Source organism: Dasypus novemcinctus, chromosome 12 (assembly GCF_030445035.2).
Source record: "Dasypus novemcinctus isolate mDasNov1 chromosome 12, mDasNov1.1.hap2, whole genome shotgun sequence".
In the NCBI taxonomy this organism is placed as follows: domain Eukaryota; kingdom Metazoa; phylum Chordata; class Mammalia; order Cingulata; family Dasypodidae; genus Dasypus; species Dasypus novemcinctus.
Window position 1 is genome coordinate 35,290,357 of NC_080684.1, and position 66,339 is coordinate 35,356,695.

Genomic DNA, 66,339 nt, shown 5'->3' on the forward strand with positions numbered 1-66,339 from the left:
ACCAGGAACCAAACCTGGGACCTCCCATGTGGTAGGTGGAAATCCAACTGCTTAAGCCACATCTGCTTCCCAACTTAAGGACATTTATTCATTCTCTTATTTATTGTCTACAGGTCTAGATTTCTGTATCATGTATGGTTATAAGGTAGATATCACCATACTAAATCTTGAGATTAATTTAGTGTTATCAAGAAATTATAGGCTGAGCCGCAAGGCAACAAAAACATTTATTTGGGTCTTAGAATTGCAATTAGGGAAACACAGATTCAGGTAGCAACCCAAACTGCCCTGTCTTGGGCCTTCTATTGTAAGCACTTTAAAGAAAGAGAAGATTACATAAGTTGTTTGTTAAAATTATAACTGGTGTTAGTTTACTGATTTCTTTACCTTGTGGTTGTTTCATGGCACCCAGATGTCCTCAGAATCATTGTTGCTTTTGGTTTTGCATACTTTGGCAGTTTGTGAAATCTTGCTTAGAGGTGTATAAGAGTAACTTCCTGAATGGCTTCTAGACTCCATTTTAAATCTCTAGCCATAGTAACTCCATTTTGTTTTATCTCTTTTCTTACTAGGTACATACACTAAGACTCAGTTCTTGAGGTTTACCACAATGGAGTCAATCTGTAAAATGATGCTCTGACAATGTATACACAGAATATCAGAAAAATGTATTAAATGGTTTGTTGTTGAGCAGCTACTAGGTATCTGCGTTTTGGTTAACAGAAGGCAGTCAGAGCATATGCAGGCACATGAAATAGATCAATTGGCAACTAAAGCAGCAGGAGTTACAGTATTCAATGAAAATAACCTTCTGAACTTCAACATTATGACACTGAGCGACCTTTTCCCGGAAGTATTTTGTGATTTCAAGTATTGTATCTTATCTATTTATCGGGTCTTCCTGCAATATTCCTTCTTCTTTCCCAGGCAAAAGTGGGCAAATAAGCATCCTACATACTTCTTTTTAAAATTTATTTAATTTTAATTTTTTAATTCCCCACCCCCCACCCCAAGATGGCTCCATCTGTCTGTGCATCCTCTCTAGGAGGCAGTGGGAACGTAACTGAGGGCCTCCCACATGGGAAGTGAGTGAACAATCGCAAGAGCCACATCTGCTCTCTGACAGCTGCAGCATCTGCTGGTTGTGGTGTCTACTTGTTAGGGTATCTGCTCGTTGAGGCATCTGCTTATTTTCTTTAGGGAGTACTGGGAACTGAACCCTGGACCTCCCATATGGGAGGTGTGTACCCAGATCCTTAAGATACATCTGCTCCCCTGCATACTTCTTAACTTCTCCAAACATGATTTTATATTGTAACAGAATTTTTGTGTTCTTCCCACAGTCACCCTTAATAAATACTTTGTATTGTGTTTTTTCAGGAATTAAAATATTACTTTGGTTGTCAGAGTAAAAGTGGAAAATTAGGGAACCTATTTGGTTTTGTTAGATGAGCCAGTTTCTAATAAACAATCTAGTTATGTTGAGTGTGTACTGAGAAATTGGAATCTTTCCAGTACTCTGGTTAGAAATCAGTTAGTCATGTACAGTCAACATGAAGGGATGACTTATTTCTATATGCCCATCATCCTGAATTTTCCTGACCTTCATGGAACATATTTGATCTAGCTACTGGAATATTTACTCTAGTGGAATAAAGGAGTTGGACTTTTCTCCTGACTGTATTCCAAAGAGGACAGTGTTGACCAAATGTGCACTTTTTGGTATCATTAGAAGAGCCTCATGATAGATACAGATGACAGCTTTCAAAATAATTTTCTGTGCCAGTGGAGAGAAGTGTATAAAATACACAGAATAGTGCATTAATATCTAGAATACAGACGTATTTTCAGACATTACTAAACTTTTCCCTTCCCCAAATACTGGACTCAACCTTCCTGTCATCTTAAACCTCCACTACAGGAAATACTGAGATAAACACCACAGATAGTCTTGTAACACAATTTATATTCTTGATTTTATTTCATATATATATATATATATGGTTTTCTTTCCAAGGCGAAGAGTCTTAGGGAAAAAGCCTGAGTCAAGACAGTTAAGACTTTAACAAAGTCTAGTTATTTTTTCAGAATTATAGGTTAGTTACATAGGTATTTGAGACCACAGATATACTTAACATTTCACATCTTTAGTGTCTTGTGTTTTCTAGTGTTGAAGCAGATTAACAATAGCCCTTCTGGACTAAATTCTTTGACTCCCACAACTATATTGCCATCTGGGGGAAAGGGATCTATAGCAATTTACCTTTCGTGAAGTATAAAGATGAATACACAGATATTTAAATGTTAAGCATTCATCTTTGTGATAAAGTAGTAAAATTTCAATATGAGAGTGTGGTGCACAGTGGTGAATCAACTTTAATAGAAATTTTATGATGCAATTTTTGGTCATCCTAAAAAGGAGTTTATGAAAGCCTTAATCACTTTACCCTATTTGAGAAGAATTCAGCAGATGAATGGAGTGTTGTGTTTCACATATGTTAATAGAAAATTTCCTGTAGCCACTCTATAACTACTAATTTTCAGATTGGTTTGGCATAATAAAGATTATTTTCTGCAATTAAGTAGAACATAAAAACTTTTAGAAGTCAGAAAATCATGTCCTAGGTTTTGAAATAAATCAGCAAAGGATATTTTTGAGTTGATTATGATTGTTGATTTGGAAATTAATCTCTTAAATTTTTGAGACTTAATAGACTATGAGAATTCTCATACTTTTGCAGTGTAATTTGCTACATATTGAAAATTCATTCCTCATAATAAATAGATTTCAGAAGCCTTCTTGTTTTGCTTGTTTCCAGAAAGTAGCTTCACTTTTTGGTCACACTGAAGAATCGAGGTCTAATGTAATCCTTATACATGGAATAGAGAACACCTAGAAACAGAAAGATATATATCAACAGATTATGTGTGGGAAGCAAAACACTGAATTTCTCCACTTGTATTTTCTGAAACAATCCCACAATCCTGTCATTTTATTTTTATTTGGAGCATACATTACCCCAGGGAGGCATCAGAATAATATGAATTTATGATGTGGCTAGGCTACCCTAAAATATAAATTTTAAAATGTTGGTGAAGGGAAGTAGATGTGACTCAAGCAATTGGGCTCTGCCTACCACATGGGAGGTCCCGGGTTCAATTTCTGGTGCCTCCTGGAGAAGATGAACAGACAGCGACCTGGTGTGACAGGCAGACGTGGCGAGCTGATGAAACAAGATGATGCAACAAGGAGACACAACAGAGCAGAGAGCTGATGTGGCTCAAGCATTTGAGCACTGCTGTCCCACATGGGAGGTCCCAGGTTCAGTTCCCGGTGCCTCCTAAAGAGAAGACAAGCAGCAGCACACAGCGAATAGTCACAGAGAGAGGCAGTGTAAACAATGGGAGGCCGGGGCGAAGCGGGGAATAAATAAATAAAATCTTTAAAAAAATATTGGTGAAAAGGTTAGAAAAGTAGGCATATCTGATCAGATATTGAGATTAAAATAATAGGCACCTCAGTTAAGCAAACATTTATTCAGTGTCTACTTGTGCTGAGTATCTGAGGAAACCAAAAGTGAATGGATCTAGTCCCTGCTTTTACAAATTTATAATCTAGTGGGTAAATCAGCCATGAGTTTAGACATGTATGTATGGCTCCCATAAGATTGAGGTCCTAGGGCCATGGGCAGAGAGGAGGAGGTAGCCAAGGGAAATAGTCTGGGGAAAAGAGGAGCTGCTCAGTGAATTCCAGGGACGTCAGCAATGTTATTAAGCAAAAGTAAGTTAAGGAGTCAAAGATTTAAACTATAACTTACTGCCCTCCATCTCATATATCCAGATATCAGCTAAAGTCTTTACTTCATTTTCCTTGTTCTTTCTTTCTGACACTGCTGGTTAATGACCTCACTAAAAAACCGACCAGGGATAAAGTGCTAGTAAGTTGGTTCTCACCTTTTTACATAAGAGCAGAATGAGGTAGAGGTATACATGGATTTTGAATGAAATATACTTTGTACTTGCAGAAAATTTAAAATTTAAAAAATTTCAATTATTGTAGTATTTGTGAAAATATTCTCAGGTTCAGAAACAATTATAGGACTCTTCTCCCTGTCCTTTGGCTTATTTGATACAGGTAATTCTCACCTCCTGCTGATCTCTTAATTTTTGGTATTCCCTAGAGTTCTGTTCTCAACTTTTCCTTACCTCATTCATGCCTGTTGCTTCACTTACCTACTATATGCCATTATTCCCCCTTAAGTAGATCTCTCTTCTGAATGACAGACCAATATATTATTATATATATGACATACCCTGTAGGAAGATGGTCTCCTAACTTTTAAATCATGTATAATTAAATATGTAGTGTATGCTTCTCAAATATGCATTTAATTAAAGTTAAGAGTTCAGGCTCTGGAGAAGATTTCCTGTGTTACCATGAACAAGTAACTTATTCTCTCTGAGGTCTGAGTTTCCTCAACTGTAAAATGGGATAATAATAGTACCTACTCATAGAATAATGAGTCATTACTAATAGCATAGTAATGTTATCTCATTAAATGATAATTATTATTCTTTTATCCAAATGTACTTATCTTCCCATGAAACCTCCTCTTTCTTATTTGCTTTTTATATTTGTGAAAGGCAAAACCTCCATGAAGTTGCCCAAATCAGAAACCCAGAAACCCGGGAATCATCCTTGATTTTTTTTTTTCCTGAGGTACTGGGGCTGGGAATTGAACCCAGGACCTCATATGTGGGAAGCCGGCACTTAACCACTGAGCCACATCGGCTCCCTTTCCTTGCTTCTTCTTTCCTTCCTTTTCAGCCCCGATCATTTGGGTGTCAAGTTCTTGGTATTTATGAACTCCATCTGTTCCTCTCTATTTCCACTGCCGCTGTCTTAATTCAGTTCCAACTCATAATCTACTTGGTTTCTTGGTCTTCATTTTCTCCCCTTCTCTGTAGCCATTCAGTCTCTAGGCATTTTCTTTTTCCTTGTAACATTTTTTTCATGGTAAAATATGTGACACATATGAAGAACTGCACATTAAACGTAGGACCAGATTAAAAGGTAGTTATAGAGTGAACACTTATTATGGTCAAGAAATAGAACACTGCAGGCATCTTAGAAGCCTCTCATGTTTCCCCTTCTGACTAGCCCATTGCCTTTCTCCATAGGTTAACTGCTGTCCTGAGTTTCACAATGAACATTTTCTAGCTTGACCACCTATGTATCCCTAAATAAAACAGTTTCATATGTCCTGTTTCTGAGCTTTATATTAAGCAAACATCTTTCTAAACTGTCAATTTGACCATGTACTCTTCTGTTTAAACCCTTTACTGGGGGTGAGCGAGTGTTGCTCAGTGGTTGAGCATCTGCTTCCCAAATATGAGGTAGGGATTCAATCCCTGTACCTCCTAAAAAAAAGAAAAATGAAAAAATAAGCCAATACTAGCTCATCTCATTACTCTTCATCTTGCAACCTATAAACCAATTGGGGATGTTTTGTTATCAACTTAGTTAAACTGTAACTATGTATCCCAGAGTTCCCTTCTCACAAAATTCTGGCTTAGCTCTGCTCTTAAGAGCTATTATGCACAAGATTTGGAATTTGAAGCTGCATCAGCCACATTCTTTTTATACTTGGAAGGTTGGTGTTAGCCACCAGGCCCTGTTACAGCTCGTGTGTGCTGTTGCTTCCCTGGGGGGCTTGCCTCACTGTTGTGGGGCAGTAGCTGGGCTCACAGCTCCTACAACTCTTTCTGGATCTTCTCTAGCTTCTCTGGATCCTGGGCCAGATGTGGTTTAGCTCCATGATAATAGGCTGTCAGTTTCTCCCGTAGGTCACATCATGTTTAAAGGTGGAGGTGGTAAGAGACCAACTCAAGTTCCAGTCTCTATGTGGGTTCCAGATCATTCTTGCCGGTTCCAATTTGGCTTTCTTTGCCAACAGCAACCCTGCTGAATTCTGGTCCCAGCCTTAGAAACATAAGCCACAGCCTCATGTGGACTGTTTCACCAGCCCCATGTGGTTTAAGGTCATATCTCTGTCATAAATCCCTTATATCTCACTACTAATTTTGCTTCTCTGATTGTACTCTGGCAGGTACAGAATTTGGTACTGGAAGTGCTTCCAGAGGAACAGAACCATGAGAACTGGTTCTCTGAATTGGTTCTTGGGTTATCTGGAATTGGTTCTCCTATTTGAACAGATTTACAGGCATTAATGACCATTTTCCCCCAGTGGTAAAGGATTCTGGCAGTCGATAGCATGCAGAAGTGTAAGAGTTTCTTAAGTGATCACCTGTAGATGCCTACAGAGAAAGCCAGGCTTCCTGTACTGCCTGTACAGTGGGCCCACTAGATGTGCCATAGAACATTTCGTGGGAATAAAGAGTATAAGTAGAAGTTCTAAGTGTGCTGTAAACTTAGGAAAAGAAAACAATGGGCTCAGGGCTTTTTATATGTAGCACAAGGTCCTGTGAGGGATCTGAAAGCTTTTATGAGTGCTCCAAAAGAAACTCAACTGTTGCTATGAGACTGATATTTTTGAGAACCAACACAGTCTAATCCTGGGAGTCACACAATTGGCATGGGGTAGCACCCCGCAGCTCCTACAGCTCCTGTGGAATTTCGTTCTTCACCTTCTGACACCTTGCCAGATGCATGTTTAGCTCCAAACAGCTTCTTTTATGGGTCACTCCTATCACTGAATTTGGAGGCTTGGAGACACTGAGAGACCTTTGAAGGTTTCAGGCTGTCATCGTGGGTTTCAGCTTATCCTTGCAGGTTCTAGATTTTCCTTGTTTTCCCCATTTCACATCCATCTTGCCTTCTTTACTGCTTGCCCTGCTGATTTAGGTCCCAGTCCCAGAAACATAAGCAAGAACCTCACAGTTTCATGAGACCAAACACCTATAATAAACTCATTATATTAACACATCACCAGTAGTGATTCTGCTCCTCTGATCACAGCCTGATGCAATGGCCATATCAAGTTACGTGGAGTTCCACTTCCACACCTGCTTCCATGGCTGGGCGTTTTCATCAGCCTGGAATCCTGATCACCTTTTATGCCTCGTTAAGTCCTCCGTGTCCTGGGCTCATCACATGCTTCACCTCTTAGAGAGGCCGCCCCTGGCCTCCCAGCCTTAGTTAAATGCCGCTTCTTTGTGTTTCCGTTGCAACCTGTGCCCTCTCTGTCACAGCACCTGCCACTTTATCTTGTATTCTTCCATTGGTTCCTCTCCTTAAGGAGACTAAACTATTTTAGGTAGAGACTGAGTCTTAGCTCTATACCTCTGGGCCAGCACAGTTTCCAGCACATAGCAGTTTCTCAATAAATGTCTGCCGAGTGATGAAAATGAGGGCTGTAATTCATAGAAAGCTTTTTGTTGTGTTTGGTTCACTATTCACATATCACAGCTCATATTAATAATTACCACATGCCTCGCACCCCTCATTCCATGCCCCCACACCCATCACATCTTAACCCCAGACCACTTCTTAGGCCGATCCTACCCTGCACACAATGACTAGGAGGTACAAACATTGTGACTTGTTTTCTTTAACTGCAGACAAATTTTTTTTTTAAGGTAATTTAGGTCCCAAAGTGCATTTCTTGTTAGAACAATCTGAACTAGCTGTTGATATGGCTGAGTTATCCAGATAATTTTAAACCTGTTCTTTGGATTTGACAGTATAGGTCTTGCATAATTTATGGGTTAATACAAAAATAAAAAGATTTTTCTATTGTTCAAACTTGGAATAAAAGGAGAACAGGAATATTGAGATTTGGGGCTCTAATAATGTCTTCTTAGTTAAACCACTTTTTTTTTTTTTAGATTTATTTTATTTATCTCTCCCCAGCCCCTCATTGTTTGCACTTGCTGTGTCTGTTCAACTTCTTTGTTTTTTTAAAAGGCAATGGGAACTCTGAACCTAGGACTTCCTGCTTTGTTGTGTCTCTCATTATGTTTTTCCTCATGTCTCTTGTTGCGTCATCTGTCACGTCAGCTCACTGTGCCTGCCCATTGTGTCAGCTCACCATCATGCACGTCCTCTTTAGGAGGTATCAGGAACTTCTGCTCCCTGCTTTGTTGAGTCTCATTATGTTTTTCTTCTTGTGTCTCTTGTTGCATTATCTTGTGTGTCAGCTTGCTGTGCCTGTTTGTTGCACCAGCTCGCTGTCTTCTTTAGGAGGCACCAGGAACCAAACCATGGACCTCCCATGGAGCCCAATCTCTTGAGCCATATCCGCTTCCTTTAAACCACTTTTTATAAACACCCTCCTGTTTTTGCTGTCCGTGTCCATTTGCTGTGTGATCTTCTGTGTCTATTGCTCTTTTTGTCTTCTCTTCTCACTTTCTCCTCTAGGATTCACTGGGATTAGATCCTGGGGACCTCCGATGTGGACAGAGATTCCCTGTCACTTGCACCACCTCAGTTCCTGGTTTCTGTTGTGTCTTGCCTTGATTCTCCCCTTCATCTTTCTTTTTGTTGCAGCATCATCTTGCTGTGTAGTTTACTGTGCAGGCACTTGGCTCGCTGCACAGGCACTGGCTCACCGTGCAGACACTTGGCTCGCTGCACAGGCACTGGCTCACTGTGTGGACACTTGGTTTGCTGCATGGGCACTGGCTCGCCGCATGGGCACACCTTTACCAGGAGGCGCTGGGGATCAAACTCAGGTCTTCCCGTATTGTAGACAGAAGCCCAATCACTTGAGCCACATCCGCGTTCCCCTTAAACCACTTTAATAACCACATGTGCTTTTAGACAAAGGACACTTGGGCATTTTGCCTCAGCTCTATGCCCATGGAGGGAATTATGACTGCTGCTCTTACCTGGGCTGGAAACTGCTGTGATCACTGCTCTGAGCTGTGGTGGATAGGGTGCTAATTTGACTGCTGTCTTAACTGGGCAGTGCAGGCTGGGAACTATCCACTGCCTCTTTCATTATACAGGATAACGGAACCCACCTCTCTGGCCTCTGCTGAAAGTTTTGAGTCAGTGCTGAAAATCCTAAGAAATGAAGCCCGCAGCTGGGCAGTAGCCCCAGCCAGAGGAACACCCACTGTCTTTCTTACCCTTCCCCCCCCATTTTATCTACCCCAGGCTCTCCCCTCATTTGCTTCCTTTCATCCTTCAAAACCAGTATTCTCTTGAGCCAGTATTCATCTTCTAATATAATTGAATTTAAAAATGCTCTCAATGACAGCTGAATACAAGCTACAAATTAAATAGTTTACCTAGAGTCACTGCTCCTACAACAAAGCCTTGGGCAGCAACTCTTACGTGAATAAGATGAATGGACATTTTCTGATCTCTTCTGTACTTCAACCTGTAAAGGCCATAGGACCCCACAGTCACAAAGCCAGCTATCCCTGTGAATTGAAAAAAGAGAGGTTATATAAATAGCAGGGCACTATTTCCCAAAGCTTAGAGAGTTGAATGAAAAAATTTCTGAACAATCGGTACTTGGAAGATAAACAGGCAAGATACTAAGAATACTTTCATGGAAAGCAGATGTGGCTCAAGTGATTGAGCCCCTCCCTACCACATGGGAGGTCTCATGTTTGGTTCTCTGTGCCTCCTGGAGAAGACAAACAAGACGGTAAGCTGGTGCAATGGGAAGGTGCAATGAGCTGACGCAACAAGGAGACACAAAGAGAAAAACAAATCGAGACACAACAAAGCAGGAAGCGGAGGTGGCTCAAGCAATTGAGTGCCTCTCTCCCACATGGAAAGGGCCCAGGTTTGGTTCCTGGTGCCTTCTAAACAAGACAAGCAGACACAGAGAGCACACAGTGAATGGACACAGAGAGCAGACAGTGAACGCAAACGAGTGTTTGTAGAGGGAATAAATAACTAAATCTTAAAAAAAGAATCATTCTGGATTTGACCTACCAAATTTAAAAATATGCACTTATTATTCTTGTTTGCAGTTTTGACTCTTCCCAGGAAAACCTGAACTATGTAGTGTAGTAATTTGTCTAGTAATGTGTCATCTTCTTGAGGCATGATTTCAAATTTGCATGTTACAAGGCCATTATCTCGGGCAATTCACTTAACAGTGAGTGACTCTTGTAAATATCCCAGCATCTGTAAGTTTGTTTTTGAGGTTCTGGGGCCGGGGACTGAACCCAGGAACAGTATGTGGGAAGCCAGCACTCAACCAGTGAGACACATCAGCTCCCCTTGGTTAGTTTTGCTTGTTGTTTGTTTTTTTTAGGAGGCACCAGGAACCGAACCTGGGACCTGCCATGTGGGAAGCAGGCACTCAACTGCTTTGACACATCTGCTCCCCAGCATCCATAGCTTTTTAGTGTTTGGGTTTATTCCTGTTTGTCTTGTTTCTGTAAAAACAGGAGATTAAACTTGAGTGAGTGCTGAAAAGGTATGAATATATGCACAGGTATTTGGCTCTGGGAAGAACTATAATACAAGAAAAGTCCAGAACTGAGTCTAAGTTTGCCAGACCTGTTATGACATTTGCCACATAATGGATTGGCTTAAACAACAATAATTTATTGGTTCTTTTTAAATAATTTTTTATTATAAGTTGTAGGTTTACAGAAAAGTCATGCAGAAAATACAATTTCCAAACGTCTACCCCATTATTAACACTGCATTAATGTAGTACCTTTGTTACATTTGAGAAAAGAATATTAGTTTAATTGTGCTATTAACTATAGACCATAGTTTACGTTAGGGTTCATTGTTTGTGTTGTACAAGCCTATGGTTTTTAAAAATTTATTATAGTAACATACATTGAACCTAAGATTTCTCCTCCTAACCATATTTAAATATAAATTCAGTAAATATAAATTACTTTTCAAATGTTATGCTACTGTCACCACCATCCATTACCAAAACTTTTCTATCACCCAAACAAGATTTGTATCAATTAAGCATTAACATCCCATTCCCTTCACCCAACCCGGCCCCTGGTAACCTACGTCTAGTTTCTGACTCCATGAAGTTGCTTATTCTAATATTTACTATCAGGGAGATCATACAATATTTGTCCTTTTTTTTTTTTTTTTTTTTAAAGATTTATTTATTTATTTATTTAATTTCCCCCCCTCCCCTGGTTGTCTGTTCTTGGTGTCCATTTGCTGCGTCTTGTTTCTTTGTCCGCTTCCGTTGTCGTCAGCGGCACGGGAAGTGTGGGCGGCGCCATTCCTGGGCAGGCTGCTCTTCCCCTTCATGCTGGGCGGCTTTCCTCACGGGCGCACTCCCTGCGCGTGGGGCTCTCACGCGGGGGACACCCTTGCATGGCACGGCACTCCTTGCGCGCATCAGCACTGCGCATGGCCAGCTCCACACGGGTCAAGGAGGCCCGGGGTTTGAACCGCGGACCTCCCATGTGGTAGACGGACGCCCCAACCACTGGGCCAAAGTCCGTTTTCCCAATATTTGTCCTTTTGTGACCTTCTTATTTCACATGTATTAGAACTTCCTTACTTTTCATGACTTAATAACATTCCATTATATGTAAATACCACATTTTGTTTATTCATGGATCTGTTGATGATACTTGGGTTGCTCCCGTCTTTTGGCTACTGTTAATAATGCTGCTGAGAATAATGGTGTGCCCATGTGTTCAAGTTTCTGCTTTCAGTTTTTTTTAATCGGGTACTTCGTTTGTGGGAAGCTGGCACTCAACCACAGAGCAACAGCAGCTTCCCTGAGATGGTTTTTTCATTTGTTTTGCTTATTGTTTGTTTTTGTGTTTTCAGAAGGAAATAGGAACTGAATTTGGGACCTCCCATGTGGGAGGCAGGTGCTCAGCCACTTGAGCCACATCTGCTCTGCCTGCTTTCAATTTTTTTTGGTACATACTGAAAGTGGGATTACCCAGTTATATGGTAATTCTGTACTTTACTTAACTTTCTGAAGACTGTCAAACGATTTTTTCACAGTGGCTACATCATTTTACATCCCTACCACAATGAAAGAGTGCTCCTATTCCTTTGTATATTCTCCAACGCTTTTTATTTCTTTTAATAGAGCCAGCCTCCTGGGTGTGAAATGGTACCTCATTGTGTGTGTGTTTTTTTTTAAAGATTTATTTATTTCTCTCCTCTCCCCCTCCACCCCGGTTGTCTGTTCTCTGCGTCTATTTGCTGCGTCGTCTTCTTTGTCTTCTGTTGTTGTCAGCGGCACGAGAATCTGTGTTTCTTTTTGTTGCGTCATCTTGCTGTGTCAGCTCTCTGTGTGTGTGGCGCCATTCCTGGGCAGGCTGAACTTTCTTTCACGCTGGGCGGCTCTCCTTACGGGGCTCACTCCTTGTGCATGGGGTTCCCCTATGTGGGGGACTCCCCTGCATGGCACGGCAGTCCTTGCGTGCATCAGCACTGCGCATGGGCCAGCTCCACACGGGTCAAGGAGGCCCGGGGTTTGAAACATGGACCTCCCATGTGGTAGATGGACGCCCTAACCACTGGGCCAAGTCTTCCACCTCATTGTGGTTTTGATTTGCATTTACTTATGGCTAATGATGTTGAGCAACTTTCCATGTGCCTTTTGGCCATTTGTGTATCTTCTTTGGAAAAATGTCTATTCAAGTCTTTTGCCCATGTAAAAAATTGGGTTGTTTGTGTTTTGTTGTTGAATTGTGGGATTTTTTAATATATTTTTTGATCTTGTGGTTTCCAAATATTTTCTCCCTTCTATAGGTTGTCTTTTTACTTCCATGATGAAGTCCTTTGAGGCACAAAAATTTTTAATTTTGATTGAAGTCCCATTTATCAATTTTTTTGGTTGTTGCTCATGCTTTTGGTGTAAAGTCTAAGAAACCATTGCCAAGTACAAGGTTCTGAGGATGTGAAGTGTCAGTGGTGGGGGATGCATGGGAGGAGGTTCACCTGGGGCATGCCTATAAGGCATATGAATGTGTTCAAGTGTTTATGGGGCATTGTCACACTGGTGGAGATTCACACAATAACTGAAGGAATATCCAATTTCCATCCTGGGGAGCTCTGCCACATTCTCTGGTGGAACAGCAGGAATCCCTCAAGTGCAGCAGTGGTGACTGGTGAAGGGGATGGAACATTGACGGGCCCTTGATATTGATGACTGTACTTGTGGCCCTTTGCTTTTGAGGTTGCAGCTTGGCCTGGTGTTGTGGCATGCCTGAGGGTTACCTCCTGGGAAGCCTCCTTGTTGCTTGGGTGTGGCCTCTCTCTGGGCCGAACTCAGCGGGTGCACTGCCTCCCCCCTCACTCCACGTGGGGTGTGACTCCCAGGGATGAGCCTCTCTGTCACTAAGGGATTGCTGCCGGGTGCCAACTAGCGATGCAACTGCAGGTGGACCTTGGCCAGGGGAGGGGGGAGGCCAGGGGGGAAGGTGGAGAAGATGAGTTTGGGAGACTTCAAGGTGAGATGGGGGGTTGTTCCAGGGTTTGCGCTTGTGTGCTTCTTGGCGGGATCTTGTTGACTGCCAGGGTGAATGTTGCGTCGAGTGGCGGAGCTCCTTGGGGCTCTGGAGATGTCCAGGCACTGTGGGGGTGGGGGTGGGGCAGACATCTGGGGAGTTTGGTGCCCTGTCTGCGGGCCCTCTTTTGGAATTTATGCTCCCCAGTGTGACAGAGTTGGACTCAGTTGTGGTTTCCCTACACAAGGCTCTTCTGCCTCTTCTACTTGAACTATATTTAGTACTAGAGTTGATAGGTGTATGTCCAAGACACTTGAATCCTTGAGCTGTCCATCTGCCAACTGGTCCCTGAATCTCAATGGAGTTGCAACACTTACTCTTCAGTTCATTGGGCTCACCCAGGACAACTGACGAGGGGATGATGGACAACTCCTATCCCGGGTAGCAGAAAGAGTCTGCAGCCATGGACGGGATGGTCCCATCTGTCTGCCCCATGGGATCTGGGCCCTCTCTCAGTTAGGGGTGGAATGGGCATCCCAGTCCTCAGGACTGGGAAATGAATGAAGGACTAGAGTCAATTTACTAGTATTCTACTATAGACTTATTATGATTCTAGCAGTGGAAGAACTTATATCATTAGTGTGGGCATTTTCTGGACTTGGGAGTTGCCCTGAATGACATTGCAATGACAGATACAGGCCATTATATATCTTACCATAACTTAAAAAATTGTGCAGGATAGAGTGTAAACTACAATGTAAACTCTATTCCTTGCTTAGTGGCAATGCTCCAAAATGTGTGCTGCACTAACGAGGGATGTTGTTGGTGTGGGGGGGTGTGGGAGGGGTAGGGAGTGGGGCATATGGGAATCCCCTGTGTTTTTTGTGTGACATTTATGCAAACTAAGTATCTTTAAAAAAAAATAAAAAAGTTTATTAAAAAAAAATCACTTGACCATAGATGTGAGGGTCTATTTATGAGTTCTTAATTTGGTTCCATTGGTTAATTTGTCTTTATGCCAATACCATACTGGATTTTTTTGTTGTTTTGTTGTTGTTGGTTTGTTTGTTTACCACTGTAGCTAAGTAATATGCTTTCAAATCAAATAATAATCAAATAAATTTGATTATTGGCTTTTCAATTTCTGCAAAAAGGCTGTTGGGATTTTTATTGGGATTGCATTGAATCTGTAAATCAGTTGGGGTGGAATTGACACCTTAATGATATTTAGTCTTCCAATCCATGAGCACATAATGGCCTTCCATTTATTTATATATCCTTCAATTTCTTTTAGCAATGTTTTGTAGTTTTCTGGATACAAATCCTTTATGTCCTTGGTTAAGTTTATTCCCAAATATTTGATTGTTTTAGTTGTTATTATAAATGGAATTTTTTTTTCTGATTTCCTCCTCAGATTGCATTCAGTAATTATAGAATACTATTTGAGTATTAATCTTGTATCCTGCCATTTTGCTGAACTTGTCTATTAATTCCAGTAGCTTCACTGTGGATTTTTCAGGATTTCTAGATACAGACTCATAACATCAGCAAATAGTGAAAGTTTTACTTCTTCCTTTCCTCTTTGGGTGCCTTTTATTTCTTTATCTAGGCTAATTGCTCTAGCTAGAATTTCTAGCGCAATAATGAATAATGATGGTGACAGTGGGTATCCTTGTCTTGTGCCTTATCTCTGTGGGAAAGCTTTCAGTCTTTCAATTCAACATTGAGTACAATGCTAGCTGTAGTTTTTTCATATATGCACTTTACCAAATTGAGAAAGCTCCCTTCTATTCCTATCTTTTGAAGTGTTTTTATCAAGAAAAGTTGCTATATTTTGTCAAATGCATTTCTGCGTCAATCAAGAGAATCATGTGATTTTTCATCTTTAATTTATCAATGTAGTTTTTTAATTTTTATTTTTTTATTTCTCTCCCCTTTCCCCCCAGTTGTCTGCTCTCTGTTTTCATTTGCTGTGTGTTCTTCTGTGACCACTTCTATCCTTATCAGCGGCACCAGGAATCAGTATTTCTTTCTGTTGCACCATCTTGTTGTGTCAGCTCTCTGTGTGTGCCGCGCCATTCTTGGGCAGGCTGCACTTTCTTTCGCGCTGGGTGGCTCTCCTTACGGGGCGCACTCCTTGTGTGTGGGGCTCCCCTACACGGGGGACATCCGTGCATTGCATGACACTCCTTGAGCACATCAGCACTGCGCATGGCCCAGTTCCACATGGGTCAACGAGGCCCCGGGGTTTGAATTGAGGACCTCCCATGTGCTAGGTAGACGCCCTATCTGCTGGGCCAAGTCCGTTTCCCTATCAATGTGGTTTATTACACTGATTTTCTTGTGTCAAACCACCCTTGCATACCTGCAATAAAGCCCACTTGATTATGGTGTATAATTCCTTTAATGCTTGTTCTGCATCAATTGAGATGATTGTGTGTTTTTCCCCCTTTGTTCTGCAAATGCAGTGTATCACATTAATTGCTTTTATGTTAAACAACCTGGCATATCTGGGATAAATCACCCTTGATGACAGTATACAATTCTTTTAATGTGCTGTTGAATTCGGTTAGCACTTTGCCAAGGTTTTTGTGTCTATATTCATAAGTGCTTTGGTTTGCACTTTTCTTTTCATGTGGTATCTTTATCTGACTTTAGTATTAGGATGATATTGGGCTCATAGAACGAGTTAGAGAATGTTCCCTCTCTTCAATTTTTCGGAGGTGCTGGGGCAGGATTGGTGTTAATTCTTCTTTGCATGTTAGGCAAAATCACCAATGAAACCATCAGAACCTGGGCTTTTCTTTGTTGGCAGGTTTTTGATTACTGATTCAATTGCTTTACTTGTTACTGGTATGCTGAGATCTCTTTCTTTTTGAGGCAGTTAGGTAGTTTGTGTGTCGAGGAATTTGTTCATTTCATGTAGGTTATTTAATTTGTTGGTGTACCATTCTTCATACTATCTGCTTATAATCCTTTTTATTTCTGTGGTTTTGGCAGTAATTGCCTGTATTTGATTTCTGATTTTAGTTATTTGTATCTTCTTTTTTTCTTTGTTAATCTAGCTGTTTGTCAACTTTATTGATCTTTTCAAAGAACTATCTTTTTGTTTTGTTAATTCTATTGTTTTTATTCTCTGCTTCATTTATCTCTGGTCTAATCATTGTCATTTCTTTCTTTTTGCTTGCTTTTAGTTTAGTTTGTTATTCTTATTCTAGATTTTCCAAGCTGTAAGGTTAGATCTCTAATTTGAGATTTTTTAAAAATATAAGCATTTAGAGCTATACTTTCCCTTTCAGCACTGCCTTTGCTGCATCTCGTAAATTTGGTATGTTGTATTTTCATTTTCATTCATTTTAAAATAATTCCTAATATCTCTTGTGATTTCTTCTTTGACTCATTGGATAAGAATGTGTTGTTTAACTTCCACATATTTATGATATTTCCAGTTTTCCCTCTCTTACTGATTTCTAGTTTTATTCCATTGTAGTTGGAGAAAATTATTGTATTATTTCAATATTTTGAATTTTTGAGACTTGTTTGGTTACCTAATATATGATCTATCCCGGAGATTGATCCATGTGCACTACAGAATAATTTGTATTCTGCTGCTGTTTTGTGATATTCTGCTGCTGTTATGTGAAATATTCCATATATGTTTTTTAGGTTTAGTTGGTTTATAGTATCATTCAAGTTTTCTGTTTCCTTGCAGATCTTTTGTGTAGATGTTCTGTCACTTATTGAAAGTGGTATATTGAAACTGTCAAATATTAATGTAGATCTGTGTATTTCTACCTTAAAATCTGTCAATATTTGATTCCTATATTTTGAAGTTCTGCCATTAGGTGCATATATATTTATAATTGTGCTATGTTCTTCTTATAATAACCCCTTTGTCAGTATATAAAGATTTCTTTGTCCCTCAAAACAATTTTTGACTTTTAAGTCTATTTTGTCTGATATCAGTATAGCTATCCCAGCTCTTTTTGGTTACTATATGCATGATACATTTTTTTCGTCCTCTCATCTTCAATCTACTTTGGTCTTTGAATATAATGTGAATCTCTTATAAACAACATATAGTTGGGTCATGCTTTTTTATCCATTCTGTCAACCTCTGCCTTTTGACTAGGAGAGTTTAATCCATTTACATTTAAAGTAATGACTGATAATGGAGGACTTTTTTCTGCTACTTTACTATTTGGTGTTTGTAAGTCTTATTTATTTTTCCTTCAATTCTGTAAATGCCACTTTCATATTTATTTTTTTGTATTGTACCATTTTGATTCCCTTCTCATTACTTTCCATATGTATTTTTCATATATTTTCTTTGTGGTTACCATTGGGCTGAAATTTAATATCCTAAATCTATAACAATCTAGTTTGATTTGGTACCAATGTAACTTTAGCAGCCTCCACATACACTGTTCCTATATCCCTAGGGATAGCAGCCTCCACATACACTGCTCCTTATCCATAGGGATGTCTCCCCCACCTTTTTGTGGTACTTGGTACAAATTGTATCTCTTTACATAGTGTGTCCAAAACCATATATAGATATCATTACTTTTTATGCCTTTGCATTTCAGAACCTGTAAGAAGAAAAAAGTGGCATTACATATCAAAAATATACAATAGTAGTGGTATTTATAATTACTCATATGTTTACCTTTACCAGAAGTTTTTATTTCTTTATGCCACTTTTGAGAATTTCAGTCTGAAGAACTTCTTTTACTATTGGTTGTCAGGCTGTTCGACTGGTAACAAATTCTCTCAGCTTTTGTTTATCTGGAAATGTCTTAATCTTTACCTCATTTTTGAAAGTCTTGCCTGATATAGAATTCTTTGTTGGCATAGGTTTCTTTCTGAACTTATTTCTTTAGGATCCATTTAATAAGTGGGAACAAGGATCAGAGTAAATAATCAAAATGACTCATGCACTAAAAATGTACAAAAACAGCAAAAAACTAATAAAGCAAACGGTGGTCGAAACATGGGAAAACATGTACAATGATGAAAACACTGAAAGTTTGGGCAAATCTTTCTGGAAAGAGCTCTGGAAAATTTTATAAGTGACACTGAACTGAACAGATTTCCTGCCCTGGAAATTTTACTTTTGGAAACATACTTCCTTGGAATCTTGGAATATACATGAAGGAAATCACCAAAAGGAGTAACCAAAAGAAAAGTCAAGAATTGACACAAAAATGTTCCTGGCTATATTGCCAACAGGAGAAACTAAACAGTCCAAATCACTCAAAGAGAGGAAAAACTGATTACTATTCAGAAGTTATAAGTATGTAAAGTATTAATACATAGAATTGTGCTTTAGAAATGTTAAGTGAAATAAGCTTAAATCAAATCATCAGTCAATGCAGATTTTATGTACATATAAGCATGCACAGACAGTAACAGTGATCATAAGACAATTTTAAATAATGAAAACTGATTATATTTATAAAGATGGAAATTGCCTAAGATAAATAAAAATGTTTTGTAAATTATCTACACGGTATACTACTCTCTATAGTAGGAGATACATAGTAGATATTGTTAAAGTAACAAAAACTCAACAAAACTATTCAATGATATATATCCAAATATTATCATCATTTACTTTTCAGCAAAAACTGGCTCCCTTCCCTTGATCAAATCAAAGCTCTGTTCTTACTTAAATTGGTTTTGTTTTTGTTTTAGATGAATCAGGACCTTTGTTGTTTTCTGTGTATTGTTGCTGTCACTGAATTTAGCTGGAAACACTTTTATCTTTTGACTTTAATCACCCTAAAGATCTCTGGAAAAAATAATTTATTGTACAACAGGCACAGTGATTAATTCATTATAGTGATCTGTTCATTATATTGAGCTGTTCAAACAGCACTGCGTTCTAGAATTGTTTTTCTAGTTAAAATGCTAAGGAAGATGATAAACCACTATTAAATTATTTGCTTCCATTTATAGTGAGTGCTATTACAAGTCTTAAATGAAAGTTCTAAACACATATTACTATAAAGTAAAATTTTGATCCTTCTTGATATATGAATAACACTTAAGAAGTTACTGGATTACTAGCGACAATGGAAACATGTGACTTAAACCCACTTCAAAGGTTTTATGGCATAAATATAGTCACAAACTTATATCAGACTGTTTTTAGTGAGTTCTTTTAATGGTTTCCAGACAAACTGAATGGAAGGAAAGAAGCATGGCTACAGTATACAAAAACTAATGCTTAGGGCAACTTAAGCACCCAGAGGAGAAAAAAAGAGAAAGCTCAGATTTTAGAATATAATGTAGGTGCTTAGATTCTGTGTGTATTTTTTTCAAAGTCCACATACATATAGTATTTATGTGTAAACACACTAAATATGCATGGGGAAAGATAAAGAAGCTGGGACTCCAGATCTAATTATAATACCACTTATTTTATTCAGAGTCTATTTAACCATCAGTAATACACCAGGAAGCCAGCCAAAAGGACTTATGAGCAGCCAAAATGAACCCCTCCAAGTTCATGCTCTCAAGTGTATAGGTAGCCCAGGCTTTCATGCCAAGCTTCTTTAGTCTGAACTAACTTATAGTTCCTTCAAGCTTGGGTATCTAGCTTCTGGTGCCACAGAACATTAAATGCAGAATTTTTTATGGTACTTGATAGTAATGGAAGAAACAGGAAAATCTATAAACAACTGACACAGAACATAAAGGTCAGAGTTACTTAGTTGGGACTTAAGCGGTTTCATATTTCCTAAAGAATCTTAGTATAATAAACTGCTGCTACTAATTCTGAGTTGACATGGAAAAGTTAAAGTCAATTCAATCAACTCCATTTAGAATGGCTGGGAATTAATACTTTATTTAAGATAGCTGTCTTAATTAAATGGATAAAATAGACTTTGATGCTTTGTAGTAAAAAGAAGTAATAATAATTGAGGGCTTACCCTGTATTAGAAACTGTTTTGAAAATTTAACATATACTTGTGTTTATAGGACGTTAGCTACAAATACCTGAAAACAATTCAATCATATGAACCATTTCAATCTCAACGATACTGGGTAAGTAAGGCATTTTTCTGTTATTACAAGCAGTTTTCTACTCTCCAGTCAAGGTTTGTACTTACCTATAGGGACAAAGGGGGCGTCTCTAGATTTCCTGATCAATCGGGATAATTGGCTTTCATCCTGATCTGCTGACCACTGGTTATCTGAAGACATTTTTCTCTCTAAAAACATAAATATGGTTGCTGTGAATCATTAAAAATAATGTTAACCCTATCCTGATACATGAATGATTATCTGTTTTTCTGTCTTTATTTGCTTGACATACCTGTCTGCTCAACTGAAATAAAGTCGTCTTTCCTTCACACTTTTCATTACATAATTGTTCATGAGATTTATAGAATTCATTACAGAATTTCATTCTACATTGTTTGTTGGGGGTGGGGTATAAGAAAAATATATGAGAGGAAAGGATAATCATATTCCATTAATACAGAGTAAAAATTGACACAGATCACAATTCTGTTATTCAGACTCCTTTGACTGAGATCCACTGCTTATTATCATTTGAGGTCACTTAGAACCTCAGGACTTCTGCCACAAAGAGAACAAAAACACAGAGTTTTTTTCAAAAAATCATTTTAAGGAATAGCAGCAGTGCCAACAAAGGCAAAACTATCTCCAGATTATAGGTGATGGGAGAATGATCACTCCAATTCTGCAGAATGTGCAAGGCATTATAAAATCATCCAGATATTTGCCTAGCGCCTACGTTGTACCAGGTGTATGCTAGACAATGGAAATACCCTTCCTTGTTTACAAAGGATGAAAGAAACTCACGAGCAATTCCAACCAAAATCAATACAATTTAGCAGCACCTCAAACTTTTGTCTGTGCAACCCACTCTTTTCACCCCAAAATTCAAATACAGTAGCATCATCCTATAAATGAACTTTCATCAGAAAATATAACCTGGTAAGTGGCAGAAACAGTACCTTTAACTTGCTTCACCACCTGTCTCCTGATGTCCCTTGGGCAGGAAGCTGTAGATCACAACACGTGTTGTAAGACAGGACACATTTACGTGCAATTTCCAACTAATTGATAATGGGAAAGTCCAGAAACACAAACCTTAGAGGGAGGGGGAGAGGGGAGGTGCACAGCTGTTATTGGTCAAGGTTTCACTACCCTGCTGGAAACTCATTGGTGGCGACACCTGGGCCACAAGTAAAGGCTTCTGAAGATGCACTACTTGATTCTGCGCTTTACGAAGGAGCCCCTAACTTCCCTCGTGGCTCACCCAAGCCCAGCGCCCACAGTGGAGGTGCAGTGGGGGAGGGGAGCTAGCATTTCCGTTGAGAGTCTTGTCGCCCTTAGGGTGATTCATTTGCTGGAGGACGCCTGCTGTGGCCGGGGTCCTGCCATGAGGCACCAGGAACCCTCCTGGGGTCCTTTGACCTCGGGCCCTCGCACCTGCTGCCCAGGCTGGGCCTCGCGCCGCGTTTGCAGCACCGGGCGTGACGTCAGGACGCCGCAGCCAATCAGAGCGGCCCGATGGCGCGGTAGGGGCGGGGCGGCAGCGCGGCCCCGGCAGGTGCGCGGAGGCCGAGGCCCAGGGCGCCGTCTGCACCCGCGTCTGGGCTTCGCGCCCTCGGCGCCGCTTTGAGGCCTCAGAGAAGCGCTTGCACTCGGACCCCTCAGTGTGCAGCCACGTGGACTTCAGGAAGAGGGCACAGGACCAGGTAGCTTCACCTTTTTTACCTTATAACTGAATTTTAAATAATTTCAGATTTAAGGAAAAGTTCTAAATTTTGTTGTGCCCGGCTCCCAGATTCCCCATGGCTGGCATTTAGCCACATTAATCATTTGTCTCTAGGTAGGAACTGATTTTTCCTGTACCACCTGAGACTAAGTTGCACACTAATTTGCCTTTTCCCAATATGCTTTTGTATTTAAGACATTGTCTTACAGAATGTAAACTAAGTGCACTCACATTTATACATTACTACTTTCCAAACTGAAGACGTTATTCATATTTCACCGACTGTGCCAATAATGTCCTTAATAGCAAACGAAATTTTTGTTTCTTCTGATCCAGGATCCGATCGTGATCACATATTGCATTTAGTCGTCCTGTGTCTTTAGTCTCCTTTAATCTGGAAGAGTTCCTTAGTCTGTTTCTGTCTTTCATGACCTTGATATTTTGACAATGTAGGTCAGTTATTTTGTAGCTTTGTCGGATATTTTCTCTTCGTTAGATTGAGGTTATGCATTTTTGGCAGAATACACCAAAAATGTTTTTCTCTGTGGGTGTTATCAGGTGGAACTCTTGATCCATTAGGGGTGGTGATAATTTTGATCCAGTGTTATGCTGATAAATGTTTAACAACTGCTCTCCAGAAAAAATAAAAGCTCTAATTTGTAGCATTTGTCGTTTTCCATTGTAAATACTAACACTGAGGGGAGGGGAGGGGAGGGGAAAGAAGGGAGTGGGGAGGGGGGAGGCCTTTCCCAGCTATGACAACCCAAATCCTGAAGGGTATGAGTGGGTGAGACCAGAAACCAAAGAAGACACCAGGCAGAGAATCAGACATAAGCTTTAATGGGCCTTACGAACAGGAGAGATTCTGGCGGCAGGTCAAAGAATGAAAGTCGATAATGCTCTGCAGAGACACGAGAAAATGAGGGGTGATATTTAAAGGGTTTCAGAACAAGGACATTCCATAGCAGAGTTCCAGCTAGGGTCATGTGAAGCGTACTCCTAGGAAGGACATTTACCAAGGAGGCTTACAGCTTTGCGGAGGTTATAGTTTACAAGAACATCTATACATTGTCTTCCCTCTGGGGAAGGTTGCTACCTTTAATTTATGTTTAGTTCATACAGGCAGCTACATGCTGAAGATTTACCCCACACCAGCCTTTGCAGATTGACCCTGAAGGAGAGCTATTTTTATCCATACAGTGAGTTTAGGGAATAGCTCCAGGCCAAAGCATAGGGGCCTCTCTGATCCTTACTGCACATGCCTCTTGTCATGGGCTTGCTCTTCTGGCCCTAGGAATTCCCCCAGTTACATGGATCTAAATGTCTCCTCTTCCCTAGGAAACAATTTCCTCATAGTTCTGGCACGGAACTGTCTGTCCAGCAGCCAGCAGTCCCTTGCCCCAGGCAGCATGACTAATGGCTCTCCCACAGCATTCTGTAGGAGAATGTGGTAAGCTGCCTTCTACACAGAAGATAGCAAGTCCCTCATACCACCACCAGGCAGACTGGTCCAGACATGTGTGCTTCCAGTATGTGCACAAGGAAACTCTGCGCCAGCCAGATCCGGGTCCAGGGATCCGCACTGGGAGCACAGGCTGCCTGCACGCCAAGCTGGAGCGGGGAACCAGGAGGGTCCTAGGGCACCGTGGGGTCTTACTGCTTTTAAGTGGCCCTTTTCTTGGTTCAGCAATCACCCTGTTACTACAATCTTTTAACCATTTGTTGGAGCTTTTCGAAAGATGTTTCTGCTGATTAGAGCTTCTGTTGGGACGGAGCCTTGGAGTGTGTCATTCCACCATGTTGATTGGATGGGGTGCAAATATTTATTTTGATGGTCATGTTGTCCCACATTTGGCTAGTGGGAGCCCCATCAAAATGTGTCATTTTGGCTTGTTCCTTTCATTCTTTGAACACTTCCCTTATATCTTGGCACAACAAGTTATTCCAAGAACCTGTATACTCCCTCTCCCAGCCCTGTTATCAGCAGCCCTCATTCATTTTAGTGCAGAATGGTATTGAAAAACCACGATCTGGACACTAGAGGTTATTGGAGTGACATTCTTTTGGGCCCTTTCAGAAGCCTAGTTTCAGACTTATATCTGTGTCTGTGTCTGTGTACCTATAGCTATACCTATTTCTACTTTGATTCCTGTCAATAGCTATATTAAAAACCATGAATTGACACTCATATCTCCAATTTTGATGCAAATTTCAGGGTTCGTTCTACTCTTCCCTTTTTCATATTTGTGATTCTCTTCTTTCACTGTGAGAAGTCTGGTTCCCATTATCTTAGATATATTTACTTATTTGCTATTCCAGAATACACAAAAAGTAGTTTCACAAATTGTAACTCATACCTTTGTGGAAAAAAGGCCTATTAACAGGAGTTAAATATTATTTATAGTTCTTTTCATCTGGAGGCATTTAGTCAAAATACTGTGTTCAAAAGTCACTTGGAATGAAACATATGTCCATACAAATACTTGTACATTTGAGCTTTTTTTTTACCTTTTCTAAACTTTATTTTTTATTATTTATTTATTTATTCACACCCCCCCCCCATTGTCTGCTCTCTGTGTCCATTCACTGTGTGTTCTTCTGTGTCCGCTTGTATTCTTGTCAGTGGCACTGGGAATCTGTGTCTCCTTTTGTTGTATCATCTTTCTGTGTCAGCTCTCCGTGTGTGTGGTGCCACTCCTGGGCAGGCTGCGCTTTTTTTGCACGGGGCAGCTCTCCTTATGGGGTGCACTCCTTGAGTGTGGGGCTCCCCTATGTGGGGGACACCCCTGCATGGCACGGCACTCCTTGTGCACATCAGCACTGTGCATGGTCCAGCTCACTGCTCAGGTCAGGAGGCCCTGGGTTTGAACCCTGGACCTTCCATGTGGTAGGCAGGCACCCTATCAGTTGAGCCAAATCTGCTTCCCCTAAACTTTATTTTTAGAGAAGTTTTAGACTACAGAAATGTTACGTTGAAAATATAGGGAGGGAAGCAGATTTGGCTCAAAAGATAGAGCATCCACCTATCCGCCTACTATATAGGAGGTCCAGGTTCAAACCCAGGGCCTCCTGATCCATGCGGTGAGCTGGCCCACACACGGTGCTGACGCACGTAAGGAGTGCCGTGCCACGTAGGGGTGTCCCCCACATAGGGGAGCCCCATGTGCAAGGAGTGCACCCACAAGGAGAGCCACACCACATGAAAAAAGCACAGCCTGCCCAGGAGTATTGCCACATTCATGGAGAGCTGATGCAGCAAGATGATGCAACAAAAAGAGACTGGTGCCACTGACAAGAGTACGAGCAGACACAGAAGAACACACAGTGAATGGACACAGAGAGCAGACAATGAGGAGTGGGGTGGAAAGGGGAAGGGGAGAGAAATAAATAAAAAATCTTAAAAAAAAAAAAAAGAAAATATAGGGGATTGTCAAATACCCAACCCTCTCACATTTCCCCCTTTTAATAGCATCTTATATTAGTGTGGTACATTTGTTACAATTGATGAACAAATATTGAAGCATTGCTACTGATCATGGACTGTAGTTTACATTATAGTTTGTACTTTGCATTGTACAATTTTATAGGTTTTGACAAAATGTGTAATGTCCTGTACCCATCATTGCAATACCATGGAGAACAATTCCACTGCCCCATGTTCCACCTGTTATTCTCTCCCCCTTCCCTCACAGCCTCTGGTAACACTCTCTTTATATTAATAGAGTTCTTCTGTTACCATAATAATAATTCTATTTTGGTCCATGGTTGCATTCCCCCCTTATATTTACATTCCTCAATCTTGATGACTTTGGGATTGTGATGCCCATTTTGCTTCAGATTGAGAGGGGGCTTAGATCTTATGGGACAGATGGAAGGAACTGTCTTGCTTGCAGACCAAAGATTTAAGTCTCTGGGACATGTATTTATTGGGTAGAAAAACCCCTTTTATTATAAATAAATTATAAATGAGTCTAACTCTGTTACATTGGGGAAATACATTATTGTATATTCCAAGGTAAGGCCCACTGACAGGCTGCTGATTTCATGGGGTTGTGTGCCTTGCCTAGAGTGTCCCCTCAGGAGCACCCCTGTTTGAGGCTTTGATTACTGTGGCAGTTAGCGAGATCCCCCTGAGATGTACATAAGCATAACCTCTGGAAAGGCCTCCTGGCCCACTTTGAAATCTCTTAGCCATAAAAACTCTTTGTATTGAATATCTCTCCCTTTTGGTCAAGGTCTTTTTTTCAAATGCATTTCTAATTGGTGCTTGGTAATAATCTCTTCGCACCAGGGAGGCTTATCCCTGGAGGTCATATCCCACATTGGGGTGAGGGGTGGGGGAGGTTATGAGTTTATATGCTGAGTTTAACTTAGAGAGAGGCCACGTTGAGTGACAAAGAGGTTTTCAGAAGGTAGCTCTTACGTAATTCTTGCAATTTTACAAGAATAAGGTTCTTAAGTATAAGCATTAATATCAAGGGTTTGACATATTGGTCTGTCTTCTTATATTAGGCACTACCTATGTACCCTAGAGTGTCTTGCCATTCTATCAGAGAATGTAACAGGGCCCCCCAGGATGGGAGTTTAATATTTTCTTGGTTATTATGTGGATTTCACTGATATAACAGCCCATGACCACATGAACACATTCATTTTTCGTAGAGGCATGCCCCATGTATTAGTCAGAGTTCTCTAGGGCAACAGAACTTGCAGGAGATATCTGTAAGTAGAATGAGATTTTATAAAATTGTCTCATGCACCTGTGGGGATGCACGAGTCTAGATGCTGTAGGGCAGGCTACAAACCATGTGCTCTAATGAAGTTCCTTGATGAGTTCCCCAGGAGATGCTGACTGTCTAAAATAGAGCTGGAAATTCTCTCTCTGAATGCTAAAATCACTTCCCTTTTTTTTTTTTAGCTTTATTTTGTACATTTAATAATTGAGAATGTAAACAATTAAAAACTAAAAAGAAAACACAGTTGAATAAAAACATATTTCTCAATTAAATGTATTAGATACCTATAATTTTTTTAAAATTATACAATATGTTATACAATATATTTGGCTCATAGTAATGCAGTCATACAGTATCTGTCCTTTTGTGTCTGGCTTTCTCACTTCCCCTTTTAAGGCCTTTACCTGATTGGATGAGACATCACTCACTACTGATGGCAACCGCCTCATTGGTTGTAGATATAACTAGCATCTATGCAATCAACTCACTGATGATTAAAGTTCATGAAATGCCCCTGTATTACAGTTAGCCCAGTGCTTGCTTGACCAAACAACTGGACACCTTTACCCAGTCCAGTGGACACATTAGCCTAACGATCATACCTCAGATGCACCCCTCTCCACACATCACCCCACCACCTGCACCCTTCACCAGTGATCCTCCCCTATCATAGTTAGAACTTTTCTGTAACCTAAAACGTGTTCAAAAACAAAGTCAATAGAGCAGATGTACATCACTATTGCAGGGTGGTGGGAAAAGTGGAGAAGCATGAGAAAAATACAATTGGTGTGACCTATGGACTGTGATTAACAGCAAAACTCTAATTTTGCATCAATGCCAAAGATGTTCTGTGTTGGTAATGGGGGGATATGGAAAAAGTTTGGAACTAGATAGCAGTGATCATTGCACAATATTGGGAATGTACTTAATGCCACTGAACCATACACTTTCAAATGAAAAACTTTTGTTGTATATATTTTGCTATAATTTTAAAAATAAGCAGATATATATGTATTTTCTTATTTCCGCCCATCTTTTTTCACAGAGACTGTGGCACACTATAGATTCAGTTTTGAGCTTAGCTTTCTCTACGTAACAGAATGAGGAAAGATCTCCAGGACATGATAAGGTATGACGCCCTGGAGATCTTTCCCCATTCTGTTTCACAGTTGCATTGTCCTCCACTGTGTGAATGTATCATAATTTATTCCACTGTTCTCCTATGCATGGACATCTCATGTTTCCAGTACTTTGAAATTACAAACAATGCTACAATGAATATCCTTGTGCATATGTATTTTCATATTGTCGAAGGCATATCTTCAGTAGAATAACTGGGCAAAATGTAAATGCAGGTGTCATTTTGTTACATATTGCCAAATTTCCCCACAGGTTTGTAACAGTTTGTTCTCCCCCCGCCCCCCCCCAGCAATATACAAAAGTGTCTGTTTTTCTGCAGCCTGCCAGAATGTATTGTCAAGCTTTTGAATTTTTTGCTAATCTTATCAGTGACATATGGTACCTCACAGTAGATTTAATTTGCATTTCTTGTATTGTAACTGAAAATGAACATATTTTCATATATTAAAAAGCCATTTATGGGAGGCAGATGTGGCTCAGGCGATTGGGCTTCCGCCTACCACATGGGAGGTCATAGGTTCAGTTCCCTGTGTCTCTTGGAGAGGCAAACTGGTGCAGTGGGTGGGCATGGTGATCTGACACAACAAAGATGATGCAACAAAAGAGACACAAAGAGGAAAGACAGTGAGAGACCCAACAAACCAGGGAGCTGAGGTGGCTCAAGTAATTGAGAGCCTCTCTTTATTGGGATGAGAGGTCCCATGTTCAGTTCCTGGTGCCTCCTAAAGAGAAGATGAGCATACACAGAGAGCATACAGCGACCCCAAACAATAAAGGGGGGGGATGAATAAATAAAATAAATCTTTAAAAAAACCCTGATATATAAAATTATCAGTTTTCACAATTTTAAAGTGTCTGAAAAGTTTGGAGAGGATTGAAAGAGATTTCCAGATTCATCATAAGACTCGGAGTCAAGGTGTCGTATGGGGAAGCCTCTAGAAATAGAAATAATTTTACCATGGAGAGATTTGTCAGAGACAGAGTCCAGTGAGTGAACTAACTTTCCTCTAAAATACAGGCTCATTTTCTTTTAGAAACTTAAATGTAGGGACATGAAATAGTTTGATATTATTGATGAATTCCAAAAAGAGATATTGGGTTATGTTTGTAAACTGATCTTTTCCTCTGGGCATATTAGATTATATTGGATTCATAGGTTTACTTGATTAAGTAATTATGTAAACCTCTTGTGCCAGTAGGCGTTGAGTCCCCGCCCTTTGGTGGGTGGGAACTCACAGATAAAAGGCATGGCAAAAGACAGAGTTGGGGTTTTTTTTGATGTTGGAGCTTTGATATTGGAGTTTGATGCTGAAACCTTAAGCTGGAGTCCCAGGAAGTCAGCACGCAGAGGAAAGAGAAGCAAGCCCCAGGAAGGGAGGGGCCCAGGAAGCCTGAACCCTCACAGACGTCAGCAGCCATCTTGCTCCCACACAAGAAAGTAGACTTTGGTGAGGGAAGTAACTTATGCTTTATGGCCTGGTATCTGTAGGCGCCTACCCCAAATAAATACCCTTCATAAAAACCAACCAATTTCTGGTGTTTTGCATCAGCACTCCTTTGGCTGACTAATACAGGACAGCATTTTGTCCCTTTGCATCCCTTATCCAATTCTTCCCACAACTATTCTGTCATTCCACACTGCTCTCACCATGGTTGTGTTAGACGAGTTTGACACCTCATTTAATGTCCCATTATTATTATGATATTTTTTGTTATTATTACATATTAGCCTTTTCTCTCTTTTCCTGCTTAGCTAATGTGGTAGGCAGAATAATAGCCCTCCGAAGATGTCTATGCCCTGTAAATATGTTATGTTACATGGCAAAGGGGAATTAAGTTTACAGAGGGAATTAAGGCTACTAATCAGCTGATTTTGAGATGGGGAGATTTTCCTGGATTATCTGTGTGGGCTCAGTGTCATCACAAATGAAAGAGAGGGGCAGGAGAGTCAGATAGGAGCCAGGAGAGAGTTTTGAAGATGCTATGTTGCTGTCTTTGAAGACTGAGGACAGGACCATGAGCCAAGAGATGAGGGCAGCCTCAAGAAACTGGAAAAAGTCCAGGGACTGGATTCTCCCCTAGAGCCTCCAGAGGAAACAGTCTTGCGGACACTTTGATTTTAGCCCAGTAAGACCCATTTTTTTTTTTTAAGATTATTTATTTATTTATTTATTTATTTATTTATTTATTTCTCTCCCCTCCACCTCCCACCAGTTGTCTGTTCTCTGTGTCTTTTTGCTGCATCTTGTTTCTTTGTCCGCTTCTGTCATTGTCAGCGGCATGGGAATCTGTGTTTCTTTTTGTTGTGTCATCTTGTTGTGTCAGTTCTCCGTGTGAGCGGCGCCATTCCTGGGCAGGCTGCACTTTCTTTTGCGCTGGGTGGCTCTCCTTGTGGGGCACATTCCTTGCGCGTGGGACTCCCCTCCGTGGGGGACACCCCTGCGTGGCACGGCACTCCTTGCGCGCATCAGCACTGCACATGGGCCAGCTCCACACGGGTCAAGGAGGCCCGGGGTTTGAACCGCGGACCTCCCATGTGGTAGATGGACTCCCTATCCACTGGGCCAAGTCCGTTTCCCCAGTAAGACCCATTTTGGATTTCTTACCTCTAGAACTGTAAAATAGCAAATTTTTTGTTTTATTTATTTATTTATATATTTTGTTCAACTTGAAAGCAGTTACTGTTTATTAACTGACTACATACAAAAAATAATCATGGTAGACATGTAATTTCATACTTGTATAAGCCTCTTGATCTGGTCTTCCCTATTGCCAGCATCTCCCCCTTCTACAAAATGGGTGGTCTTTGTTGATTCATTTCGTCTTGGGGAGAAGATAATTTGAAGGGGCATAGGAAGTTGTTTGTTTCTTTGAAGTGTTTCCCAGCAGTATAGAGTTCATGAATCAGCTCCTCCATGCAGATGTTGCCATATTTACTAAGAGATAATGCAATCTAAGAATTACCTGTCAAGGCAGATTCTAAGTTTCTTATTGATTTTTGCTGTAACCATCTTATAGATCAGTTCATTCACCAACTTCAGGTGTGGATACCATTATGCAATATATGATTGCACGATCAGCAGCATGTTAACTGAGGCTTTTTTGGGCATAAAAAATGGTGCCATTACCTTATACAGAAATTAACAAAATGAATCAAGGACCTAAATATAAAAACAACAACCATAAAACTCCTAGAAGAAAATGTAGGAAAATATCTTCAAGATCTAGTCGTAGGGAAGCAGATGTGGCTCAATTGATAGAGCATCCACTTACCATATAGGAGGTCCAGAGTTCAAACCCAGGGCCTCCTGGCCTGTGTGGTGAGCTGGCCCATTCACAGTGCTGCCTCATGCAATGAGTGCCCTGCCATGCAGGGATGCCCCCCGCATAGGGGTGCCCCACGTGCAAGGAGTGTGCCCCTCAAGGAGAACTGCCCTGCATGAAAAGTGTAGCCTGCCCAGGAGTGACGTCACATACACGGAGAGCTGACGCAGCAGGATGATGCAACAAAAAGAGACAGATTCCTGGTGTCGCCAAAAATGCAAGCAGACACAGAAGAACCCACAGCAAATGGACACGAGAGCAGACAATGGTGGGGGAAAGGGGAGAGAAATAAATAAAATAAATCTTAAAAAATAAAAAACTGGTGGAAGGGAAGGGGAAACTTAAAAATATTTTTTTCTAAAAAAAAAGATCTTGTGGTAGACGGTAGTTTCTTAAACCTTACACCCAAAGCATGAGCAATAAAAGGAAAAATAGATAAATGGGGTCTCCTCAAAGTTCAATGCTTTTGCACCTCAAAGGACGTTGTCAAAAGGGTGAAAAGGCAGCTAACTCAATGGGAGAAAATATTCACCAATCACATATCTGATAAGGGTTTAAAATCCATGATATATAAGGAGGTCAAACAACTCAACAACAAAAAACAAACTACCTGATTAAAAAACAGGCAAAAAGACTTGAAAAGACAACTGTCCAAAGAAGAAATACAAACGGTGAAGAAACACATGAAAAGATGTTCAGTATCACTAGCAATTAGGGAAATGCAATTCAAAACCAGAATGAGATATCACTTCACACCTATTAGAATGGCTGCTAGTAAAAAGTTGAAAAATTATAAATGTTGGAGAGGATGTAGAGATATAGGAATGCTTATTCACTGTTGGTGGGAGTGTAGAATGGTACAGCCGCTGTGGAGGACTGTTTGGCAGTTCCTAAGGAAGTTGAATATGGATGTGCCATGGGACCCAGCAATACCATTGCTAGGTATATACCCAGCAGAACTGGGCACAGTAACACAAATAGATACCTGCACACTGATGTTCATTGTAGCATTATTCACAATAGCTAAAAGTTGGAAACAACCCAGGTGTCTATCAACTGATGAATGGATAAATAAATTGTGTGGCGTATACACATGATGGAATATTATGCAGCAGTAAGAAGAAATGAAGTCATGAAACATGACAACATGGGTGAACCTGAGGACATTACGTTGAGTGCCGCAAGTCAGACACAAAAGGCTAGATACTGTATGAGCGTGCTTTTATGAACTAACTATATTATGTGAAATATAAATATATTATGTGGGAAGCAGACTTGGTCCATTGGTTAGGGCATCCACCTACCACATGGGAGGTCCACAGTTCAAATCCTGGGCCTCCTTGACCCATGTGGAGCTGGCCCATGTGCAGTGCTGATGCGCACAAGGAGTGCCCTGCCATGCTGGGGTGTCCCCGCGTAGGGGAGCCCCACGTGCAAGGAGTGCGCCCCTTAAGGAGAGCCACCCAGCATGAAAGAAAGTGCAGCCTGCCCAGGAATGGTGCTGCACACACGGAGAGCTGACACAGCAAGATGACGCAACAAAGAGAAATACAGATTCCTGTGCTGCTGACAACGACAGAAGTGGACAAAGAAGAACACGCATCAGATGGACACAGAGAACAGACAACCAGGGGGAGGGGGAGGGAAGGGGAGAGAAATAAATAAATAAATCTTTAAAAAATATATATATATATTATGTGAAATATAAATATGGGTAAATTTGTATCTATAAGACAATTTTCCTTTGAAGTTGAATAAATGTAGGTTAGTACTACAAAATGTTAATATCAGACCAAAAAAAAAACCAAAACCCCAACATTATACTAAGTGAAGTAGACCAGATGCAGAATACTACTTATTATATGATTCCATTTATATAAAATATAAATCAATTTATGAAGATGAAATTAGATAAGTGGCTATGTAGGGCTGGGGAAGGACTGCTAAGGGGTGTGGAGTCTTTCTTTGTGGAGTAATGAAATTGTTCTAAAATTTTTGAGATGATGAATGTACAACATTGTGATTATACTAAAAGCTATTGATCATATACTTTGGATAGATCATATGCTTTGTGACTATATCTCAATAAAATTGCTTAATGAACTGATAAATAATTGTACAAGAATAGTCAGATATAGCTGCTATGTACAGCAGGGGAGACAGATTGAGTGGTAAAGAATTTTCTTTGTTTTTTGTGTATTATTATTATTGAAATAAAATGCTCTGTTGAAGTGAGGATTGAAGTGAGGAATACACAACTCTGTGATTATAACAGGTACCATAGGTTGTACACTTTCGGTGAATTGTATGTTTTGTTAATGTGTTTCAGTAAAATTGATTTGTTTAAAAAGAAAAGGTGTCTTTAAAGATTGGTGAAGACAAACTCTAACACTTTCAGGACCTTTGGGCTCACGCTTTTGATCCCTGTGGCCGTGAGGACAAGTACCAATTTGGGTTCCACAGGTAATAGACGTTGCCAGCTCTTTTTGCCATCCTAGCTGTTTGAATCTCAATTCTGTACATCTGCCCCTACTCCTTGTGATAGTGCTTAGCTTTTTCACAGATAAACTTCCTCTTTGCCTTTCAAGGCATCATTTGGGCAAACTTCTTTCTCAGGCTCTTCTTGATCTTCAATTCTGCAAAATTCCTTTGCTTTTTCTTATGGGTTTCTGGCACAACAGGAACATTCTTTTTTCCCCTCTTTGATGCCCTCCATGGTTCTAGCCAGAAAAGAGAAAATTTGTGTTGTTTTAAGCCACTGAATTTCCGGTAATTTGTAATAGCAGCAAAGGGAAAGTAATACAGTTGGTATGTTCTCAGCATTCTCCTACATGGACAGTCTGCCCTGCAGGATAGGACAGGCTGGAAATGTAAAATTGGGAATCACGAGCCTGTTGTGTTATCACAAAGCAAAGTCTGTAGTATTGAACAGGACTAAGGAGGAAAGTCTTGGAAGATAGCTAAGAAGGATGAGATGGAGCAGCTGGAGCGGGTCAAGAAAACTCAAGGGAGAATGGTGCCCCAGAAGCCATATGGGGGTAGAAGAACTCCTCGAGGAGGCCCAGAACCAGATATTACAGAACTCATACACACGATGAAGCGTTTCGATATGAAAAGCAGGGAATTCGTGGTGACTTTGTGGAGGATAGTTTCAGATGGAGAGGCAAGCCCAATTTTAAAGGATGAAGGAATGGGAAGTGAGGAAATATATTTGATACTTTTAAAGAGAATTGGGGGAAGCGGACTTGGCCCAATGGATGGGGCATCCGCCTACCACATGGGAGGTCCGCGGTTCAAACCCCGAGCCTCCTTGACCCGTGTGGAGCTAGCCCATGCGCAGTGCTGATGTGCGCAAGGAGTGCCGTGCCACGCAGGGGTGTCCCCCGCATAGGGGAGCCCCACGCACAAGGAGTGTGCCCCGTAAGGAGAGCCGCCCAGCGCGAAAGAAAGTGCAGCCTGCCCAGGATTGGCGCTGCGCACACGGAGAGCTGACACAACAAGATGACACTACAAAAAGAGACACAGATTCCCGTGCCGCTGATAAGGATAGAAGCGGTCACAGAACACACAGCAAATGGACACAGAGAGCGGACAACTGGTGTGGGGGGGGAGGCGAGAGAAATAAATAAAAAATAAATCTTAAAAAAAAAATAGAGAATTGGTAGTGAAGGAGGAAGAGAAGGCAGCAATGTGAGAGGAAAGTAAAGCTATGTTTATTTTTTATTTTTTTTTAAGATTTATTTTTAAAAAATTTATTTCTCTCTCCACCCCGCCCCAGTTGTCTGCTCTCTGTGTCCATTCAGTGTGTGTTCTTCTGTGACGGCTTCTATCCTTCAGCAGCACTGGGTATCTGTGTTTCTTCTTTGTTATTGTTGCGTCATCTTGCTTCGTCAGCTTTCCGTGTGCGGCGCCATTCCTGGGCAGGCTGCACTTTCTTTCGCGCTGGGCGGCTCTCCTTATGGGGCGCACTCCTTGTGCGTGGGGCTCCCCTACGCGGGGGACACCCCTGCGTGGCATGGCATTCCTTGCGCGCATCAGCACTGCGCATGGGCCAGCTCCACACGGGTCAAGGAAGCCCGGGATTTGAACCGCGGACCTCCCATGTGGTAGGCGGACGCCCTAACCACTGGGCCAAGTCCGCTTCCCATGTTGTTTTTTTTTAGGTGTTGTTTTATTTCTTTGTTTATTTTTTCTGGAGGAAAGTGTGGGGAATTTTAGGATGTTTGAACTCAGGGAAAGGAATTATTGGACAGGGAAACAATGAAGATGCAAAAAAAGTGTATTTTGGCACAAGAAAAACTTGGAAGAGATGGAACCAGAGCCCAGGGCAGACCTTGCAGAGCTTGAGAGGAAACCTCATTCTTAGGTCAGGAGAAAGAATCCCATCCTGCCGAATGGCTCTTAATTTTTTTCTTCTGGTGAACTGAGCGGTGACGTCCTCTGCTGAGAGGGGGAGGTATGGAAATGAGGCTGACTGACTTGAGTGTGCTAAAGGTTTGGCCTTTGTGGCAGCTGAGGGGAAATGAGGGGAAATGAAAGATCTCTAAGCAGCACTGAAAGTCTCTTTCATCCTTTCCTCTGAGAGCAGGAACAGAAGCAGCAAATGGTTGGGATCATTTGTGCATTTCACAAAAACTGAGTGCTGTGAATACAAAGATGAGTTCAGACAAGTGCCTTGTCCTCAAGAAGCTTGCAGTCAAGTAGGGGAGACAGGTGAGCAGATCAACATCTAGAGCACACTGAGGAGGTGAGAGGACAGAGACAAACTGGAGAATTAAGGCAGGCTTTTGGAGAAGGTAACTGACTTCTGGGCTATTTCTGAGAATTTTAGGTTGAGGGAGGGTAGGCATCTTCAGGGCCGAGAGCACAGCTTGTGGAAATGTGTGGAACCTGGGGCTGAGGGTGGAGGAGGGAGGTGAGGTGTGGAGGACAGAGCTACAGAGCCTGTGGAGTCAGATCACCAGGCCTGGCATTTTAACTGGAGGTTTTGAACTTGTATCTGAAAGCTATGAGAAGCCCTTGAAGGATTTCTGGTCGAGAGTGCATTTGATGAGGTTCTGGTAAGGGCATGGAGGACAGGTTGGAGCAGTTGTATGTTATTTTGTTGTTGTTGTTTTCAGTTGTTTCTTTATAAAATTTTTCTCAGGAACCCAGAAGACTTTAAAGCCTACCCAGCATCTGAAGGGAACAAAATAAAGGTACCATAGAAAAAATATGGGCTGACAGATTAACCATTTGTTAATAGTCCACTTTTTCCAATGTTTCTTTCCATTGAAAAATTTGGGGCAGATAGGGTTGGATGTGTTGGGAAGCAGTTTGGTATGCAACATCACTTATCTTTATTAATATATATTTAAAATACTGCATTGTAGCCTTTGCTTTTTTAACAAAAAGCTTTTTAGATTTCACTATTTCCAAGCTTTGGTGGACAATAAAATAAAAAAGGCTCTTCTTCTGGGATCAGAGTTAATAATCTGTTCCCATAACCTGAGAGGTGAGATAGAATTTGAACCAGGTGCTGCTTCTTTTACAGTCCTAATGCTGGCTGCTTCTCTTGATAGGTAAAACGGGAACTGAGATTAGAGGGATTTAGAGAATCATGCCTGTGTCTACAAGCCCTCTGTGACGAGGTTATTTGCAGCAACTGAAGCAAGCACGTCTCATGAGGGTGCCGAACTGACTTTAGTTAGGTGCAAAACTGAGGGCTTTGTCAATTATTTTATATGGGAGATTTCTTTAAAAATATACCAAATCTTCAGAAAACATTATAGTGTGTAATAGTCCAGATTATGGAAATTCTACAGATTGGAAATCCATAGAAGTAAAAATACCTTTTCTGATGGAAAAATAAATTTCATTCTGCTACTCTTACTAAGGCTTAAGGAGGTGGGCCTTGACCACAGCCAGGGACTGTGCAAAAATGCTGCTGTGTTCATCACTCGCAGTTTAGTCACTTACAAAGCACCTTTTGCATTTTCATCTCATTTCATCCTCATAACAATCCTAGCAGATGAAAGTGGTATTATCCTCCTTCACTACGTGAATACAATGTTGAGATTCCGATATTCAGATTCAACAGTCCTGATCTAAACCCCATGTTTTTTCCACTGGGCCACAAAGCTGGGAAAAGGGCTGAGGAGTCTGTTGACAAATGGCCCTAAATGCAGAGATGAGCAACTTAAATTCAATCATGTGATGAGTATGGGCTTTCATAATTCTGAGTTGTGGGAATGGCCAAAATTAAGTTTATTTAAGGAAGATTGTCTTTATTCTGGAAATTGTGAGTATGATGGCGGGGGTGTTTAAAGGCACGGAGGCCAGTCTGGAGCATGTTCTGGTGTGAGAGACCCTGGTTTGGATCAGGGTCTTGTTCCTGCTGAGGAAGTCACTTCTTTGTACCCCAGGAAAGTTGTTTATTGAACTGCTATTCTTGCCATGCTATATTGATGGGAAGAATTGGGTGAAGGAAGGACAAAGAAGGTTGAGTCAATTGCAAAAGGAGTATTTTTCTGCTGTTGAATCAGTCCGTATAGCTTCCCTTCATCTTAGAGCTGCTTTCCTGTTATATGCTTTGAGCGGTCAGGGAATAATAATGGGTAAGTTCTTCCATTAAATGGTTTGTCATTCTAGCCCTTCCCCAGTCAAACTATACCTATGGTTGTCCTGGCATTAGGTCCCAGACTAAAGTGATGGTTGTGAAAACGAAGTAAAAGGGACAAACTAGCAGATATGCAGAGGAAGAGGCAGGATTCCATGAGTCAGTAAATACTTTTTTTTTTTTTTTCCCTTACTGGGGCTGGGGATCCCGGTACTCATACATGGGAAACCACTGACCTACACCCACTCCCCAGTAAATACTTTTTGAGCAGCTGTGTTGTATTAATTAAGCACTGTGCTTGTCCTATGGAAAAGGGTGAAAAGATCGGTGATGTGAAATCACACCGTCGGGTATTAATGAGCAAGTGCTAAGAGATTTCTTGAAAAGGAAGTTTCTTGGAATAGTCCGAAAAGGCTTTGTAGAAAGGGCATCCCTTTATCTAATCCTGAAGAGCAGGGGAGTAGTCACAGGTAGTGAAGCTGGAAAGTGCTACTTGTTTAGGGAAGGCAGTTGTAAATTCTGTTTTTGACATGTTAAATTCTAAATATCAAAGGATTGGCAAGATGTGAGGTTCAGGAATCTTTTTCAAGCAGGTGTTTGACTTAAAACGCAAGAGTAGAAGAAACGCTTAAGGGATTGAATGTAGAAAATACAGTGGAGATAGAAGAATTTTTTTTTAAAGATTATTTATTTATTTATATATTAATTTCTCCCCCCCGCCCCCGCCGGTTGTCTGTTCTCTCTATTTGCTGCGTGGTCTTTGTCTGCTTCTATTGTTGTCAGCGGCACTAGAAGAATCTTGAGATACCAATCCTGATGAAATGGTGGTGGTAGGAGGAGACAGGGTTACCGAGGCCTCGGATTCAGAAGATAACCCTGCAGTGTGATGGGGAGAGTCTAGCCTTCAGAGTGGGGTGAACCACGTCTGAACACTGGCGTGGTCAGTCACTGGGTGGCCCTGGGCAAGTGGCATAAACTCCACGCATTCATTTTCTTATTTGTCAGGTGGAAATAATTATACCTGCCATGTAGTTACTCGCACTATATGACATAGATGTATAAAAAGTTAGTGCCTGGCATAAAGAAGGCACTTAATAAATGGAAACTTTTTATTCTTGAATAACTGTTAGAATTATAGAATAAAAGGATCATTCCAAGGAGAAGGCCAACATCAGTGTCAGAGACATTTTAAAAACTGGCAAGGATGCAGCCTGAAGTAAGACTTTTGGGCCTGAATGATTGTTTACTTTTAAGAATGGTAAATTCTGAATGGTAATTTTACTAATTTATATGCATGTTCTCATGTACTTCTCTACAGGTTCCTGAATAGTTTCCTTTTGAAACAAAATCTCTGGCTTGATCTTCATATTACTATTTCTTTTATATTACTGTGTTTTTAACTAAACTTTAAATTGGGACTGTTGGCCTTTCTGTGTTCATTTCCTGTGCCTTCAACTAGTATGGCCTTTGCCCCCGATTTTCTGGTACCAATGCTAGCCCTCGATTCCACGGTTCAACCGAGAATTCTAGTTGTTCTTTAAGGTAGCCCAAGTGTTTTTGGTTTTAGATCTTGAGATAAGGTGACACTTACTGAACATTTCCTTTGCTTTTGTTGACATTAGTCCTCTATGATTCAGTACACTTTCAGTTGCCTTAACGGATAAACAAGAATTGAATTTCAGTTATGTTCAGTTCTTTGTTTTCCAAAGCAGTGCCAAAGGGAAAGGTTTAAGTTAGGGTCAAGAATACAAAAGGAACTATTATGCAATGTTTACTTCACTTTCTATTCAAGTATGAAATATGTAGGAATTCAGGCAAGAGTCTTAAAATATTAGAATACTTATGAAAGCATATTTTATGACATAATTATAAGAGAATTTTAAAAGTGTTTTTTGTCAGTTATTAAAATAGGTGCTGGGCTCACTTGGCCCAGAGTCTTAACAAAGGAAGAAAGAAGCTAATAGAAATAACAGCCATCCCGAACTGCTCTTCAGGCTCTGGTGCGCAGCCTGCCTTCTTTCGCCTACTTCCTGAGTACGCCATATTCCCTCCTTTCCTTTGGCCTTGGCGGCTCAGGTGTCGTTTCTTCAAGGAAGCCTCTGACTCCCCGACCTCACTCCCTGTAGGTCACATTTTATTCTCCTCGAACCCTGTGCTTCTCCCTCATAGATAGTGTTGTGGTTTGAAGCTGTATGCATCCCAGAAAAAACATATTCTCAAACCGAATCCATTTTTGTGTGTGTCAACCCAATGTAAGCAGGATCTTTTGATGAGGCTACTTTTGTTCAGGTGTGACCCACGGCATTCAGGAAGGCACTTAATCCTGTTACTGGAGTCCTTTATAAACAAAACAAATACCGAGAGCCAGAGGGAAAGCCGCCAAAGCAAGAAGCTCAAATCAGCAGCACCAGGAAAAGAAAGGAGAGGCCAGCCGCCTCTGCCATTTTGCCTTGCCGTGGGACAGAGGGGCCAAGGGTGGCTGGCAGCCAGTCTTCAGAAGAAAGCATCGCCTTGATGATGCCTTGATTTGGACATTTTCTTGGTCTCAAACTGTAAGCTAATAAATTCCCATAGTTTAAGCCAACCCATTTCATGGTGTGTGCTTTAGGCAGCCTAGGCAACTAAAACGGAGCATTTATCACGTCTGTGTGCTCAGTGAGGGCAGGGACAGTGTCTGGCTTATTTGGGGCCAAGCACCAGAACAGATCGCACAGTAGGCACTCAATAAATATTTGTTGAATGAAGTCAGCATTTACCAAGTGCCAAGTGCATCATTTCATTTGCTCCTCACAATAAAACCTCGAGGTATTAAGAGATATTATTCCCACTGACAGATGAGGAAACTGACGAGAGTAGTAACTTGCCCAAGGTCACACAGTCATCAAATAACAGAGGTAGGACTTGACCTCGGTCACTTTGAAGCAAAGCTAGTGTTTCATTTTGTCTTATATTTTCCCTGTTGTATGCAGTTATCCCACCGAAAGGCCAGTATTCTAAGCACTTTTCTATGTGATCTTCCACAGGAAAGCAGACAGAGGATTTGGTTAAAATCCAGGAATGAGTTTATGATGGGCATTTGTTGCATGCCTTCCCTTCTCCCATTCACAGGCTTTGTTTTCATTTGGAGAATGTACAGCTCTTTTTCCCTTAGTTTACAGGGTGTGGGTGGGCTCAGCCCTATAATGAAGCACGGTGATCTCGACTTGGGCCAGTAGATATATTTCATCCTTTCCTACCACAGTGTGTTTGGCTCAAGGATGGACTTGTGACCCAGTGTGGGCAATCAGAGCCGGCGAGACTCAACTCAGGACTTTGGAGTTTTTGCAAAAGCAGACTTACTCTTTTTCACTATCCTTGGACTCCAGAGGCTTGTAAGTTGGAGCTACTGTCACCAACTTACCACCTAATAGGCAATAGCAAGGAGGGCAGACCTGACCCTAGAGACTTTCTGGCTCCTGATGACATTATCTGAGTCCTGCTCAAGCTGTGATTGATACTTTCTGCCCCTCTGCTTTTCACTAGTTTGAGCCAATATCCTTTTTATGCTTAAGCCAGTTTGAGCTGGGAGTTCAGTCGCTTACAATCAAAGGAATCCTAATCAACACAGGACCTAAAAGATACTGGGCAGGTTTTTGGTTTTTCTTTTTTTTTTTTGGCCTGACAAGGAAAGCAGTTAGACGGTAATATGACAGCAGTAATTAATGTCAGAGCAGATTTTGTGTTTTGGGGAATCAGGACTTCCAAAACTTGCTCAGCCATTTGTGGAAGGTAAGAAACTCCATTTATTTATTCCCTACACCTCAATTTTCTCTAAACAAAGTGAGGATAATATTTGTCACACCACTTAAACAGGGAATTGAGAAGAAAATGCTTAGTATTTGTACTTCAGTACGCCTTACCTTCCAGCAATGATAACATTTCACTACAGCAACCTGTGGCTTTTCGTATTTCTCAGTCCCTAGACTGACCTAACAAATGGTGCGGTGGGTAGATGTAAAAGGTTCCTACTTCGGGGAGATGGCAGAGGGAAGACGTTCATGTTCTAAGGCTCGGGAGGCCTCAGATGAGCATCCCAACCTCACCTCAAAAAAACTGTACGGCAGGGATTAGGATCAGGAAGTCGTTAGAGGAACAGGGAGCTTCCTTTCTTTCTGCTCTGTGGATTTCACAAATGGGGTCTTGACGTTTTAAAAACCAGTCTGATCCTTCTAAGATTGCTTTTTACACTTTTTTTTTAGGTATTGGGGCCGAGGATTGAACCTGGGACCTTGTATGTGGGAAGCCGGTGCTCAGTCACTGAGCCACACTAGCTTTTTAAAATATCTGTGTTTATATTTTCCCAGTTTGAGAAAGAAAAATCTATATGTTCAAATAGCTTAATTTTCCACAACCAAGTAAAGGCCTTCCAGACATTAAGAAAAATGAAACCAAGCCACCTAAGAAATAAGTCTTTTTATTTCCATTACTGAAATAAATTTCCATTACTCAAATAAACTTATTGATTGGTTTGATATTTAAAAGAGTATCTTTGCAAAGCCATCTCAGAAAAAAAATAGTAACTTTATTAAAATATGTACGTACTGTTGTGGAAAATCCTGTTCTTAAATCCTCTGACTCACCAAACTAATCCTTGTTTTCAAAGCACCTGTGATGATTTTCACAGGTTTCCACAGTAGCAAAGAACAGGGAAATCATCTTGGGACAAAGAGGAATTTGATCAGAATAATCCAAAAAATACTTATCTACTTCCTTATAGACTCACAGATTACCTGGTATTTAGGGGCTTTTACATAGTGTACCTAATTATACAAGGTGATCCAAATTTCAATCAGCTGTATCCTTGCCAAGTCTACTGCATTCAGCAAAATATTTGCTAGATAATAAAATGAACCCCAAATTTTAATTTCCTCAAATAGTTTTATAGATATAGTACAGTACCAAGTAAAATTTTCATCCAAAGAATTGAGACCCTGAATGCAGGACACAAACTTTGGTGGAATACTGGAATAAAAGAAAAAGTTGGGCAGGATTGGGTATGGCTTCTGGTACATTAATTCTGAGTCAGCCCAAAGACACTAAGAATGACAAATAAATTCAGATTCCTTTTTGAGAAAGTTCGTGTTTAGACATGGATTTTCAATTATTTCCATATTCAGTTTGTGAGTTAAGATCTTGTCCTTTCAAAGAATCTTTTGAGTAATTTAACTGTTTATTAGCACTAAGCTTTCAAAGAGGTGGTGAACATAAAATCTGTTGGATAACAATTTAAATAAGACAATTGGAAAAAGTCTGAAGTGACTGAATAAGGTTTGGGGATAAAGGTAGACTTCAATGGTGAAAGCCCACTGTTTCCTTTTAAGGGAAAGTTAAAAGCTTTAAAAAAAAATGCTTTGGAAAGCGATAGCAAATGGCTTATAGAATTTAACAGAAACTTTTAAGGATGAAATTCAACTTTTTCCAAAAGTTCCCTTCTCTCAATTAGTATTTAAAATGTAACTCTGAATGGCAATTATGCAGCTCTCTACTTCCACTCCGTGCTATTTCACAGCATATCCGAAGATGTGAGGGCGCACCAACTCCCAGGACAGCGGGGCCTGCAGGTGCTGCAGCTGCAGCTTAGAAAAGCTGGCCTGCTCCAAGGCCTTCCAGCTCTCTCTGGTCAGGTTGCACCCATCAAACAGAAGTTGCCAGGCAGGATCCAGGACCTGTTGCCAGAAGTAATTCCAAGTCGAAGGCTCAGCTGCTACATGCTCCATGAAATAAAAAGCCCCTCCCTGAGAAAGAAAACCATTTCAGGCATCTTTAGTTTTGGGAAAACAGGTTTACCAGATCATTTACACTTCACTTTTCAGTGGTCCCCCAGCCAGTTCTAAACAAGTATGTTCATGAGAAGACAGTGACATGGATAAATCACGACTTACCAAGACACCATTTTGGTCAATAGTTCATCCTATGTCAAATTTTACACAGAGCTTCCAATCTATGGTCAGTTTAAAGCAATTAAATCTATATATTCTGATCATAAAAGTAATGCATAACAATAGCTAAAACTTAAAACATTAACTGCATACTAGATGCTGTCCCTAATGCTTATGACTATTTGACTCATTTAAGCCTCATAACAAATTTATTAGGTATTATTATCATCCCTATTTTTACAAATGAGGAAACTGAGTCACATAGAGAATAAGTAATTTGCCTAAGGTCATACACTTGTAAATGTCAGAACCAGACTTTGGACCAGAAGCTGGCAACAATGCTTCACCAAAATGTTTACTTTATAAAGTTTGGAAAATAGACAACAGTTTAAAAAAGAAAAACAATCAATTGCTATTCCATTACCTAGAAGATGACTACTGTTAAATTTTGTTGTGACTACTTTTATAGGAATATGTATATTTTCCTAAAATTGATGGTAATATACATTATGTTTTGAAACCTGCTTTATTTTACTTTTGTTTTTGATTATTAATCTTAAACATGATTTTTAAAAATCTTACACAATGTTTCACAGCACTAAAGGTACCATCTCTTATTTAACTATTCTTATTCAGGTTATTTCCAATTTTTCAGTGTTATACTGTTGCAATGAACCCCCTTATTCATAAGTCTATATGACCATGTTTAATTATTTCCAAATAAATAACTTGCTGAAAGATCTGTGCCCTTTTTTTTTTTTTTAATTGGTACTACAGATTGAACCTGGGACCTTGTACACGGAAAGCAGGCACTCAACCACCACTTGTGCCTTTTTAAAGCTTATGGTACATGTTGGTCAAATTGTCCTTTTGAAAATTGTATCAAATATACACTTAAACCAGCAATGGAGGAAAGTGCCATTTCCATATATCCTCATCAGCGTCATGTTTTTCCCCGATCTATGTCAAATTTGATGGGTAAAAAAAAATGATATTTCAAAAATATGCATATCTTCAATATTCTTAATAGGATCACATGTTTTACAAAGGCTTAATGGTTATTTGGATTTCTTCTTTTCTGATTTGTCTGTTTATATCCTTTTATCAGTTTTCTCATAGTGATGTTGGTTTTTTCCTTACTGATTAGTGAGGGCATTTATTATAATAGGACATGATACCCTACAAATATTTGTTCCCAGTCTGCTGTTTACCTTTCAATTAAAATTAACTTTTCCTTTTATGTTTTTTCAACCTTTTAATTCATCTGAAAGTTATTCTCATAACCTTTTTAAAAAAAAATTATTTTCTCATGAACTTTTTTTTTTTTTAGATAACGGGAGCTGGGGATTGAACATGGGACCTCAATGTCGGAAGCCAGCCCTTAACCACTGAGCCACATTGGCTTCCCTGAGTTGGTTATTGTTTGTTTTTATTTTTTTCAGGAGGCACTGGGAACCAAACCCAGGACCTGCCAGTTGGGAGGTGGGCACTCAACTGCTTGAGTCACATCCGCTTCCTCTCATAACCTTTTAAAAAAAAAGGTTATGAAAGTTGTTCTCAGGCTCTGCTTTGCAACCTGCGGGAGAACCACAGAGTTGGTGTGGAAGTCTGATTGCACACCAAGCACTGCCCTGAGACTGAATAATCATGTCGCATATTTTTGTGTCATTTATCACATTTATGTAAATGGTATGACTAATGAAAATGCAGATTCACCTGAAAACATTACACGAGGAGGTTGATGCTGCCATGTTACGTGGGTTAAGCTGTAGAGGTGCCTGTGAGTCATCTGGATGACTGCTGGATGTGCAGGCTGTGGGGTTAGAAGAGAGATGTGGGCTAGGCGTTAAGAATTGGAATTTGTGTATCCATGGAAACTGAAAACTTTGGGGGTGCGAGATTACACAAGGAGTGTAGTGAAGTGAGAGCCAAAAAAAAACCCGAGTGTTTCAGGGATGGACAGAGGAAGAACAGCCAACAAAGATGGCAGAAATTTTGAAGTCAGAGAGAGAAAAAAGGTCAAAGGACAAACATTCTGAGCAGTTATAAGAACATTTGCAATTAGTGAACCCAGACGTGGATGAGGATTGTGGTTAATAATACAAATACATGGATGTTCTTCTATGAACTAGAACACATGTAAGTCACTATTGCAAAGGGGTAAGAAGATGGTGATGAATGGGAAAAGACAATTAATGTAACTTTTGCATTATAGTTAAGAGCAATATTGTAATATTAAGCATCAGTGTCAAAGAAGGTACTATATCAACTCTAAGCGTCAATAATAAGGGGGTGTGGGATATTTTCTTTTGGACTAAGGGAAATGTTGGAAGGTTTACTGGGGCGATGTCTGGACAATTCTGTGATGAAAATGAGAGCCATTGATTTTACACTTTGGGTGGATTATACAAGGTATGGGACCGTATAACACAGTGAACCATGTGGTGGAAGGTGGACTGTGGTTAACAGGACAAATATGAGAGTGTTCTCATGAACTCTAACAAATGTACAATACTAATACATGGTGTTAATAATAAGGGGTTATGGAAAAAATATACCAGGTGTACTCTATGGACCACAGTTAGTGGTTATAGTCTGATCATGTTCTTTCCTAATCTGTAACAGTTGTTCCATAACAATGTAATGCGGTGGTGGCGGGGTCATGTATGAGAATTCTGCATATTATGCATGATTGCTTTGTAAACTCACAACTTCTCTAATAAAAATAACAAAAAAAATTTACATTAAGAAGAGTCGCACCTACTAGCTGTGTGACTCTGGGCAAGTTTCTTAATTTGGCTGAATCTGTTTCTTCATCCCAATGCAAAGATAAAATCTGCTTCAAAGGATTGTTGTAAGAGTTAATGAGAATGTAATAAAGCTCCTGGTAATTATCCAGCCTTGAGTGGGTGCTTGCGGGAGCTAAAGAAGCATGCTCAAGAATGTGATACCCTTAAGAGTAAAATGAGATCATTGTGCCATGAGATGGGGATAATAATTAATAACCTTAAGGAGGTGTTGTAACGCTGTAAGGAAAACTTTTACTAACTCCGCCCAGTCTTAGGACACAGGACACAAGAACACAGCCATTGGGGTATTACGAATCAGTTCCTTTTTCATTTACTGCTTTGATGTTTGCTCTCCTTGAGGCAGACGGGGTTATATTCTTGCCTCTAACCCCTGTCTCTAAATTCCTTTCCTCCTGGGGGACTTCCTCTATTAAAAAATAAAACTGGGGGTTACTATTTCCCTAGAAGTAAATGCAAATGTAAAAAATACCTACATTTTATGTGTGTTCTATTCTGTTCAGAATAAAACTATTTTAAACTAGTTTTTTAAATAATAAAGATAATACATCAGAATTAAGTACAGATGTAAAACATTTCAAATAACATGAAAAAGTATAAAATGAGGAGTCATTCCCCCCTATATCCAGTCCCAGTCCCTAGAGGTAACAACCTAATAGTTTCTTGTCTGTCATTCCCTTTGACATATATTTATACACACACACACATATCCTCCCCTCCTCCCACAAATGGGATTACACTCTACATAATATTCTCTGCCTTGATTGCTTTTTTTTACATTTGGCATTATCTCTTGGGATTTTTCATATGAGTGTATATAACCTTTCTTCATTCTTTTTAATAGCTGCACAGCATTCTGTGAAACCGTGTGACCATTTTCTCAAAGAGACTTGTTTGGACATGTAAGCTATTTCCAATTTCTGGTATTACAAATATTGCTGCAGTAAATATCTTTGCATATGGAAGCCTTTTGCACATTTGTGCCTTGTGGCTGTAGGATAAGTTCCTAAAAGTGTAGTTGCTGGATAAGAGTGTGTACACTTTGAAATTTGATATTGTCAAGACACTTGGGGGATATCTGTTCCCAAACTCAAACACCATAGTGTTCTTAAAAGTCTCTTAAATTTAATAGTAAAAATAGTATCTTGCTTTACTTTATAATTGCTAGTGAGGTTGAGCATTTTTATCATGGTTTTCTATTTTAAAATTTATATTTCTGTTCCTGTCCTTTGCCCATTTTTCTCTTTTGTTTTCTTATTGATTTATGTCGGCTTATTGATCTGATTGACCTGTGAAGTGTTTTAATATGAAGATACTAAGTTTGTCTATGAATCCTGACAATTTTTTTCTTAGGTTCCGGCACCAGGGGTTGAATGCAGGACCTCAAATGTGGGAAGCAGGCACTCAACCACTTGAGCCACATCTGCTCCCCAAGTTTGTTTGTGAACTTTACCTTTGTTAGTGGTGATTTTGTCCTGTGCGGAAGTTCTGCGTTTTCACGTGTTCAGAGCTACCAGTCTCTCCCTGTAGCTCCTTCCCGCCGTGGGGCTGGCAGTGCCTTCGCTAGTCTCGCCTGTCACTCTGGCGCGGGCTCTGCCTGAGCCGGCAGCGCTGCCCCGGGGACAGCGGCCGCTCCCCCCGGCTCCCGGCCCCCACTCACCGGCCGCAGCACCCTGCGCACCTCGCGCAGGAGCCGCTCCTGGCTCGCCACGGAGCACAGGACCAGGGTGCAGACCACCGCGTCCGCGGAGCCGTCGGCCACCTGCCGCAGGTCCTCGCCGGCGGCCACCACGAAGCGCTCCAGCTGCAGGTGCCGGTTCTCGGCGACGCTCTTGATCAGGAACTTCTCAAAGTTGGGGTTGGGGTCAACGCAGGTCACCCTGCATCCCGGCGGGTAGAACTGGAAATTGGCGCCGGTGCCGCAGCCCACCTCCAGCAGGGAGAGCCTCCCGGAGGGGCCCGCGAACTCCTGCAGGTTGCTGAAGAGCTCCCGCTTCTGGCTCGCCATCTGCTCGTTGTACGTCACCGTGAACCTCGTCATGAAGTAGGGGAACCATTTTTTGCATATCCAGGTCCACAAGCCCAGAAAGTCCAGTAGGTACACGGGGAATGCCAGGACGCCGATGGCCAGCCGGAGAACGAAGATAGTAAACGCCATCTCTCCAGAGGAAAAAACAGAGCAACAGTTAGAGAGCCGACGCCTTTAATTGCTCAAGTTAGGCTTCTGGCCGCGCTCCAGAGCCAATCAGCTGCTGAGGATGAAGAACTGGCTGTGCCGGTTCAAGCGCACCCACTGGCAAGAGGCCTGTTTGGCCCAGTTAATAGACACTTGGCAAAAGTTGTCTCATACCTTAGTTTCTAGAAGCAAAATGAAAAAGTTCTCAGCTTGTCCGTGGAAGGAAAGTTGATTACAGTCTCTTACTCCAAATCCGTTCCTGCTTCTCCTCCGCTGGGTTTGGAGCTGTTCCTGTTCCTGCTGTATGCAGCGTGCATCACACCCCCACCCTGCTCCCCCTGATGGTTACAGAGAAAACAGATCGGTGGGTGGAGCCTGGAGGAACTGCCTAGAAGCCGGCCGCCAAGGCCCAGTATCACATAAAAACAACAAACCTCATCCTACGCCCACTCTGTCCCCATGCCTCTTTTTTGCAATTTTTAAATTTTTTTAATTGTTAAAAGGAAATGACAGTGTATGCCTCCCTGGTCACAGACAACAAGAATTCTCCTTTTTTTGCATTCCAGCCTGAGCCTCTCCTACTTTCTAACTCAACAACAAGATCATTTTTTAAAGCACTGTGTTTGGCTGGCCCGTCTTTCAGGTCAGGTCTTAACCTTCAAACTGTGCCCAACTAATACATTACTCAGCTAATTTAGATAAAAACAGCCCAGATATTTACATTTGGGAGCCTAAAGTATTCAGAAAATTGTTCCAAATATTCATCCATTTTTAACAGGAAGATCTGGGCTTTAGAAATATTTAAATATAATCATAATTTGCTTTTTTTAAGAAAAAAAAACTGTATTGTAGTAATGTGTTGTGATGGTTAGGCTATTGTGTCACCTCAGCCAGGTAACTGTGCCCAGCTGTTGGTCAAGCAGGCACTGGGCTAACTGTAATACAAGGGCATTTATGAACTTTAATCAGCATTGGCCTTACTGCAGTGGTAAGTCATAGATAGCTGGTTACAATTACATCAGTCAGGGAGATTGTCATCAGCAATGGGTGATGCTTTATCCAATCAGCTGAATCCCTTTAACGGAAGTGATTCCAGCTTTGAGTGAGAATTTCCCAGCTTGTCTTTGAACAGCCAACATCTCCCAAAACTCATCAAGAACCTTCATTGGACCTTCATTGCAGCCCTGGTTGCAGCCTGCCTGCGGAACCTGGACTTGTGCATCCCGCCGCTGCCTGAGAGACTCTTTTTTTTTTCCAAAGACTTATTTTTTATTTATTTCTCTCCCCTCTCCCCCTGCCCTCCCCTCTAGCTGTCTGCTCTCTGTGTCCATTTGCTGTGTGCTCTTCTGTGCACCGGGAATCTGTGTCTCTTTTTGTTGTGTCATCTTGCTGCGTCAGCTCTCTGTGTATGCAGTGCCATTCCTGGGCAAGTTGCACTTTTTTCATGCTGGGCGACTTTCCTTGTGGGGTACATTCCTTGTGCATAGGGCTCCCTACACGGGGGACACCCCTGAATGGCATGGCATTCCTTGTGTGCATCAGCACTGTGCATGGGCCAGCTCACCACACCAACCAGGAGGCCCTGGATTTGATCCCTGGACCTCCCATGTGGTAGGCTCTATTCATTGAGCCAAATCCACTTCCCTGAGAGACTCTTATAGAATCGCATGCTATTGACAGATATCTCTTGCTGATTCTGTTTCCCTAGAGAACCCTGACTTACACATGTGTATACAGCTCAAAATTTCCCATTTTAGCCACTTTCAAGTATATTATTCAGTTGTATTCATTACAGTCATCATGCTGTACTACTATCACCAATACCTGTTACCCCAAGTTTATAATCACCTGAAACAGAATCTCTGCATCCATTAAAAACTCACAACCTCCCTCTCAGTCCTAAACTCTGGTACCCTATAATCTACTATCTGAATCTAGAAATTTGCCTCTTCTAGGTATTGATTATAAACAAGATTTGTGTCTTATTTTACTCAAGATGATGTCTTCCTGGTTAATCCACGTTGTCGCATGTGTCAGAACATCATTCCTTCTTATGGCTAAATAATATTCTGCTGTGTGTATACCCCTTTTTGTTTATCTCTTCATCTGATGGACACTTGGGTTGCTTCCTCCATTTGGGTATTGTGAGTGTTGCTGCTCCAAATATTGGTATACAGTATGTGTTCAAGTCACTGCTTTCAGTTATTTGGGGTATAGATGAAGAAGTGGGTTGGCCAGGATCATATGGTAATTCTGTTTTCAACTCTCTGAGGAACCACCTGAAAATGGCTATTTCATTTTTCCGGGCCACCAGCAATGCATAAGGGTTCCTATTTCTCTGCATCCTTGCCAACACATGTTATTTTCTATTTTTAATAATAGCCATCCTACTGGGTATGAAGTTGTATCTCATTGTGGTTTTAGTTTGCATTTTCCTGATGACTGCTGTGTTCAGCATTTTTTCATGTGCTTACTGGCTATTTATATATTTTAGGAGAAATGGGTATTCAAGCCCTTTGCTCATTTTAAAATTAGGTTATTTGACTGTCAATTTTATTAATCTTTTCAAAGAACAAACTTTTAGTTTCATTGATTCTCTTGATGGTTTTTCTATTCTCTATTTCATTTATCTCTGCTCTAATCTTTATTATTTCTTTTCTTCTACTAACTGTAGGTTTAGTTCTTCTTTTTCTAGTTCCTGCAGATGTGAAATCAGGTTGCTAATTTAAGATCTTTCTTCTCCTTCTGGGATGCCTATAATGCCAAAAGATGTGTTGTATACTTCATGATGTCCCTATCTGCTCTCCAGACTGAATGGTTTCTATTGTCCTGTTTTCCTGGTCTAAGACTTTTGTGGACCCCAAAAATTATGTTCTTAAGTGTTCTCATTTATGTGCATGGAGGCCTATTGTGTGTGGCCTTTTGGTTAGATTTGATTAAGGACCCTTTGATTAGATCACTTTATGACCTTTGACTGGACTACCTCAGTGAGGTGGGACTAAGAGTGGGTCTCCACCCTCTTGCTGGTGGCGTCTGTAAGTGGGGGACTGAAAGCAGAAACACAGAGAGAAAGACAGAAACACAGAGAGAAAGAGAATCGACTGCAGCCACAGAGACACAAACCCCAAGAGGCTGAGAGAGGGTCCCGGAGGCCAGAGGCTGGAATCAGCAAAACACAGAGGCATGGAAAGAGACCCCCAAGAGGCGAGGCCCATGGAGAAGGCGGAGCGCATCCAACTTGCTTTGCCATGTGGCAGGAGTCCAGCATCTGCAAGGAGCCAACTTTGGTGACACAGCATCTCTACTGATGTCTTGATTTGGACATTTTCACGGTCTTGGAACTCTAAGCTTTTACCTTAATAGCTTTCGATTATAAAAGCTAAGCCAGACTTCTGGGAAGATGGCAGATTAGAAAGACACAGGACTCACTCCTCTCCCAGAAAAAAAAAATAGCTAAAGGACAGGCACAAATGCCCTGGAAAAAAAAGTGTTCTAGAGTTTAGGACACCAGGGAAAGGCTGGATACTGCCCAGAGAGAGAGGGGTACAGGAAAAGAATCTCAACAGAAAACTGTGAGGAGAAGCTGTGACTGTCATCATGGGTGCCCCTACCCCACTCTGTGAAGCAGACAATTTTGAATTCTCCAGCACTGGGCAGGTGGCTATAGACAAAGGCCCACAGGGATCCACCTTCTCAGGAAGAGGGACATAGCTTAAGGCTGACTCAGCTTTTGGCCCACAGATTTGGTCTGCTGTGTCCCACCAACACTTCAGTCTGTGTGGGGCACACCATTGTCTGACTGATAGCACGAGACTGAAGAGATATGACCCTCTCATCTGTCCTGTCTACTGACCAGAACTGGTTGTTGAGGATGCAGAGGGGAGTGAAACTATTTTCTACCTGGTAAAAGGGAGAGGGCTGCCAGCAAAGGTTGGAGAAAGTTTGGATTGTGAGTTTCTTAGCTTCCAGGCAGGATCTTTTGTCACATTGATCTGGTCCCTGTTGCAGTGAACACACTCTGACCAGGCTTTCAATGAGAGACCTGCCAAAAAGTGCCATCTGTTGGCCGACTCAGGAAGTGCATGTGAGGGGATTAAAGGAAATAAGGGAGACTTTGGCCTTTACAGCCTCCCTCCCCAAGTCCCTTGGAAGCAGGTTGCAAGCCATTACTGGATCCGAGGTTCAGATTTGAGCAATTAACAGGAATTATCCTAAAGACCTAGAACAGGTTTAACAAAGAATCAAAGAACGGGGAAGCGAACTTGGCTCAATGGTTAGAGCATCCACCTACCAGATTGGAGGTCCACGATTCAAACCCCGGGCCTCCTTGACCCTTGTGGAGCTGGCCCATGCACAGTGCTGATGCACACAAGGAGTGCCGTGCCATGCCATGCAGGGGTGTCCCCCGTGTAGGGGAGCCCCACGCACAAGAAGTGTGCCCTGCAAGAAGAGCTGCCCAGCATGAAAGAAAGTTCAGCCTGCCCAGGAGTGGTGCTGCACACCTGGAGAGCTGACACAGCAAGGTGACACAACAAAAAGAGACACAGATTCCTGTGCCACTGACAAGAATAGAAGCAGACACAGAAGAACACACAGCGAATGGACACAGAGAACAGACAAATGGGGTGGGGTGAAAGGGGAGAGAAATTAATAAAAATAAATCTTTAAAAAAAAAAAAGAAAAGAATCAAAAAACAGCAGTAACACACAGCCTCCTGCCACTAAATCCCTACAAGAGGGAAACTGGGCATCAGAGTAAAAGCACGATCGTAACCAGATGCCTAGATATCAGCAAAAAACTACAAGCCATACTAAGAAAATAGAGGAAATGGCCCAAGCAAAGGAATATATCAGAGCCCCAGAGGACACACAAGATTTGAGACAATTAATCAATGAGATGTACGCAGTTTCCAAAATCAAAAGTTAAAAGAAAATATGGCTAAAGAGATAAAGGGAATCAAGAAGGCACTGAGAGGAAAGCAGATATGGCTCAGGTAACTGGGAGGTCGCTAGTTCAGATCCTGGTGTCTTCTAAAGGTGTGATGGGCAGGTGTGGCAAGCTGACACAACAAGAGACACAAGAAGAAAAAACATAATGAGAGACCCAACAAGCAGGGAGCGGAGGTGGCTCAAGTGATGGCTCAAGTGATCCTCCCACATCAGAAGTCCTGGGTTCAGCTCCTGGTGCCTAAAACAAGACAAAGGGAGCAAGTGAAAAACAACAAGGGGGTGGGGAGAAATAAATAAAACAAATCTTTTTAAAAAAAGATACTGAGAGAGCACAAAGAAGAATTTGAAAACCTGAATAAAAAAATAACAGCTCATGGGAATGAAAAGACACAATAGTTGAGATAAACACATTAGAGGCATACAACAGCAGACTTGAAATGATAGAAGAAAGAATTAGTGATACAAAAGACAGAACAGATGAAAAGAACAGAGAGAAAAAAGAATGGAAAAAATTGAACAGGGGCTTAGGGAGTTGAATGATAATGTGAAGTGCAAAACATATGTATCATGGGAGTTCCAGAAGGAGAAGAGAAGGGAAAAGGGGCAGAAAGAGTATTTGAGGAAATAATGGTTGAAAGTTTCCCAGCTCTCATGAAACAAATGAATTTAGGCATCCAAGAAGCACAGTGTAACTGCAATCAGAATAAATATGAATCCAAGACAGAAACTAGAGTGTCAAATGTCAAAGATAAAGAGAAAATTCTCAGAGCAGCAAGGAAGAAGCAAATCATCACATACAGGGGACACCCAGTAAGGCTTAGCACAGATTTCTCATCAGAAATCACGGAGGCAGTGAAATCAAGAAATCAAGAAGACAGTGGTACGATACAATTGGGATACTGAAAGAGAAAAACTGCTGAGAATTCTTTATTCAGCAAAACTGTCCTTCAAATATATAAAGGTGAATATAAAATATTCACAAACAGAAACTAAAATAATTCATAAAAAAGAATCCTAGTTTGCAGGAAATATTAAAGGAAGCCTTAGAGCCTTCAAGAAAAAGACAGGAAAGAGAGGCTTGGGGAAGAGTATAGAAGACAAGACCAATAGAAAAGATAATCAAAATAGTAAAAAGATAGACAAAAATAAGATATCACTTATGAAAATGAAAGAAGAAAATGGTGGAAGTAACTAATGCATTTACAGTAATACCATTGAATATGAATGGATTAAACTCCCCAATCAAAAGATACAGGCTGACAGAATGGATTTTAAAAACATGATAGGTGGAGGACTTGGCCCAGTGGTTAGGGCAGCCGTCTACCACATGGGAGGTCTGCAGTTCAAACCTGGGGCCTCCTTGACCTGTGTGGAGCTGGCCCATGCGCAGTGCTGATGCGCGCAAGGAGTGCCCTGCCACGCAGGGGTATCCCCCGCATAGGGGAGCCCCAGGTGCAAGGAGTGAGCCCCATAAGGAGAGCCACCCAGTGCGAAAGAAAGTGCAGCCTGCCCAGGAATGGTGCCGCACACATGGAGAGCTGACACAGCAAGATGACGCAACAAAAAGAAACACAGATTCCTGTGCTGCTGACAACAACAGAAGTGGACAAAGAAGATGCAGCAAACAGACACAGAGAACAGACAACCGGGGTGGGTGGGGGGAGGGGAAATAAATAAATAAATAAATCTTAAAAAAAAAAAAACATGATAAAAGAGACTCACCTTAGACCCAGGGATACAAACCAGCTGAAAGTGAAAGTTTGGAAAAAAATACTCCAAACATTAACCAAAAAAGAGCAGGGTTAGCTATACTAATATCGGACAAAATAGACTTTAAATACAAAAAAAGTTAGATCTAGAAGGCCATTATATATTAATAAAAGGGACAATCCACCAGGAGGAAATAACAGCCATGAATGTCTATGCATCTAATCAGGGTACACAAAATACATGAGGCAAACTGTGGCAAAACTGAAGGGAGAAAAAGACATCTCTACAATAATAGTTGGAGACTTGAACACATCATTCGCATCATTAGATAGAGCAACTAGATGAAGATCAACAAGGAAATAGAACTTGAACAATTTAATAAATTAGCTAGAACTAAAAGACATATACAGAACGTTGAATCCCAAATCAGCAGGTTCTTATCAAGTGCTCATGATCTTTCTCTGGATAGACCATATGTTTGGTCATAAGGCAGGTCTCAATAAATACAAAAAAATTGAAATTATACAAAGCACCTTCTCAGATCATAATGGAATGAAACTGGAATTCAATAATAGAGGGGAAAGGATAAAATCCGCAAATGTATGGAGGCTGAAAAACACACTCCTAAACAGTCAGTGAGTCAAAGAAGAAATTGGAAGTAGAATTAGAAAATATATTGAGATGAATGAAAATGAGAACACTTCTTATCAAAACTTATGGGATGCAGCGAAGACAATGCTGAGAGGGAAATTTATCACCCTAAATACCTGTATTTATAAAGAAGAAAGTGATAAAATCAGAGATCTAACCGAACACCTGGATAAACTAGAAAAAGAACATCAAAGCATTCCCAAAGCAAGCACAAGGAAAGGAAGATTAGAGCAGAAATAAATGAAATTGAGAACAACAACAACAAAAAATAGAGAAAAGCAACAAAACCAAAAATTGGTTGAGAAGATCAATAAAATTGACAAACCGTTAGCTAGACTAACAAAAAGAGAGAAGATGCAAATAAAAAAATCAGAAATGGGGAAACGGACTTGGCCCAGTGGTTAGGGCATCCGTCTACCACATGGGAGGTCCGTGGTTCAAACCCCGGGCCTCCTTGACCCATGTGGAACTGGCCCATGCGCAGTGCTGATGCACGCAAGGAGTGCCATGCCACGCAGGGGTGTCCCTCGCGTAGGGAAGCCCCACGCGCAAGGAGTGCGCCCCGTAAGGAGAGCCACCCAGCGCAAAAGAAAGTGCAGCCTGCCTAAGAATGGTGCCACCCGTACAGAGAGCTGACACAGCAAGATGACACAACAAAAAGAGATGCAGATTCCCGTGCCACTGACAACAGAAGTGGACAAAGAAACAAGACGCAGCAAATAGACACAGAGAACAGACAACTGGGGTGGGGGGGAGGGAAGAGAAATAAATAAATAAATCTTTTTTTTTTTTTTATTTAATTTCCCCCCCTCCCCGGTTGTCTGTTCTTAGTGTCTATTTGCTGAGTCTTGTTGTCTTGTTTCTTTGTCCGCTTCTGTTGTCGTCAGCGGCACCGGAAGTGTGGGCGGCGCCATTCCTGGGCAGGCTACACTTTCTTTTCACGCTGGGCGGCTTTCCTCACGGGCGCACTCCTTGCGCGTGGGGCTCCCCCACGCGGGGGACACCCTTGCGTGGCGCGGCACTCCTTGCGCGCATCAGCACTGCGCATGGCCAGCTCCACACGGGTCAAGGAGGCCCGGGGTTTGAACCGCGGACCTCCCATATGGTAGACGGACGCCCTAACCACTGGGCCAAAGTCCGTTTCCAATAAATAAATCTTAAAAAAAAAATCAGAAATGAAATGGGAAATTTATTACTGACCCAACAGAAATAAACAGGATCATAAGATAAAATAGTATGCTAACAAACTAGACAAACTAGATGAAATGAACATTCCTAGAAACACACAACCTACACTGATGTTTCAAGAAATACAAGAACTTAACAAACCAATCACATTTAAAATGATTGAGTCAGTCATCAGAAATCTCCCAACAAAGAAAAGTCCAGGACCTGATGGCTTCACAGGTGAATTCTACCAAGCATTTCAAGAAGAATTAACACCAATCTTGTTTAAACCCTTCCAAAAAACTGAAGAGAAGGGAAAATTGCCCAACACATTTTATGAAGCCAACATCACCCTAATACTAAAGCCAGAAAAAGATACTGCAAGAAAAGAAAATTACACAATGTCAGTCTGTCAAAGGGGTTCCATTGCAAAGTACCATATATTTATTTGTTGGCTTTTATAAAGGGTATTTATTTGCAATAAAAGGTTACAGTTCCAAAGCTGTGCAAAGTCCAAGTCAAGGTACCATAAGGAATTAATGTTATAATCAAAAACAGCTACCGCAGCAGCAACAACACAGCCACGTGCCTCCCTATTATGTGCAGGTTTCCCCAAGGGTTGGGGATAAGGAACAGCAGAATATGCCATATCTGTGGCCGAGAATGGTTAAGGATGGAGACTGGGAATCTGCTCTTGTTCTCTAAAATATTTACATAGTCCTCATGCCAGTCTGCCACAGATTAGGTACTGATTGAGCAAATCGCTTTAGCGGATATAATTTCTAAAATTTCATTTCTAAAGAAGCTTAGATTACATAAGTGATACATTGAAAATATAGGGGGATTCCCATGTATCCCGCCCCATCCCCTCCCACACTTTTCCTCACTAACAACATCTTCCATTAGTGTGGTACGTTTGTTACAATTGATGAACACATATTGAAGCGTTGCTATTAACCATGATCAATAGTTTTTATAGGTTTTGACAAAATGTATAATGGCCTGTGTCTGTCATTGCAGTGTCATGCAGGACAATTCCAATGTCCCCAAAATGCCCCATGTACACCTATTCTTCCTTCTACTTCCCCTCAGAACCTCTGGTGGCCACTGCCTTTGTATCAGTGTTACAAGTTCTTCCATTACTATAATAATAAATCTACTTTAGTCCATAGTTGCATTCCCCCCTTATGCTTGTTCATTCCTCAATCTTGAAGATTTTGGGTGATGCCCACTCTGTTTCTGATTGAGAGGGATCTTAGATCCCATGGGGCAGATGGATGGAGCTGTCTTGCTTGCAAGTGTAGATATTCTCTTTTTTTGGGATGGGTGTTGTCCATCATCATCACTTTGCTAGTTGTCCTGGACAAGTCCAGTGAACTGGAGAGTGGGTATTGGCTGCTGAGATTCAGGCTCAACCAGCATATGAACAGGCAGAAGATTTAAGTCTCTGGTACATATATTTAATAGGTATGTACTTAGTATAGGCTCAAATAAAAGGCACAGAAGAGCCATTTGTAGGCAAATTATGAGCCTAACCGTGTTACATTGGGGGGCATAAATATTCCAAAGTAAGGCCCACTGACAGGTTGCCAAATTCCTGAGATTGTCTGCCCTGCTTATAGTGTCTGGATGCCTCTAGAGACCTCAGGAGTCCTGCTGTTTGAGACACTTTTTCCTGTGGCAGTTAATGAGACCCTGCTGAGACATGCATGAGCATAACCTGTGGAATGACTCACTTTGAAATCTCTTAGCTATAAAAACTCATTTGAATTTAATATTTCCCCCTTTTGGTCAAGGTCTTTTTCTAAATAGTTGGTGTTTTAGCAGATGTTGAACACTTACCTCTTGGATTGACATATCTTCTTTTTTTCTCCCCAATAAACCTTGAGCACATTAACATTATCCTGATCCTGTTGATCTAGAGATTTACTCCAAGGAAACCCAAAGAACTGAATAAATTCTTTTTTTTTAAAGATTTATTTTATTTATTTCTCTCCCTCCCCCATCAGTTTGTACTCGCTGTCTGTTCTCTGTCCATTCATTGCGTGCTTTCTGTGTCTGCTCGTCTTCTCTTTAGGAGGCACCAGGAAACAAACTTGGGACCTCCCATATGGGAGGGAGACATCAATTGCTTGAGCCACCTGCTTTGTGTGTCTCCCATTGTGTTTCCTCTTTGTGTGTCCTTGTTGTGTCATTTTGTTGTATCAACTTGCCGCACCAACCCATTGCATCAGCTTCCTGTCTTGCTTGTCTTCTCTAGAAGGCACTGGGAACTGAACCCAGCATCTCCCGTGTGGTAGGCAGGCACCCAAATACTTGAGCCACATCTGTTTCCCCTAAATAAATTCTTGACAGGAACTATTTTTATCAGTGTTGACATATGACCTTGGGAAAGTCATTTAACCTCTCAGTGCTTGAAGTTTCTTATCTGTAAAATGAGAATAATAAAAATAGTCAATAAAAAAAAAATCTTCCTTAGAAGTTAGGGGAAATACTTCCTTCATGAGAATTGGTTATGAAGGTGCCAAGTTGTCCTCACTCTGCCTGAGACTTGTAATACTGTTGAAGACCATTTCTAGGGCTGAGGACTGATTCCCGAGTTGGGTTACTGCGTTGTATTAGTGTGTCAGTCATTTCTCCCTCATCTTGAGCATGCCCGTGAGGGGGAAAATGGGGTAGGACTGAAGGAGAAGTGGTCTTCAGGAAACCCTCCGTCTGATCAGGGAAACAAACCACAAACACAAGGCAGGAGGAAAAGGCAGAACTCTGCAGTCAGGACTGAACATTGTATAGACCACCTTTGTGAAGGAGGGCAGGGTCCAAGATGTTTTGAAGAGGGAATGCAGTTGGAAGGAGGACTTGTGCAACCTTGGGTGGTAGAAGAATAGTGGCAAAGCGGGATGTTAAAGGCAGGGAGCGGGTTTGCATCCGAGCCGTGCGGTGTGAGCAGTCATGGTGGGCAAGAGGCCTTTTCAGAGAGGCTGGGTGAATGATGACCACATTTTATCTTTCAGGGTTGGCAATGTTTGATTGCACTGGGCATGTCTTTCCTGGACTGTGGGCACACGGTAAGCATCTCTAAAGTCCTGCTGACTGAAGAAGCCACCGGTGGCTATACTAAGTAAACACTGGATCAGTCTGTCTGTCCTCCGCAGGTAGCCATCAGAGCCAGTGTGTTTCTATGGTTTACTGTGTGAACATAGCCAAAAGTATGTGCTGTTGCACAGAATGCTTTTAGGACTCAACTGTTTGTTGGGTAAGACTTCGTTTCATACAGGTTTGAAAATGGAATATTTTTTTTCCTGACCTCCTAACCTGGGAACTGGATTAGGTAGGACTTTTAAAAAGCTGACATTTGATGCTATCATCCCAACACTACCAACACTAATTTTTTTTAGTTTTATTTTTATTTATCCCCCCCATCCTCGCCTGTTGTCTGCTCCCTGTGTCCATTTGCTGTGTGTTCTTCTGTGTCTGCTTGTATTCTCATTAGGCGGCTCTGGGAACAGATCCTGGGACCTTCCCGAGTGGGAGAGAGGTGATCATTCTCTTGTGCCACCTCAACTCCCTGTTCTGCTACATCGCCTTATTTTCTCTCCTCTGTGTCTTTTTTTTTTTTTAATGTTTTTTGTTTTGTTTTGTTTTTTGTGTTTTTTTAAATTTCTCTCTGCCCCCCCCCAGTTGTCTGCTCTCTGTGTCCATTCGCTGTGTGTTCTTCTGTGACCGCTTTTATCCTTATCAGAGGCTCCGGGAATCTGTGTTTCTTTTTGTTGCGTCAGCTCTCCGTGTGTGCGGTGCCATTTTTGGGCAGGCTGCACTTTCTTTTGTGCTGGGCGGCTCTCCTTATGGGGTGCATTCCTTGTGCATGGGGCTCCCCTACGCGGGGGACACCCCTGAGTGGCAGGGCACTCCTTGCGCGCATCAGCACTGCGCATGGGCCAGCTCCACACGGGTCAAGGAGGCCCGGGGTTTGAACTGTGGACCTTCCATGTGGTAGGCAGATGCCCTATCCATTGGACCAAATCCGCTTCCCACTCTATGTCTCTTGTTGCATCATCTTGCCGCACCAGCTCTCCTCATCGGCCAGCACTCCTGCACAGGGTGGCACTCCTGCGTGGGGTGGCATTCCCATGTGGGCCGGCACTCTGTGTAGGCCAGCTTGCCCTCACCAGGAGGCCCAGGGCATTGAACCCTGGACCTCCTATATGGTAGACCAGAGCCCAATTGGTTGAACCACATCCATTGCCCCCAACACTAAATTTTTAAGTAACTGTCCAGGATCCACTTATTTTATTCTTTTGAGAAATAATCCTCTAGGCATGCTTTTGAACCAAACTGTATGATATGTTTTGTTTTTTTTAAATCACGTGAAAAGCAATAGATTTTTCGTAATACAAAACCACAGAATTAGTGTGCAAATTTTATCAAAACATAATGGATTTTTTTTATTGCACCCCCCCCTGCTTGCGGCTTTTTGCTTGTCGTCTACTTTCTGTGTCCATTCGCTGTGTGCTCTTCTGTGTTTTTGCTTGTCTCCCTTTCTTGTTGCATCACCTCACTGAGTTGGCTCTCTGCGGCACCTAGGCCGGTGGCTCTCCGCAGCATGCGGGCAAGCCTGCCTTCACAAGGAGGCCCGGGACGCGAACCCAGGGCCTCCCATATGGTAGACGGGAGCTCAACTGATTGAGCCACAGCCGCTACCCAACATAATGGATTTTAAAAGGTCGAGAAAAGCTTTTTTTTTTTAAGATTTATTTTATTTATTTTTCTCCCCTTTCCCCCTGTTGTCTGCTCTTTGTGTCCATTTGCTGTGTGTTCTTCTGTGTCCACTTGCATTTTTGTCATGCAGGACTGGGAAACTGTGTTGCTTTTTTTTTTTGTTGTATCATCTTGCTGCATCAGCTCTCTGCGTGTGTGGTGCCACTCCTGGGCAGGCTGCAGTTTTTTCACATGGGGTGGCTCTCCTTGCAGGGCGCACTCCTTGTGCATGCAGCTCCCCTGCACGGGGGCCACCCCTGCATGGCACGGCACTCCTTGCGTGCATCAGCACTGCACATGGGCCAGCTCATCACACAGGCCAGGAGGCCCTGGGTATAGAACCCTGGACCTCCCATATGGTAGGTGGATGCTCTTATCAGTTGAGCCACAACCGCTTCCCAAGAGGAAAAACTTTTCTTATGCATACCTTTTTATTTATTTTAATTTTAAAATATAAAATCTTAGCTGGAGTATAAAGTTAAGAGACATCTATTTCTATCAAGGAGTTGACTTCTCCATGGAAATTAATAGGAATGAGACAGCATTAAAGAGGTAGAAAATGAACCAATAGCAACACTCGCCTGTAAGTAGTGGTTACTAATCACCTACCGAAAATTTTCCTCAGAGAATAAAAGCTTAGCAGGATTTTCTGTGGAGTTCTGATTTTAATAGCCTTCATGTAGCACAGAGCTTTCCTGATGATATTTACTCTGTGGAGCACATACATATGAAAAGCATCATCTTCTCCTCTCATGAGACTTTGGTGATTGAGGAAGGGGTAGGGAGAAGAGACACAAAAGGAGAAGGACAACAGTCTCACCAGTTTCATCATGTTTCCCTGAAGCACCACTCTGCTTCTTGCCCAAGATGACTTGCAAGGCAATCTCAGGAGCTATGGACCAGCCATTGCAAGGCTCACTCTCTCCCTCAGCAAGTCAACAAGAGTCACTCCCACTGCAAAGCTCTCAGCGGGGTTGAACTGGCCTACTTCTCTTCAGCTATTCCCTCAGAGGGAGAAACTTTTTGAGACCATATGGTGGAGCTCCGGAGTCAGAGGAAATGGGTCTCCTCACCATGAAGCTGCTGCTCTTACTCCAGCCACTTCTGACATTTTTACATGTGGAGCCTGAGACTATGTGATTATCTCAAATCAAATGTTTCTCTGTGGAGATAAATAATCAAAAGTCTCTTCTAGCCAATGACTGGTGGGAACAATATTGGGAATGCTATTAAGAGTCTTCTTATTTTTGGAGCTTCCCTTCTGGAGTCCTGGTTGGTTTATGTTCTCTGTTCGTCTGAGCCCCAAAAGCATTATTGCTGGTGTTTTGCACACAGTCAAAAGTGCAGACTAACTGGGTGTCATCCCACAAACAAACCTCTGTTTCACTGGCCATGCCCTCATTTTCACCCCACAAGTAATGTATCACAGGGGCATGAATGACCATTCCCCTGACCATTTCTGCTCATATCTACTTCTCTGCCCCAAAAAACCATCATTCCCCAAACTGGTCATAAGGACCCTCTGTGAAGATATAGGGGACTGACATCTTAAGCTGTCCTCTGGCTACAGGAGGTAAAGGCCACATTTACGAAAAATCTTTGGGGAAGTCGATGTGGCTCAAGCAGTTAGGCACCTGCCTACCACTTAGGAGGTCCCAGGTTCATTTCCCGGTGCCTCCTAAAGAAGACAAGCAAGAAGACAAACTGACATGACGGGCTGGCACAGTGAGCTGATGCAACAAGATGATGCAATGGAGAGACACAAGGATGAAAACACAATGAGAGAACAACAAGCAGTGAGCAGAGGTGGCTTAAGCAATTAGGCTCCTCCCTCCCACATGGTAGATCCTGGGTTTGGTTCCCAGTGCCTCCTAAAAAAGAAGAGCACACAACGAGCAGACAGTGAGCACAAACAATGAAGGGGGAGGGAAGAAAGAAATAAAATAAATCTTTAAAAAAATATTTGTAAAGATGATACAGTAAGTTTTACCTTTGCCTTGAGCCTGGATGAGTACAGTCAGTCCCAGATTCACATACATTTTGGCTGCTAGTATTTTCCCCCCTCCCCCTCTCCCTCTCCGCCACTCCCCCTCTTCCCTCTCCCTTCCTCTTGATTCCAAAATACTGAAACATCCACTACCACCTGGAACGACATAGTAAGCTCACACTGTTAGCGATCATCTCCTTAGGAGGGATGGAGAGAGAAATGGGCTTAGTTCCATACTTGCATTAATTGCAGACAGCAAGACATTAATTTCTGTTTACCCACTTATTCAGATAGTTTTGCTATAGCTAAATGTCATATTATCATGTTTAAACTAAAAAAATTTACCATTCTATGAGTTGAACATTTTTTCATGAAATTAGTCTTTTAAAATTCTGTAAAAGCTGCTAATAAGAAGTACTGAGTATTTAAAAAGAAACAAACATATTTAGCCTAAAAAAAAGAATGAGCATTTTTGTAGACCTGATATAAATAGAAATATAGACACCATTTAATAAAAATAAAGTTGCCACTCAGGCACAGTGAGCTGTTAGTCCTGTCACCAGACGCATGACAGGCAAATCTAGCTCAGCACTTGGTTTGTCCTAAGACTGTCACTAGAACTTCATTTCCCCTTTTTTCTGCATCAGGCTTGCCCTGCCTGTCCAATAGGAGTTGAATATTCTAAGTAACACTGTAAAAGTAATCTGGAAATAATTTTGTGCTCCAAATTAGCCATCCTCATTTTGCCCCCCCCCTTCATAATTTGGGTTTTATTTTGTAAATAAAAGAGAATGCAAAACAGATTATATATCCTTATTTGAGACATTTCCTGCAGCTCTGCCCTCTGAAATGTCTTTGCTCCTCAATTGGGTAGGAACAATGAATGTGAATGTGTCATTCTCTCTCTGCACCTTAGCTTAGGAACCTCAGTTTATGAAAGGTTACATGGCTAACACTTGGTAATATGTGTCAGTGTGGTCTGAGCGCACCTATAATCTGGATTAATCCTTACAACAAAATTCACATTGCTAATAAATGTGAGTTGGCATTTGAACTCGAGTAGCTTAACTCCAGAGTCCACATTTTTATTCCCAACCACCTCTTCCCCCCTTATATAATATACAGTACATCAGGTAGGTTAAGACACCAAACCTTGTCTAACAGCAGCAGGAACTACTTAAAACAGAAGTAACATCAATACATTGATACTCTGAGTAATGTTAGAATTATGTTTTAGTTCAAAAGTTGCCAACTGGTATACTATTTTGCTAAAAATAAAATTTGAATGCTTACCACTGCAAAAGCTAATAATAGTTAATAAGCTTACTCATTTGCATTACCTTTCTGCCCCTGAAATATTTTAACCTTCTTCTTAAGTCATTCAGCTCCATTTCTCATAACTCCAGTAAATTAGTCAAGAGACTAATAATATATTGCTTACTGAATAATGAGAATGTTCACCATTTTAGCTCACTCAGGAAAAGAATGCAACGAATGGTCAGTGTATCTGACAATTGCTATTAGTTACTAAAGCCTAAAATGTAATACCCTAAAGGGGTAAGCAAGCTGAAGTCTGAAGATAAAAGTTGAAGTCTGAACAATTGTTTCCTTATTCTAAAGCCAGTGTGGCTCAATATTTTCCTAGCCACATGAATAGTTTCATCAGGGACATCATTTGGCATACATCATCCTCACACAATCATCACATCAAGCCTGCATAGGGTAATTTGTAATGTGCTAACTTACATATTGAAAACTAACAGGAGATAGTTATGTTAGTGTGTTATTGTGCTTGACATTTTCAAATGTCACATTTATTGTTCTCATTTTACAAATAAGTGGAATAAGACTCCAAAAGGATTCTTGGCTTGCTCCAAGTCATAGGAAGTGGTAGAATTGGGGCCTCAACCCAGATTTTCCCAACCCTGTGCTTTTTCCCTTATACCACAATAGGGATTTCTCCTTCCTACAGATTTATAGTCTGCATTCTGCATTAACTCGTAGGCTGTTAGTGCCAAGGGGCAATGATCCTAGAGCCCTAAGTAATAATCGCCGGGCTCAAATGAGACTCAGTGGTTGCTCCAATCATTGTGTGTATCAGAAGAGAGGAAATGAATAGTAAGAAATACAGCCTCACACATCCCAACACAAACCATCTGGGTTCAAGTCTCCAGGGCTGGGTCTGGGAATGTTTGTTTTTTAAAAGCAGCCAAGGTGATTCTGATTCAGCCTGACAAACATTTGGGACCCGTAGGTCATTGCCCTCTCTCTCAG

General features: G+C 41.3%; 2 protein-coding genes across 4 annotated transcripts; both read right to left on the reverse strand.

Moving 5' to 3' along the window:
* Positions 1-2,752: 2,752 nt before the first annotated feature.
* On the reverse strand, positions 2,753-21,445 carry HIGD1C (HIG1 hypoxia inducible domain family member 1C). 2 transcript variants are annotated; one of them, XM_058308231.2, is made up of 4 exons: positions 21,378-21,445; positions 20,505-20,606; positions 9,256-9,390; positions 2,753-2,893 (listed from the first exon to the last, which is right to left on the reverse strand). In XM_058308231.2, exons 2-4 carry the CDS (start codon positions 20,596-20,598, stop codon positions 2,829-2,831), a joined length of 294 nt encoding a protein of 97 aa, XP_058164214.1. In that variant the 5' UTR covers positions 20,599-20,606; positions 21,378-21,445; the 3' UTR covers positions 2,753-2,828. The 2 variants fall into 2 exon arrangements, with proteins under 2 accessions (XP_058164214.1, XP_004453729.2); XM_004453672.5 differs by lacking the exon at positions 21,378-21,445 and having other exon boundaries at positions 20,505-20,649.
* A 20,934-nt stretch (positions 21,446-42,379) lies between these two features.
* LOC101444357 (thiol S-methyltransferase TMT1A) lies at positions 42,380-49,142 on the reverse strand. 2 transcript variants are annotated; one of them, XM_023587448.3, is made up of 4 exons: positions 49,018-49,142; positions 48,328-48,827; positions 45,577-45,673; positions 43,540-43,716 (listed from the first exon to the last, which is right to left on the reverse strand). In XM_023587448.3, the coding sequence occupies exons 2-4, from the start codon at positions 48,823-48,825 to the stop codon at positions 43,679-43,681; spliced, it is 633 nt and encodes a 210-aa protein (XP_023443216.2). In that variant the 5' UTR covers positions 48,826-48,827; positions 49,018-49,142; the 3' UTR covers positions 43,540-43,678. The 2 variants fall into 2 exon arrangements, with proteins under 2 accessions (XP_071074996.1, XP_023443216.2); XM_071218895.1 differs by lacking the exon at positions 45,577-45,673 and having other exon boundaries at positions 42,380-43,716.
* Positions 49,143-66,339: the final 17,197 nt, after the last annotated feature.

Bases quoted from the DNA above. Each gene is read 5' to 3' on its own strand.
- HIGD1C (XM_004453672.5), bottom strand. From the start codon at position 20,616: ATGTTTTTAGAGAGAAAAATGTCTTCAGATAACCAGTGGTCAGCAGAT. The intron at 9,391-20,504 runs GTAAGTACAAAC...TTCAATTCACAG, and splicing joins CGCCCCCTTTGTCCCTATAG to GGATAGCTGGCTTTGTGACT. The intron at 2,894-9,255 runs GTAAACTATTTA...TTCTGTTTCTAG, and splicing joins TGTAGGAGCAGTGACTCTAG to GTGTTCTCTATTCCATGTAT.
- LOC101444357 (XM_071218895.1), bottom strand. From the start codon at position 48,825: ATGGCGTTTACTATCTTCGTTCTCCGGCTGGCCATCGGCGTCCTGGCA. The intron at 43,717-48,327 runs GTGAGTGGGGGC...TTTCTTTCTCAG, and splicing joins TGCGCAGGGTGCTGCGGCCG to GGAGGGGCTTTTTATTTCAT.